The sequence below is a fragment of the Caloenas nicobarica genome, chromosome 1 (assembly GCF_036013445.1).
Source record: "Caloenas nicobarica isolate bCalNic1 chromosome 1, bCalNic1.hap1, whole genome shotgun sequence".
NCBI classification, from domain to species: Eukaryota; Metazoa; Chordata; class Aves; order Columbiformes; family Columbidae; genus Caloenas; species Caloenas nicobarica.
Window position 1 is genome coordinate 76,630,268 of NC_088245.1, and position 72,089 is coordinate 76,702,356.

The 72,089-nt window shown below is 41.2% G+C and overlaps 1 protein-coding gene across 5 annotated transcripts; it reads left to right on the plus strand.

Moving 5' to 3' along the window:
* Positions 1–7,346: 7,346 nt before the first annotated feature.
* Positions 7,347–41,378, plus strand: SULT4A1 (sulfotransferase family 4A member 1). Of its 5 annotated transcripts, XR_010606912.1 has the most exons (9): positions 7,347–7,687; positions 26,255–26,385; positions 29,727–29,807; positions 29,931–30,057; positions 33,428–33,522; positions 34,980–35,118; positions 37,935–38,064; positions 38,746–38,922; positions 39,703–39,815. XR_010606912.1 is itself a non-coding variant. In XM_065643743.1 (8 exons), the coding sequence occupies exons 1-7, from the start codon at positions 7,519–7,521 to the stop codon at positions 37,940–37,942; spliced, it is 750 nt and encodes a 249-aa protein (XP_065499815.1). In that variant the 5' UTR covers positions 7,347–7,518; the 3' UTR covers positions 37,943–37,989; positions 39,703–39,815. The 5 variants fall into 5 exon arrangements, 2 of the variants coding, with proteins under 2 accessions (XP_065499815.1, XP_065499828.1); XR_010606911.1 differs by lacking the exon at positions 38,746–38,922; XM_065643743.1 differs by lacking the exon at positions 38,746–38,922 and having other exon boundaries at positions 37,935–37,989.
* The last annotated feature ends 30,711 nt before the right edge of the window (positions 41,379–72,089 follow it).

The following is a 72,089-nucleotide window of genomic DNA, read 5'->3' on the forward strand; positions in this document are numbered from 1 at the left end:
TACATTTTAACACATCCATGAAAGAGACTACTAATGCACATGGTCATTTTAAGTATGTGAATAGCCACATTCATGCTAATAGTGCTCATGTAATCCAAGTCCCATACTCTTCAATGTCTGCATCTTAAGTCCTAGTCAACATTTAGGGTAGTTTAGTACGGATCACATTACTATATAAATCTGCTCTTACCTTCTTTGAGGCCCCTTGTGTGGTCTTCCATTTCCCAGTCACCCTCAATTTCTGTGTCTTATGTTTCTGGGACCTTTAACGGTCCTGACAGCAGCAGGCTCAGTGGCAAGCCACCACTCATTCCTGCAAGGAACCTGGCACATACATTTCGGCATCTAGATCCTTCCACCTCTATCTGGTAAACACTTCCACTCTTCCTAGACTGACTACCTTTATGCTGCCTTTCTGTGGTTGTCATGTCTCTTCCTCTACATTCTAGCTTGCTTACCTCAGTAGCAGAGGTATGTTTCTCTTTTTTTTTAATGGTTTCCCCTCAATCTCTCTAATCCCTTCCTCTAGCCTTTCCTTTCCCAGAAATCCATTAGTAAATGAGGCAGAAAGCTGACTCACAGCTGTGCATGCTCATTCAGTTTTCTGTGTTGATGTGAGGCTGGGGTGTCAAACTCATTTTCACCGGAGGCCACACCAGCCTCGCAGTTGCCTTCAAAGGGCCGAATGTAATTTTAGGACTGTATAAATGTAACATAGCTTGACACCCCTGATGGGAGGCAATTTTTGTAATGAATGCGTAACAGAGACTGTTGTTGTGTATGTTTCTGAAACCATGTAAGAGATTGTCTAGGATGACATATTACTCCCTTCTGAGGTAAGTGGTCTAGAACCAGAATCAACACGTGTTGACTAAAGCAACTCTGGACACTCCTTGGAAGCCCAGCTGAGCAGCTCCTTTCTTTGCTATGACCTTTTATTGCCATCTACACCCTCATTGTGAAAATGACTTCACAGCTATAGTAGCTAATTTCCTTTAACACTACCTTTTTTTTTTTTTTTTCTTAATTTCAAGGCTAGAGGCCAGATTTATAAAGCTCTAATTGCTAGGAGATGTTCATTTGGTATCTGAGTGGTTCTACAAAAGTGCCTGAAGGGCAGGCATTGCAAAGCACAGCTCATAGTCCTTAGTCCAATACCATCCGAAGCCTTTAAATCCACACGCAGTTGCTCAGCTGCCCCAGAAGGCTGAGCTGTTGTCTGGAAGCAGTGAAGCCCCCCTACATCACTACACAAACTTGGCTACACCACAGCCTGACTTGTGCAGCGTCAGCTCAGAGTTGTCTTTGTATGTACAAATGTATCTGGACATGACATTCTGCAGCAGTTTGAATGCCAGAAAACTAGTACAAAAGCATGCACTTTAAAGGCCATTCGGGAGCTCACAGGGTCTTGTGTGGTTTAAGGCCCATGACTTGAAGATTACCTATCCTCATACCTCTATGTCCATGTTTAGATTAAAAAATTATACTAAGATACTTCTAGAAGCATAATATAAATGAAATGTTTCTCACTGATTCTCATCAGGGACAATTGTATCTGTGCCATTTCTACAGTAGCTTGCTTTGAGAAAGATAAATTCTGAGGCATTTTGAAGGGAAAATAACTCTCAGTCCATAGCACTAAAGCAGCCACATCCAGTTCACCTCCTATGAGGCTTCAGTGTCTATGGTGTTGCACCTGTAACAATCACAAAAACTCCTGTAGAACTGACTTGTTTTAGTGGTACTGAATCGCTGAGATGTTCAAATCAGGTCCCTCAAAAATAAACCAGTTTAATATGAGATAGCTGCACAACCTTTATTATGCAGAGATAATGAAACCAGCATATCCAAAGGCCACTCGGTTGTCTGCTTCTCCTAACACACTGAAAACTAACAGTTACTACACAAATACAGTGAAAGCCACACTAATTACTACCTTAAAACAACCATTAACCTTCAGTGCCCTGATTTTACTTAAGACACCATTTAAGTTATGCCCAAAATGTTTCTCTTCAACTTTAATAATGACACAAATAACGAATGTAAGCCTTATAATTAACATGCATAATTAATTGATAGCATTGTTCTTTATTAACATTGAATTTTATTTTCTCCCATGAACACATAGATGTATTCACCTGTCTGTGTCTCCATTTAAAATGAAGGGTGACTTAAGTGAGGTGTGGCAAAGCAACTCACTCAACTTCACCTACAGAAGCAGCAAGAGTTTGCAATGGAATCCAGATCCCCTATGTTCCGGGCCAGCACTGTGCTTACAGGGCCACATTGTGAACATTTCCAATGAAACCTAGGGCATATTACGTTAGAAATTTTCTTTCCTTACAGCTCAGTCCCAGCCACAAACAGTTATGCTACAAAAAAAATCCCAAATTAAAAATTAGCCCTTTTTTAGAATAAAAGTTGCTGTTAAAAATAGCTACAAATTCAAAATTGTGGGAGGATGGAATAGAGATAGAAATGTGCAGACAGCTAAAGCCATCTACAACCCAGTGGGGAAATATTTACAGTGTGGCTAGCTGAGTTATGCAAGGTATCCCATACTGTCTTATCTGGTAGAATTATCATTGCACAATTTGTGGTGGGGATTTACAAAACTGTAATTCTGACCTTTCAGGAAAGCAAAGCCATTAATACGCAGTGCTGACGTACATGCTGCTCATCTTCCTCTCATGTGATCTTTGTTTTGACTCACCCAAAATATTGGTGTACCTCTTGCATTTTTCCTTTGAAGTGATACCACAGCTTGCTGATGATTTTTAGTTATTTGCCTTTTTATGTTACTTCCTTAATTTTATGTGTAATGTATATGATGCATCAGCAAAGTGACCACACATTTCCTTATACTGTTTAGGCTGGCGGTAAGGCAAGCTCGTCTGAAAGTCTCTCCCTACACAGCCTGCTGGGAAGCATAGTGCTAAGAATAAAGATGATACATGATGTCTATATCTACTCATGATCCAAGTCTGATGACTTTTAAATGCTGCAGGATATAATTTTAGAAGCACTGTAAATTTGTGCAAAATATGATACAGTAAAGACCTGTCTCAGAGTTGGCACACTGACTGATTTGCATTGCTACTGAATTTGATGCTAGTAGTCTTTTGCAGCCTGGGAGTGAGCAACTGGCTCTCTTTTCAACTTTATCTCATATGAACACTAAGCAAGAAATACAAACTGTTGCGTTCTGACCACATTGATCAGGCACACAGCAAAGAAAACATTATTTGCATCAATCTTGCCTCCTAGAAAGACCTTGAATCTTGTGCTTAGGTAATGAGAGGCAAGAGATTTATCTTCAGATAGCCTCGTGAGGTGGATTACAGTACTTTGACTATTTTGACACATGGAAATTAAAGCACAGGGAGACTCAATTAATTAAAGTTACATAGAAATCCTAGCAGAAAAGGGATCATATTCCTTAACATCCTAGATATGAGGCCAGAGCACTCATTCCTGGTTACAGGTACCAGAAACAAACAAAAAAAGAGATGGTGACTGCTGATTAATGGCTTGATCCTCAGCGGAAGAATTAAATGCTGTGTTAGGATCATGTGCTCAAACCTCACAGCTATGGCTCATATTTGGCTGGGTCAGTAAGAAAAATTCCTGAAAGTTTATGCGTACTCACTGAACAAACATAAAAGACAGCAGAACAGCAGAAAAGACAGCAGTGTTTTAGAAACACCAATCTACTGCACAGCTGTTTACTGCATTAATACTACACCATATGCTGTTGTTAGGGTATCACTAAATCAGCTTCATGTGATACTTGAGGTAGCATTTACAGATTTCATTTCTAAAACTAAACTGCAGTTGGCACCCCAACATGTGCAAAAAGTCTATCTTCCTCTGAACATGTCCCTTCAACCTTGATGCAGGTTTCTATTACAATGGTTTAATAAAGAGGTGACATAAAACATTACCACGTTTATCTTTTTTCATCAGATACATTTTGAAAGCCGAAACTCCATCATGGTGTGTGCAACAGTACACACGCATCTCAAGACGGGGACATTCTTTACAGTATCTTCAGCTAATAAGTAAGCACATCTGACAGCAAAGACAAGGAGACACCTTCTGACCCTTCAATAATACAAAGGTATAGGAGCGCTTTTTGTAGCGACAGACCACAGAAATACAGATATAAACAGCACAGGAACAGACATTCTTCTTTCCAGGACTAAAACCTACTTTCACAGATCTTAAAATGACAACATTTTCCTAATGCGAACACTTCATTCCTTTTCTAAAATCTTCTTTTCCCATGTCTTATCCAAGTTTTACACAGAGGGGAGTCTAGTGACTTGCGTGAAGTTGGTCCCAGTTTACAGCACTGTGAGAGAATCCAAACTTTTTCACCTACGTTTCTTTCTGCTGCTTCATGGGAACAATGAATATCTACATATTCAGTTACATTACAGAATAGTCTAAGTGTTACAGAAGAGGCCGTGAACATGTTCAAATAGACCACGATGCTGTTAAATTTTTTCTTTTAAACGGGGTGGGGGGGGGGGGTGGGGGGGAAGGCAATCTGCTAAAAATAACTTTGCAGGCTACATATTCTGATTCCCTCCAAAACTCCTCTCTAGTTTGAAGGTAAGTGAAACACTACCGCATGGTTAATCTATTATATTTTATTCTTATTTAGTTCTAATACTGGATCATTCTCACGTTGTTTGCATATACCCTTCGGTAACTGAATGAAGGTCTAACAGCTTCAGCATTTTTGTTGTAGACTACCCTGTTTGTGAAGGATGCACTGCCTCTGGGCACAATGTATAGGTTGGGGGTTTTGTTTGTTTGTTTGTTTGTTTGTTTTTTACAGGGAACTCCCAGACAAACTGCTGTCATGCATTTTGTAGTTCAGCTGTCTTTGAATTCCAAGCAAATCTGATGTGTCTCAAATATGTCAGATGTGAGTAAGCACTAGGCCGGTGATCTGCATGCACGCAGTAAATCCTGTATGTTTAATATCCACATACATACATCAGCTGTGCAATTTGTGCACCATAGGTCCAACATTCCTACATTAGGATTTACTGCCTCATAACACAGGGATGATCTTTCCAAGTGCAGCGAATCCAGGGCACCTGGTTTCTCCACCACACTGGGCTCCAGTTGCTCTTTCATTTGAAACATTATAAGGCAAGTGAAAGCATCCATTGCTAAAGAGATGGCTTCAATTATTGTTGTGTTCCTTGTGGTACTGCCTGCCTGGCTTTTTTGCTCTTCAGAAGCTGGTATTCCACCCTGAGTTATGTTTGTACAACTCCTATTAACTTAAAGGGAAAACAAACAGAGTTTTTCTATTGTTAGTATGGCTCCCTCCACTTCATGTATTGAGCAAAGACCATATCCACACCCAAGGACTAAGTCAGGAATTAAAAAAACTAAACTAAAATTTAAAAAAATAATCACAAAGACCTGAATTCAAGTGTCTGTTGTGTTGGACTTTAAAGTTATTTATTACTAGTATAGCTTAATGCTTTTAACCATCAGAAAATACTAATAAATTTTGCCTCAAAGGCTGGTTAGAAAACTCCACAACTCTACTTTACACAGAAAATTGCAGGTTTGAATTATTTTATTAAGCAAGAAAAAGAAGAAATCAAGCAATTTAAAACACCGTAGAAAAAAATAAAAAAGAACAGGCACCAGTGTCAGGATGCCAGTTGCTTCTGAGTTTACAATATTGTCTTAAAATACAGAATACCAGTTGCCCAGCTGGCTGTTGTTCTTGTCAACCCAAGATGTCAGGTTTTGGTGTACTTTTCCTACTTGCTCTAACCAAAGTTCCAATGTCTGCAGTTTATTATTAATAGGAACAAACATAAGTAAACTACAGTAACAGTGTTGATTTATGCATGCTAGTAGATAGAACTATAAAGGCTGAAAGCAGTTACTGCCCTCGGCTGTTTGCACTGTTGCTTTTCATAAGATTGCTCCTGTAGAAGGGACAGTTGGACAGGACACACAGCCACTAGCTGGTTGCTGTTTAAAATTCAATAAACTCAATTAAAATTAGCTGTAATTTACTCTCTAGTGCTTAGATACATATATTTTCTAAGTCATCGCACCCTCTTCCCTTGCTTTATTGCCTCTTTATATACTTCTTTCAAATGTACATCTGCTACAGACACTTTGTATCTGAAGCTTTCAGAGAAATTCTATTATATTTTAGCACTGTTACAGAAGCATACACAATTGAACACAAATAAAGTAGCTGTTATAAGGCTGAGTAAGCTAAACCAAAACTCTTCACTGACCTTTCTAGAACTAACAGAAGTCTTAACTTTAACTACCATTAGCTTTCCATTCATGCCTCACCAAACAACCAAAACAGTCTTCATTTTGGTAATACAAGCAGATCTCAGGGGGGGTTAGAATTTTTATACTTCCCCATCAAACACCAAGAGGACTTAAATATTCTGAACAGCAGTACCTGAGCTGTCATGCCCATAAGCCCAGCTGGGAGTTCTGCCTCAGGTCTCATTTATGCTGCCAGGAGCAGTGAGATTGGAGTTGCTCTAATAGAATGAATGAGGGATGCGCAGACAACAGCCTTGGTGCAGACACAGCTGTGTCCTCACTAACTAGCCCCGTGCGATGTTGGGGCACGGGTGGTTTCTGTCGCCTAATGACCACCAAAAAGGTAAGTCAGAGTCAGCTCTGATGGCAAAGGAGCAAGTCAGAAGGGGATGTGCTGGGTACCTGCCCTGGCAGGGGCTGGGTGCCCAGGCCTGAGCTCACCTGCAAGATGCCCCATGCTGTAATGAAAGTTGTTACCATGCCAGACACAGAGGGGTGGCACCCAAGAGATTGAGAAAAGGGAGCCAGGATAAATGGCTTATTGTGTAAAAAACAGGTATGGGTTTAAACCTGAGCACTACAAGGACTGAACGATCTGTGTTGCTGGAGGAGCTAGCTGTGTGCCCCCTTCCTTACCGGGGTTCAGGGCAAGGACAGCAACGAGTGCACCTGACTGCTGCTGCTCAAGCCCCTCTCTCGCACATCTCCCCAGCCGGCTGCCTGCCTTGAGGCCGGGCCTTGGCGCTGCCGCAGCACCGCAGAGCCCCGTACTGCGGGCTGAGCTCTGAGGTGAAATTGAGGAAGGCAGGTCCTTCTGCCCTCTGCCCCAGCGGGCTGCAGCCCCAGCACTGTGTGCGTGAGGAGGCCTGGCCGGGAAGGAGAGGTGCTGCTGCGGGGCGGACAAGCCCGGCAGGCAGCGCAACCCGGAGCGGGCTGCGGCGACCGGACCGTTACCGGCCGTTGGCACCGCGCGCTGCGGCTGCCGCGCATGACATCACCGCGCGCGGGGCCCATGCGCCGCCGGGCGGCGCAGCCCCGCGCCCCCTCCCCGTGCGTGCGTGGGGGCGTGCCGGGGCAGGGGCTGCCGCGCCCGCCGCCGCTCGCCCGCCCTCCAGCCCGCCCGAGGCCCCCGCACCTCATCCCGCCCCCTCCCCAGCCCCCGCTCCGCGTCCGGCAGGGAACAGGATGGCGGAGAGCGAGGCCGAGACCCCCAGCACGCCCGGGGAGTTCGAGAGCAAGTACTTCGAGTACAATGGGGTGCGGCTGCCACCCTTCTGCCGGGGGAAGATGGAGGAGATCGCCAATTTCCCGGTGAGGGACAGCGACGTCTGGATCGTCACCTACCCTAAATCAGGTGGGTAGGTAGGTAGGCGGGCGGGCTCTCCTCCCTCCCTCCCTGCCTGCCTTCCTTCCTTCCCCGCTGGGGGTGGGTGGGTGGCGGGAGCGGCTTTCCCTCTCCCCCGCTCACAGGGTGGCGGGCCCGGGGAGGGGCGGGAGGCGCTCCCTCGGCCCCGGCCCGCGGCGGCCGGCGCTGCCCGGCGGGCGGTGCGCAGCGGCGGCCCGTGCCCCCGCGGGAGGCCGGGGCGGGGCCGGCGCTCTGCCGCCACAGGCGTGTGCGGGGAGAGGGGCTGCCCTGCCGGCCGGGGGCTCCTGGAGCACCTCAGAGTTCAGGGGAGCGCCCGCCCCCGGGTCGCGGGCACGGGCGGGCCGTGCACCTCCCTGCCCTCGGGGGTGCCCACCGGGTACCAGCCAGCGGCGGGTGCTGCTGCCGGTGGTCCTCGCCTCGGTGGTCCCGGTGCACGCCAGCCGAACTGCTCTGGAAGAGAGCTGCTGCTCCAGGCAAAGAGTATCTCGCTCTTCTGTGTTAAAAAATGGGGATGTGTATAGCGTGCATGCGGATTTCTGATGTGACAAGCGGGTTTGCTGTCGGCTCTGCAGACCTCCGTGTTGTGCTCCCGAGGCGGCTGCCCAGGTCGTTCTGGGAGAACATGTGCTCCGAGTACATTCTTGCTGCACTGTCTGAATCACCAGGAATATCTCCTGTTAGCAGCACCAGTGTGCTTTTCTCCAGTAAATGCATCCTTTGGCTATTTGATACCATTTGGGTGTTTGCTTTTAATATCCTGTTTCTTGATTTCTTATCGTCTCCATTTCCAAGTGAAAACGTTTGAACAGAATTAACACAGATAAAATGCTGCCTGCAAAGAGGCAGACAACATGGTAGCTTTGTAACCCACCTGATAAAACCAGAACTGAACAGGGATGGATAGGCTCTTTTCTTGAGTGACTTTTTTCCTGGCAATGAGATGATCTCTTTCTAGAAAATTCAGAGTCCACTGGAGATCATAACTATTAGCTCTGTAAATACCCTTGTAAAACGATGTTTTGTTATTGTAGGTTTCTGGCTTATTTTGTTGTATGAAAGGCCAACATCTTTCTTGGTGTGCAGTTTCAAACATATAGACATTTTCTACAATGCAGCATCTATTATGTTATAATTTCTTAAGCAGTTTCAAATATTTGTCTTCACATTTTTGTGGTATTTTGTTACTAATGATGCTGTTAAAGACCAACTAGAGCTTGATAGAGGCATAGGTTAGATAAGGGATACTATGTAGACTGATTACCCCCAAAATGCTAGGGTTAGAAGCAGACAGCTGCATCTTATTGTTCTTTTAAACTGTTTTCTTAAAGATTTATAGCATGCAGCAAGAGCGCTATTTAATCCTTTCAGTTTTAAAATTTCAGTTTTGCAACTCTGAGTTTACAATGTTCCTGTGTTAGTGTAGCACCCCAGCTTCATATTGGTGGATCGTTAAATATCCTCAGCTAACCTCTGTTTCCAGCAGCCAAGCACAATATAACTAATACGTCAGCTGGCAATAGCTTGGTTTTGATGGCTATACAGTTGGCCATGGAAAGCCAGCCTGCATAATCATATTTAATTTGCTATTATTTTGTGAGTATAGCAACATCATATTAGGTCTCTTGGGGGCCCCAGCTGAGGCCAGTCACAGGGAACTGTCCACTTAAAAAGTTAGTAGCAGTGCTTACTATAAGTGGATTTTCTAACAGTGTGTAAGAAGGAAAAGGAAGGTTGAGAGCTGGGGCACCAAAACTGAAGGCAGAGTGTTGTGTGGAGGAGATGGGGGAACAGCCTTGGGATAAAAGTAGTATTTTACTTGCCATGAAAGAGAATATTTAGGTCTTGAGGAATCTGATGTCCTTGTCATGGGAGTAGGCTCTAGACAGTAATAATAATGTCTGCAAGCTTGACCTTCAGGTGGCCTGATGTTTACTGACACCCTTGGAACTTGTTTTGTCAGCTGATCCTATGTGGCTTGCAGCTCGGTGCCTTATTTAGGGCTTCTGAATCAATTATCAAAGGCTCTGCTGACTAGAGACAGGCATGTCAGTAGAAATTAGGCTGTCCTAATATCGTTCCCACTGATTTAGCCAAGGTCATGTAGGAAGCCTACAGCAAAGCCAGAAATTGAATCCAGAACCCCAAGCTTCTCTGCATGACCTTAACTTCATCTTCTTGTCTCTCAGTAGCATTGACAAAGACTTTTCTGTTTACTGGAACCAATCAGAATTTTCATAATATTGCTGTAATCAAAAAAGTAGGTTTACAAAACAGATTTCATGCACAAAATATAATTATTTGGCGCGAAATACTTTTGGTCATTTTGGTGATATTTAATGTTAGAACATGGTTGGGACCACTTATCTACTTTCTTTTAATGAATTACATTTGAACAAAATTTCAGTAATATTTTTGACAACAGAATTTTAGGAAAAGAAAAATGCACCAGTGTCAGATATGTTCAATGGAAAAAAATTGTTGTTCTTAAGGAAAGCAGTTTTGTTCAGTGTTTCACCAGCCCTCCATCTGCTCAAATTGTGGAACATATACAAACAAGCCCTTCTGCTAGATGTGTGAGAGGCCAGAGCTTCTCGCTCTTACTGAGCCCTATGCTGCATTCTAATAGCAGAACACTGCATTGGTTGCTGTTGACCATGTGTTGGTTTATCTGGCAAAGAAAATACACAAGTGGCTTACAGGGTCAGGACTGCTTCGGTAATCCTAGGGACTGGTCAAGTAATATGTATACCATTTTGAAGACATTATACTCTGCAAGACTATATGATACAGCTCTAAACATAAGCAATGCAGATAGTGCTTGGAAATAGTTATGGATATTGTTAAAGTGAGAGTGACCCAGGAAAATGTTGGTCCAATAATGGTAGAAAATTGAATGTACCAGTGGCCTTACTGGGAATAATGTAATAAGCCTAATGGAAAATGAATCTGCTTTAATGTGATTTTCACTGATGGATGCCTAAATAATGATACTCCTTATATATTTAATTATTCTTAACACCTGTGTCCAATCAATGGTAACAGCTTTCGGGAGCTGCTAGAGTAGAAGCTTATGCCTAAAACCCAGAGACTGATTTAGACATGTAAATATGTGGAGGTGCATATGTGCTTGTGCATATCTATACAGCAGAGCTGTAATTACAGAAAACATTTTTATCATGATGGGTAACTTAAAATCAGGTGTGCTTCTGCTCTTGAAGAAATGACAATTTTTATCGTTCATGTAACTTTGTAGCATAGAATGGGCAGGCTGAATGGGACGCACTGAGATCTACAGTAGCTGCCAATGTAAAATGGAATACCATTCTCTATAGCATTAAATAATTGGAGCTCACACAACATATTCCTTCACAAATAAGATACAGATGAAATGTTCAAGGGAAACGCTGTGCCTTTGTCACAGCTTTCCTTGCACCCTCTCATACTGTGGGTTTTTTGCACCCTACTTGAAAATTAAAATTCTTCTCTATGAACTTAAACTACAGAATTAATGAAATAAGCAAATTCTTTCATGGTGTTTCCTCAGTCACCATGTTAGGAGCTAGATTAACTGTCTGTTGAGGTCAATGATTTCAATGGAATTCAATCAGTCCCCAAAGTATAGTATTGAGTCCAGGTTCACTTAGTATTTTGCTGTGTCTTATGATGATAACCCCTAACTGTTCATGATCTGTCCATTTGCTTTACTCATAAGTGGTGCACAGTAGCTCTCTTAATACCATCTTGTATCTGTTCTGAATGAATGTCCATTTTGCGTTCTTGGGTCAAAGCCCACAAATTAATGCTTTTTGCAAAATTGGTAATTTGAGAAAGTGAGCTATTTACATTAATAATGAAGCCATCTCTCCCATGTTAAGTATTTTGCCAAATAATTTCTGCGTTCTGTGTGGGAAAATGTCATTTGTTGGGCAAACACCAGCTTCAAGTCCGTAATTCTTGTATTTAGCACCAGACAACAGGTCAGAAGAGCGAGTGCTGGGTTTGGCCTTTACCGATCTGAAGGTGATTTTTTTTTTTTTTTTTTACAGATAGCATTTTGAATTTTCCTTGCAGCACTGGATTTTTATAACTATCCATTAGCTTGTAGGGAATGTGATGGCTGACTCTAGGCCTTTGGCTTAATGAAGTGCCAACAGTAAATTTGCAGATCAGTTCAAGGAGAGTTTTCCCGTATGTACGTTCACTGAATTCTCCTTTTTCGGGTTCTTTAACACTTACCTCCAATGTTGTATGAAGTCAACCAGGGAAATTCAAATTGAGTTATCCATTATTTTATTTGCTTAAAAGATTCTGTATGTACAGAAGAAGGTCATGCTTCTCGATGTATCTGCTGGTAAAGTGCATTGCATGCATTGTGGATTTTCTGTTTCCTCCCATTCTGTGTGCCTCTCCCACTGCATGCATACCACTCTTTTATTATCCTTTTCTATTTCCAGCACTACCAAGTGGAACACCTCCTCTTGCTGGGACACCAGTAAGTCCCAGTCCCTTCCCTGGCTGAGAGGAGGAGCTCTGATCATGGTTCTGGCCTTCCGCTTTCTCTGACACATGTCAGGGGCTGTGTCTGCAGTCTTCCATGGCCCATTTCCCTCATACTATAATCCCTGTCGATCTTTGCTTGCCAGAGACACTGCATGCCCCAGGGTTTTCTTCTGTTATGGGGAAACAGTATGATCCATTGACCATTACAGCAGTGACAATCACAGCTGCTGGGCTCTGAACCAGATACAGAGGGTACGATGTAAACCCCACTTCTCTTGTTTGTCTGTTTCTTCACTAGAGTTAATAGACTTCTGCTCATCAACATCTAGAATATTCTTTGGATCAGACTTGGCAGTTGAAAGTTATTACACTTTGGGCAAAGTGATGCTTGAACCATTGGGGATGTAGACACGTGGTTTTTCTTTGTCTGTGAAAATGGTTTAAGGATTTCTTATTTCTGGCCTCTTGTTTCTTCCCCTACACCTTCCAATCCCTTTTAGCTGTCTATGGGACCATGTTATAAAAATGTATTGGCAAAATGTCTTGATTTAAGAAATACACCATAAAGAAAATGTACCAAATGACTATACCTTGTGTGAAATCTTGCTGTGTTTATCTTGTGCAATCCTGCGCTTCACATTTTCCCCAGATCATAAAAATCTCTTGGCAGAGATGTTATATTTACCAGCAAGGTTGGTTTCTGGTTCTTTAAACATTAATGTACTGCACAACAATACCCTTATTATTCAGTATAAAGAGTATTACCGCTTGACTAAAATTACATGGCTACACATGACCTATGCTTGCAGGGATGTCCTGCAGTCTGTGGACATCTAACCCACCTGCTGACATATCTGGATTTACCTGCTGTAGCAAGCAGTGAGTATGGGACAGGTCAGCACAGAGCTATGTCGATTGAGTATTATGCCAGGGAATCACTGTACCTGTGTCCCGTGTTACCTGCCTGTGGGCAGACCCCACTTACGGCTTGGTAAGGTGTGCTTTTTCGTGCCGTGGCTTGCTGCCTAACTGGCTAACGTGTCCTAGTAGCCTCTACATGATGTGACAGACTGAAAAGCCTGAGCACAAGGGATACAGTTCTTCCTGCCTACCCAGATATGCACAGGTCCAACACTGCCAGCAGTCCTGATTTGCATAGTCATCAATGAGAGGAGAAACACGCTGAAAGGTTGCTCCAGGATGTGCCCAAGCTGAAGGAGTTTCTAGGCTGGGGGCTGTCAGACACAGTGTTGTGAAGCAGCTGTGGTGGATTGCAGGGGTTTACCCTGGTAATGGTGAGTCTGAGATGGTCTTATGCCATTGTAGCTAAGGCTCCTCAGGGAACATGAGCATCCACATGGATGTTTGTGTGTTAAATCAGTTGACTTGCCTTAATTTCCAGTGTTCTCCTGTGGAACTCCTCCCAAGAATTTTGTTGGTATTATTTTCTAACAACAATGTTGCAATGGCAAAAGAGCCAGATTCTGCTATTCTGCATTAATGGTCCTATTCTATTTGCAGGATCTTTGTGCGCTGAGCTTGATCCATTTTCATCTAAAGAATCTACATGTTACTGGCCCAGAGGCATGCCTCAAGAAATCATGAGGTGGGCTCAAAATCCAAGAGGTTTTTATACAAAATACATGTAGGATTTTTTCCCTTTAACCTCTGTTTTTTTTAAGGCAATATTATGCACACTTACAAGCTCTTCCTTGCGACATGGAATGATAGGAAACCTCAGTTAGTTTCATGAATGTGGATGAACAAGTTAGTTAATGTCTTTAAAATCAGAATATGGTATTTAACGTTTTTTACAATAAAATCGCAGTTACTTGGTTTATCCTGGGTAATTTTCAAAGCTCAGACATCATTCCATTTTAATGCGATATGAATGTGCATCAATTCACATACCAACTGGCCAGAAAGAAAAGATGATTTAGGCAAACAAAAAGGGAACGGCAAACTGCATTAAGTGATGGAGATATGTTTTGTGAACTGTTCTTTTAGGGACTGATGTACAGGGTCCATATTTGAATCTGATTTCATGCTCTTGGTGACTGAAGTCATGTTCCCTCCACCAATTAGAAGGGTAAATACTGTGCTGCTTGAACTCACTTCACTGAATCACAGAATACCAGGTTGGAAGGGACCACATGGATCATCTGGTCCAAACTTCCTTGGCAAAAGCACATTCTAGACAAGCTGGCCCAGCACTCTGTCCAGCTGAATCTTAAAAGTGTCCACTGCTGGGGAATCCACCACTTCCCTGGGGAGATTATTCCAATGGCTGATTGTTCTCATCCTGAAAAATTTCCCACTTGCGTCTAGTGGGAATCTCCCCAGGAGTAACTTGTACCCATTGCCCCTCATCTTTTTCCGTGTGACTCCTTGTAGAAAGGGAGTCTCCATCTTCTTTGTAGCCACCCTTTAAATACTGGAACATGGTGATGAGGTCTCCCCTAAGCCTTCTTTTCTCAAGGCTGAACAAGCCCAGTTCTCTCAGCCTTTCCTCATATGGCAGCTTCCCAGTCCTTTGATCATCTTTGTGGCCCTTCTCTGGACCCTCTCCAGTGTATCCGCATCTTTTTTGAATAGCAGGGACTGAAACTGAACTCAGTATTCCAGGTGTGGCCTGACAAGCACTGAGTAGAGTGGGACCACTCAGGTGCAGAAAGTAACACCTGCAGACAAGTGTTTGTGGAGGTTAGGGCTGCTGGGTTCCTGTGCTTTGAGAGTCCTTTTGAAATGAGTCTGTCTTTTGTTTTATTTATGAATAGCTCAAAATACCTTCTGGTATTGACTCAGTGTTAAATACTGCTAGACAAAGGAATGATAAATAAAAACATCAAATAATAAGTGATTGAAGACAATGTTAACTTTGCCACTGATGCATTTAACTTTATTTCAGTGGGAGTAGGATTGAGTGGGTCCTTACATGCCTCAAGCAGGAAATAAAGGTGGGGAAGAAAAATCTGTTGTTAAGGAACACTCGCTTTTGTTATCTGTCTAGCAGTGTTTCTCTCATGAGCCTTTTATCAAACCAGTGAAGAGATGTCACTAGAGACAGAACAAATTGTTCGGAACAGGAGGAATTCTCCAGCTACCTAATAGGTTTCACTGAGTCTTTTGCAAATGTAGCATAATTGCTTCCCTGCTGTGAAGTAGTACAAAACTTAAGCAACTTGCTTTTTGAAAGCAGGCCCAGGATGTAATAAAAAAAAAAAAAATACCCTGTGTAAAAAGTGTATTCTGGACATGTGAAGTCACTGTTGACTGGATTAGATGGTAATGACCTCAAACACTAAAGAATTAGAAAATGATACAAATCGACCAAGCCCAACAGCCAGTCATTCTCATTTCGTGTTAATGTTCATCTTTCATAGTGAAGATAGTAATGAAAGGAAGCAAAATGCTTGAACATTAGACTGAATTAGATTAAGTGCACATAATTTTTCATTCTTATTATGCAGTCTTTTATTAAGTGGAGACTTTTCTCTTATTGGGTACAGTAGGGATTAATACACCCCATGCTGAGGGGGAGGAACTACTGCATGTTTTGTCCCATCAGTGTTGCTTTAGAAGTGATGCAAGGTTTGGTACACTGGGTGTGTGATGTGACTTTTTGGCTAGAGATTCTGTGACCTTGGATAAGTCTTTTAATCTTTTTGTCTACATTTTGCACTGGAGGCATGTGAAGGTGTCTATTGTCTACCAGAATTTTTCATGTATAATGATAAGAAATTCTCTTGGTCAAAGGGTGTCTATATTTTTATAGAGAAACTAGCAAGTTATGGCTCTGAAATGGAATTAAGTATCTAGGTATTAAAGCTGAGCGCATAATGCTAATATGTAGGGGTATGTTTTTCCCCTCAGTAAGATGGAGCAATTAACAGAAGATTAATAATGTGAAGCACCCAAGATCTTATCACTGACCCTATTTGGAGTTTCTAGAACATCTTGGAGAATCCAGGAAGGTGGGGCACAAGAGCTGAAATAATTATGGTTCTGTACACCAAAGTCTTTTACAGACTTTTACAAAAGAAATAAACCATTTATGTCATGTGTTAATCGTGTAATATATTGCAGATTCAGAAGCAAGAGAAGTGTTTTTGCTGTGTGCAGACAACATGGCACAGGAAATGGTCCATTATTATAACATTTTGGGCAAACTGGGCTGTAGGCTTAGAAAAGCCTGGTACTGCAGGTACCAGGGCAGTACTGAGGAACATCAGGAAGGAAGAATGTCACAGGGCTGAAAGTGTGTAGGGCAGGTTTAGCTAGTTAGGTCTGAGGCAGTGACTGAGATCTTAAGGGTTTAAAAGTAAAAGGAAGAGCACTGGAGAAACAACTGAGGAGGGATTTTTGTCACTAAATGCCAAAATCCATCTATAATTTGAAGAATGCAAGCTGATTTAATGTGCTTTTATCCACTTGCTGTTTATAGTGCAGGATATGAAGGCCATCATCCCTTCTAAGGCGTCAAATTCTAGGTGATGTATAGTGACATTAGGTCACTTTATGGGATATAGACAATGGTGCTGAATTAGCCCTTCACTGCATGCATAATAAATTCATAAAAGCCAACAGAATGTGACAAGCATGAAGCAGGTGAGATGAGAATCGTGTTCAGAAGATACACGCTGACTATACATGCAGCAGTCCAGATTTGGCAGTATGTTGACTGCTTTGCAATGTCGTATTGATGCAAGGCAATCATAAACCCAGGTTAACCATCCAGCTAAAAACCTGTTTACTGCTGATTAGGGTTGCCAAAGTGGCACAGAACAGCTAGAGGCATTGCTAAAATTGGCTTGCTTTATGCATATATAGCTGAAGTGCACATTAATAATGATCAATGTCAGTGCTACTATTGGATCGCCAGTGCTTTCTATCAGAAATAGTGTGTTCTTTTCAAGGATTTTGTTGCAATACTGAGAAAACCCATGACGATATAGATTGGCTGATCCCCTCTTATACTCCCAATTAGATCTATTTCTGTTTCTAATTCTGAAGAGCAGCAGTAGAGATAGAATAGAAATGGCCTTATTTTACCTCAAACTGCAATTCAGCAGACAGAGGGAATGACTGTGTGCTAAATCTGAGCGGAGGCACAGGTACCTTGCGAAGAATGGTATTGCTTAGGGCAGCTATAATTTGAGGGGGATTTTGTCTGAGACAAAATGCTTTACTCCCTGACCTTAGACAACCAACAGGGGGTAAACAATGATTCTTGAAATTCTGAAACAAATTTGGTTGTTTTGAATGTATGACTCTTATCTGCAATGGTTTCACATGATACTATTGCTGTGTTGTCTTCTTGCAATTTAACTGCCTAATATACGCAAATGAACATTAATGTGTAGGCAGGTTTTGCCTAACAATTTTCCTGGAAGAGGCTGAAACCGAAGCATAGAATTGCATTTTGAGTAGTGACAGACACCTACTGAAGTACACTTACCAAATGGGGAGAGAAACATGTTCACAGCAATGGGTGTGAGAACTACCTCAACACTGGTTTCAAGTGCAAGTGCCCTCTTGTCTCCTGTCTTCTGATTCTATAATGTTTGAGTCAGCAGAGCTCACTACAAGGCTCTACATTCAGCCACAGACCATATTACGACTCTGTGGAACAGAACACGTAGAAATCAGTGGTGCTAAGGGTAACTATGCACTTCTCTTCGACATAATGAAGTCCGTGAGAGTGATTTTAAAGAACAATGACTTGTCATTACAGTAAAGTTCTTTTCTGTGTTATCTTTGGTACAGTGTTGTGTCACCTGTACGAAAATGAAGGGAAATTAGATACAGGGGGAGAACTTTCTGTTGGAGATTGAGCTCCTGCTGGGGTAAGGTATAATGCAATTGGGGCATGCTTTTGATACAGGCTCTAAAAGGTTGGGAGAATGGGACTGCCAGAGGAAGGAGGGGGGCAGGGCACAACGGAGGTGAGATTGAGGAATGTGTGCCCCAGAGTAGAGGTGAAATTTGGAAATTTGCTAACACACCTTTTGCTCATCACTGTCAGGAGGTAGCATTGTTAGTTTATGTGGCCAAAGTTTGACAGATAATTTTCAAATATTTGAGACAGAATCTGCTCTATAGCATGTATTAGCCTATAAAAGTACCCTTCCCCCATTATTTGGTGTCCTGCTACCAAACCCTTTGGTGTGACTGCATGATCCTACATGCTCACCCTATCGTCATGAAAGGCATGGTATCTCTGAATTGGGTCACAAGGATGTCCATCAAAGGGAGAAGCCTGGGGAAAGAAGGTAACAACTGAATGTACTGGGTTGACTTTAGATGTGGTCAACCTTGAATAAGTGTAGGAAGAGTGAAAAGGGATGTCATTCTGTCAGGTAGTTGGTAAGGGAACAAGCAGGCTTATCTGTTATTTTTACGTTCCTGACGTTATACTGTACATTTTTTCTTTTTGTTTTAGCGTGATAGGTGATGTGCTCTCTTATACCATGGGAGCATGTTTGGTTGATAAGTAGAAACTGAGAGAAATAATCCAATAGTATGGGTAGATGTCCTCTTTTAAAAGCATCCATGCTAGTGCAGGATGTTAGTGTCTTTAGCCTGCTGATTGTAATTTCTCTTAAAGAATGATCCACAGAGTATTTGGTGTGAATGCATTCTAGTTTGTCCCAGGCAAAATTTGCTAGGTGAGTTGGTGCCAAAAATAGAAACTCCTCAAGCTTATTTGGCTGATTTAACTTTAAGTGAATTGGAGTAACTTCACACAAACTGCTCCATTGGCGATGGCGTCTGATGCAGACATGATGGACATATTTTACCAGCCCAGCTAAAGCTTAAAGAGTAAAATAACTTTTCCCTTTGAATATCTGATACCAATAAATATCAGTTACCAACCAGTATCAGTTGTCAGTGAAGGACTTGTAACAAAATCTGGGACACCTAGATACAATGAAATCATGGATGTGGTGACAGGCTTGAAGACACAAATCATGAGGAGAGGAGGTGGCCTCGAGTTGTACCAGGGAAGGTTCAGATTTGATATTAGGAAAAATTTCTTCACAGAAAAGGTTGTGAAGCACTGGAACAGGCTGCCCAGGGAAGTGCTTGAGTCACCATCACTGGAGGTGTTTAAAAGACACATAGATGAGGTTCTTAGGGACATGATTTAGTGCCAGTGTTAGGTTAACGATTGTACTTGGTGATCTTGAGGGTCTCTTCCAACCAAAATGATTCTACGATTTATGAATTGGAAGGCAAATAAAGACAAACTGGTGCCTTGTTTTTAATCCCTAGATTTTGAGCAATCTGTGGACCTGACTCATAGTTATTAAGGCTGTTAGTATACTACTTACCTAGTCTTTGCTGCAGAGCATGTGAGGATGTTGTGGCTTATTAAGAGGGATAGAAAAGAAATACTTTTGCTCCAGCTGTCCTCAACAACAGGCCTTTGCCTTGTGGATCTCTGTCTTCTGGGACAGATTGAGGTAGCCACAGGTTAGATTCAATGGTTAGAGAGTATGTGACTGTTGAGCTATTTTCTTTTGAAGTTTTAAAGTAGGCACCATAGACCATGCAGTTATCTGCTTCACCATGGCTACACTAGTAAACATAAGTATGACAGAGGCTCTGTCAGGCTGTCGTCCATGCTATTTCCTTGCTAGCACATTCCCTGATGGTTTTGCTCTCCCCTGGTGCGTTCCCCAGCATGGTGTGCGAGATAGCTGGAGCTGGGGACTCTTCCCAGGAAGCTGTGAATGAAGCTGCCTTGCTTTGGGAAATGGATCTCTGTGGATGTGGGCTTGGCTGTCCCACTTGTCCTCCCAGAGAACAGGCCCTGGTGTGTTCTATTTACTAGTGTTACTCCAGCATTAGGATCTAGCATGCTCAAAAGTGTCAGGAGGCCTTCTCTGAGCTGCTGCTGTTAGTGTTAGATGTGAAACGTGCTGCATTGCCTGTCCTGCGCTGTGGAAGTAGAGATGCCTCAACAGTTGGTGCCTGGTCTGAGTTGTATTGTGGTCAATTCTGCACTTTTCATCCTGTCCTCTATTGAGTAGATAGTGTGCTAATGTAGAGTTAGGACTCAGGCCATTTTTTAAATAAAGTACTAATGCATTAGCCAAAAATAACACTGTTTTGTAACCCATTTATTAAAGCAGAGCTTTAGGATACTGTATTATACATAGCAGCAATAATTCTGTGGATGATACATGTGTGTACACAGTTCAAGGACAACTTTTTTACCAAACAGAATATACATTTTAGTTCTGAATAGAATATGGTTTTGATTGTTTGCTCTCTACAGCCTCTGGTGAAACACATTTGAAACACAGCTTGGACCTAATGGACTCACTGCTGTGTTCTCTGATGTAAGTCTAGTGAAAGGCAAGCAGAATTTAGTTTTTCAGTTTTGTTTTAAAAGCCAGTAACTGCAAGTGAAAACTAAATGGATTAATAAGTCTAAAAAGCCAAGATCTTGCTTACTGAATGTTACTGGAAATTGCGCAGTTAACACTTGTTTTAAATCAAATCTCACTCAAGCTGTTGCCATCAGTTTCAAAAGAATCTGGATTCATTTTCCTCATGTTCCACAGAATCCCTTGACAGGTCACTATTGAACTTACAGGCATTTAGGCCATGTAAAAGGAGCTTAATCTTAGAGGATGAGTATTCAGTCCTTTCTGAAAATCAGGCACTCATACATATTTAATTAGGCAGTCAAAAATATTGACAATATAACATAATGATTTCAGCATTTATTCTGAATCCTGAGTATCATCTAGGTACAGAAGAATTGGAAAATATGGTATCAAGATGTATACATTATTTTTTTTATTAAAACCCGAATTAGTAATGAAATTACCTGTTCTTAAGCCAGTTGGAATTCCAAGATATAGAACTAGAATTTAGAGACCTCAAGAGGAGATATTTTTATGGTTTGGAAATTGTTTTAATGGAAAAATCTAATTTTCCCTCCACTATTGCAGGATGAAGATGAATCTGTCATATTTACCTCCAGATATACACTGAAATTGGTGAAAGAGGGATGAGCCTGCAGGCAATTAGAGGAACTATGTGGGGAATCACTTTACAGCACTTGCTGGGCCAATCTGACAGCTTTAGCAGCCCACATTTTTAACGAGCACTTACATCTACTGATGCTATAAAAAAAGAATCGTAATGGGTCCATTGCATTGTATTAGCTGAAAATTGATCTAAGTGCAGCTAATTGGGAGTGCTGGAAGACCGTTAATACTAACATTAGTATTTATTCATTTTTCCACATGGTTTCCAAACAAGGGGTGAATAAAAGGAGCATACCGAAGACCTTTGCATCCTCGAGCTGTAGGTTTGTCCCATGTTGGCTGATATGGGTGTATTTATGATATAAACGACATTAGAAACCATGTAGGGAAGCAAAGTTTCACAGGAAATGTTATGGTTTTGTATCTGCCACTTCACTTTGAACAAATCTGTGAGGTTCAGTGGCTACATGGCAGTGTGCCAGAGGCCAGAAAGTAGTGAGAGGAGCCAGAGCTGCACTAAAGAATATTTCTCCCTCCTACAGAGTCTAAATTTGATGTCAAAAGGCATCTAATGCATAGAAACAGAAAGGAGTAGCTGTGGTGTTTCAAAGTTTCAGCTGTCTTACTATGCTGCCTGGCTGCTGCTGCAGCAGTTACGCTTGCTGATAAGCAGAGACAGCATCACCATGAACCGACTTTGCTATTGTTGCTGAGGCTTTGGCCATGAAAAAGGATACAAATGAAGAGTTCCCATTCATCATGGACTGCTGGAGGGGTGATAGGATTCTTAATGAGTCCTGATTTCTCTGCATCATTAGGCATCACAGAAAAGGACAGTGCAGTCCAACTAGCACACTTTCAAACTGCTGTCATCGAGCTGCTTTTCTACATACTCTCATGCAAAGTAGAAATGCAGGTTCACAGATAATTTTAAAGGCTGTCCTAAAACCCCTGCAAATTCTGGCAGTAGCTTATCGCCACTTTCCCATCCCATCTCTTCCCAGATACTATGCGATAAACTGGAACACTCTGTTTTCTCTGGACACGTCATATTGACATAACACTAGAGCTTGTCAGGGAAGAGCATTTCTCAGGTACAGTGCACTGACATTCCTCAGATGCTGCCTGGCTCCATTTCAGTAGGAGCTGGATAAACATAAATGAATTCTACACCTGTTTTGGCAATATGACCTTGGAGGTAGTGGGGCCAGCAGTCTTCCTCCAGGATGAAATGTGGATCTGCCGTAACTGGAAGTAGGAAGGGTAGAATTGCACGGTACTTAGGAATATTTAATCTGGTGCCTCATGCCCAAAGGCTGACCAATTAATCCTGGTTGGACTCTTCCTGTACCATCCCAAGTGAAGCATGTGCATACATGTGCATCCATTCAGCAACGCAAGGAGAAAACTGCATAAAATACTAGAGATGCACAAGATCCACTGATTGTCTCCAAGAAAGGCCTTGGCTTCATATGCATACATGATAGCTTTTCCACTTAGTGACCTAATCCTTTAATTTCACTTTAAAAGTAACCCTAAAGCAACAATAAATAATTGTTGGCAGTCAGGCCTGAAATTTAGGGAGTATAAAGATAAGTTCTGCACCTTTTTTTTTTTCTTTAGCTTCCTTCATCTTTTTCTGCTCTCCGACAAGTGCCATCATTGTCCCTTTTACTAAGAAAGTTTCTGTGGCATTTAGATTTGGCCAAGTTTTGCGATAGACTGGGTTTATTGGAGGTTATTCGCATAATCTCCTTTGAAAAATCTGTTTCAGCAATTTACTCTAGCTTCCACCCATAAAATCGTTGTTCTTGCACATCGCCACAGACATGAGTCGAAGTTGGTTGGTTGAAATGACCAATTTCTGTGCACTTTATACATAGATAGGGAATCAGGGGCTATGGCAGAAGACTCGTATTTACCTTCCACAGTGGCAAATTTAATAAATTCTGCTAGCCGTAGTCTAGGCCTGGGCCTCTCATCACATGCATAGGTACAATATACCAGTTTGTTTGGCTTTACAGCCATCTGGTGTTCCCAGGGGCTAGAAAATCTTGCCTTAGCAGCTAGGTCTGGAATTTGGGTTGCCATTTATGTATTGCTAGGTTAAGCCATCATTTCTAAAACAAAAGAACATTCAGCTCTGATATCTGCAATTTAACTTGGGTTGTTTTTAATCCTAACAGAGATGTGAGGAGGTTATATATGTTTGTATATAAAGACTTTTAGCTATTTGCTTTTCTTTTTAAACAAATAAGCATGTGGTGTTTTAGGGTTTCTTTTTAGACAGGAGATCAGGTCAGTAACTTTTTATATGGGGATCTTGGGAATGCATGTGTGGGTTAAATAAAAATTGTTTGAATGACAAGTTAAAAAAAAATCACAGTTCCCTCAAAAGTTAAATCTCTAGTTTTCATTTGCATTAAGACCCTGGAAGTCGTAAGCAAAGCAACTTGAGTGCTAATGTGGAAGAAAATCAGGCTAATATAGTGGGTGACAAAAGTGTAAACCGACAATTCAGGATCAGTGATCCTGCTGCACATGTAAGGAGGAGAAATTCTAACCTGCTGAATAGCCAGAAGCCAGACATCTAACCTGTCAGCTTGCAATATTCCCCTTTGTAGAAGAGATATTGCAGAAATACTGTTTGCTGTGTGAGTTGAAATAGGATTCTGAAATATGTGCAGCACTACATGCGTAACTACAGTAATTTGTGTATGTGCATGCAAATAATTAGCACTGAGGTTCACAGATTTACAGCACTGTTTTATAAAACCTGTACTTGATGGAGATTTTTAATTTTCTGCCTTGAGTACCTGCTATGTGCCCAGCATTAGTCTGTCAATGAATCACTTTTTTTGATGGAAGCACATTTAGATGAAGACTTATGAGCTTCCAAAAGCCCACTTCCTTCTGAATCAGAACACTTCTTTCTCATGCCTCATACATTAATATGTCATTTCCTATCTCTGCAGTGCTCAATGGATCTGCTAGTGATTAAGCCAAGCCTAGCACATGGCCTCAGGTCTGAGCAGAGCTAGGTAAGGCCATGGCAGCTGTGCATCGTGGCCCTCACCTCCTACTTCTCTGGTGGACTTTGTGGGGAGCTGGCAGGGAACATGCTGCTCTCCTAAAGTTTCAGCATAGTTCTGCCTCAACTTTGCAGCCTTTCTGTATTCAGAAGCACAATGGAGATGGCTTCTTTTTGCCTAGAGAGCAGCTGAGTAATGAAAAATTAGAAAGTCCTGATGGTGGTGTTTATCCCCATGCAGTTATTCCTGTTCCTTTCATGGAACGAGGTTGCTATAATAGCATTTTTCTTTGCAGGCAGAATTGGAAATACAGAAATAAATTATGGAGAACTAGGATGTCTCCTGTCAGAATAAATATTTAATGAGAAACAAGGGTTGTGCTCATTCAGAGTCACAAGGACTGATACTGAAGTACCATATGTATGTTAATTCTAATGTATAAAATATATGCTTGAACTTAAAAATGCAGAGTGAACAGCCTTAAGGGCAAGTGTGTATTAAGTCTGTGACAGCTGTCTCTGTGGGTGATGATAATGTAAGAGTTTCTTTTTTTTCCAAGCCATTTCAATTTACCCACCAATCTATCAGGAAATAGAGGAATCTTAAAAGTATTTACTCTCCAAAGCAATTCTTGGAGACCTGTGCTCTTTTGTGTTGTACCCAGACTGTATTCACTGTAAGCAGCCTCTAAAGTACATCAGCTTTTTTTAACTCTTCCTAGCTCAGATTTTAAAACCAAAACTAAAACAAACAAACAAAAAATACAACCACAAAAACAAACAACTTGAATAATGATACACTGGTTTCCTTAGTGCTGTAACAACACACAAGTTGTACAAAACATGTTCATTAGTGTCTACAGTCATGCTAGTTAATGTGAATTAACCAGTGAGTGTTGTACCTTACTTGCAATTTACGAATTATTTTCAAGTTGAAACAGTAACAAAATGCAGGATGTCGGAGTTTGCAGCTCATCTTTCCAAGGACATGGGATGCTGAGGCAGGCTTGAGCTCTGTAAAGAGTTCTGAAACGATTACTTGTTCCTTTAGGCAACATGAGAGAGAGAATAAATCCTGGTCCTATTTTCCTTACTGCTTACAAATCCTAAATAATTGGTCTATCTACTGCAGTATCCAGGATGCACCATGGCCATGTGACTTGTCATCTGAACAGTGGGGTCCCTTCCCTGCTAGGTCAGTTTGATCTCTCCTCATTCTGTGCCTTCATCTCACCAAAAGCCTGTGCCTTTCTCTTCATCAGCCTCTGTCAAATATCTCTGAACCTTTGTTTGCTTGTTTTGAGGATTTCCTACCCACTTGAAGGTAAAGTAATTTGAAGTAATTTCCCTGTTCAAACTCCTATTTGGAATACCTATTAATTTTCTGAAGTGCAGTCATTAAGGCTATAATATCTAATGTTTGCTTTGTAAATGTCCTTGGACGGGAGAGAGATACATAATTGGGGCCTCTAAAGCTTATGACTAACTTGTGATGCGTTGATACGTTCAGTGGTTTGTCCAGGTCATAACATGGAGGTATAAATAGACTTTCAAATCATTGCATAACAGTAGAATTGCCTACAATTTATAGTAGAAGACACTGGCAGTCTCCCAGTACAGCCACTAATGCATTTTTGTGAACTTCAATGATCTCCGTCTGCCTCTTTTTTTTTTTTTTTAATTTCTAAAATGGAAATAGTAGTATTTGCCTAGCTAACATTCACAGTGGAAAAACTTTTCAAAAATGCTTTCCAATACACAAGTAAAATGGTTGGGAGACAGAAACACATTTAAATTATTACTGAAGAAAAGTCTCAAGTCTCTTGGGTGAAAGGAGATCTTCGTGTGTTTAAAATAAAACTAAGGAGCAGACATACTCCATTAAATAGCAGTTACACACTTAGTTCACGGCAGACTGCTAAGGACAAAAGTTACCATTTTTTCTGTGTCTAGGTCTCTCTTCTGTTTAGATAAGAACTGTAATACAATCTGTTCTCTTTCATTGTTTGGTTTTTGCAGGCACAGGCTTGCTGCAGGAAGTGGTATATCTAGTGAGTCAGGGAGCTGATCCAGATGAGATTGGACTAATGAATATAGATGAACAACTTCCAGTCCTAGAGTACCCTCAGCCTGGTCTGGACATCATCAAGGTACAATTTGTTGCGAAGAAAGTCTTTCAGCGTTTGGATATCTTTTTCTTTGGTTCCGTATTTATCACTTAATTTCATCCTGTGTCCTTGTCCTTTTCATGGCTAGAGTTGCTCTGTTTGTTGGAATGACTCAGAATATTATTAGGTTATTTTAAAATTGCTTTTATTAAGCTTTATTCTCTGTTGAATGCTGTAGGAGATGTTTCTCCATATCCTAAATATCTTGGCAATGGTTTTCCTGAATGAAAGTTCCAGGCCTCCCTTGCTTATGTAAACAGAGCTGCCTGTTTGAGGCAAATTTACTTTGATCCCTTCCCTGAACTTGTGAAAGAGGAACTACAAATACAGAGATCTATGGATCTGTAGACCCACTACTCTGTATTTACACATCTAAATCCTTAGAGAGCTGGGATCTGTGGATCTGCAGACTCTGTAGTTTGAGGAGTTTGGGCTATTCAACATGAAATGACTTCCACATTATTAAAAAACACTGAGAGACTAGTGGCATGGCATAGAAGTGTGATCTTGTCGTTGCTGTAACTACCTCTGATACAGGCATATCTTGGCATGATTGGGCAAATTACTCGGCTTCGTCCTAGAACAGCCACAGTGCTTGTTGAATTGAGCTAGCTAAGGTTGGCACAGATAGATTTAAGCTGCTTCTGGTCAATGACAACTGCAGCATCAGCCTCTTTTAGGCTGAGGGTATTTGGAGGTCAGAGGTTGCATTTCTTTTTCATCTGTGTGAAGCCTAATCCGATGAGACCTCAGTGCTACCTTGATGCAAATAAGTGGTGGCAACAGTGAGAGGTTTAGTTTGAGATTTTAGTAAAACCATTGTGATCTATACTATGTGCTAGCAACTTGATCCAGTATGGATTTTTGCAGTTTTTAACTACTGGAAGATTTGTGTCATAAGATGATTTTGTCTAAATTATAGAAAAATACTGTGTTTGAAAACTGTTCACACACTCAGATAAACCTTTGGATTATCTGGGCCTAATTCTGAGGATAAAATAAATTGCAGGAGTAAAATTTTGAACTGTAAAAGTTAGGGTAGGTTTTTCAGAGCTTTTAATATTTTTCAAGGAATTTTAGTGGAAGCATCACAGAATCACAGAATCACAGAATCACAGAATGTTAGGGATTGGAAGGGACCTCAAAAGATCATCTAGTCCAATCCCCCTGCCAGAGCAGGAAAACTTAGGTGAGGTTACACAGGAAGGCGTCCAGGCGGGTTTTGAATGTCTCCAGAGAAGGAGAATCCACAACCTCCCTGGGCAGCCTGTTCCAGTGCTCTGTCACCCTCACTGAGAAGAAGTTTCTTCTCACATTTAAGTGGAACCTCTTGTGTTCCAGCTTGAACCCGTTACCCCTTGTCTTACTGTTGGTTGTCACTGAGAAGAGCCTAGCTCCATCCTCGTGACACCCGCCCTTTATATATTTATAAACATTAATGAGGTCACCCCTCAGTCTCCTCTTCTGCAAGCTAAAGAGACCCAGCTCCCTCAGCCTTTCCTCATAAGGGAGATGCTCCACTCCCTTAATCATCTTTGTGGCCCTGCGCTGGACTCTCTCCAGCAGTTCCCTGTCCTTCTTGAACTGAGGGGCCCAGAACTGGACACAATATTCCAGATGAGGTCTCACCAGGGCAGAGTAGAGGGGAAGGAGAACCTCTCTGGACCTACTAACCACCCCCCTTCTAATACACCCCAGGATGCCATTGGCCTTCTTGGCCACAAGGGCACAGTGCTGGCTCATGGTCATCCTGCTGTCCACCAGGACCCCCAGGTCTCTTTCCCCTACACTGCTCTCTAATAGGTCATTCCCCAACCTGTACTGGAACCTGGGGTTGTTCCTGCCCAGATGCAAGACTCTACATTTCCCCTTGTTATATTTCATTAAATTTTTCCCCGCCCAACTCTCTAGCCTGTCCAGATCTCGCTGGATGGCAGCACAGCCTTCTGGCATGTCAGCCACTCCTCCCAGCTTGGTGTCATCAGCAAACTTGCTGATAGTACACTCAATTCCCTCATCCAAGTCATTGATGAATATATTGAACAGTATTGGTCCCAGAACTGACCCTTGAGGCACTCCACTAGATACAGGCCTCCAACCAGACTCCGCCCCATTGATCACAACTCTCTGGCTTCTCCCCTTCAGCCAGTTTGCAGTCCACCTCACTACCCGATCATCCAGTCCACACTTCCTCAGTTTTGCCGTGAGGATGCTGTGGGAGACGGTGTCAAATGCTTTGCTGAAGTCAAGGTAGACCACATCCACTGCTCTGCCATCGTCAATCCACCTTGTTACGTCTTCATAAAAGGCTATGAGGTTGGTCAAACACGACTTCCCCTTGGTGAAGCCATGTTGACTGTCCCTGATGACCCTCTTATCCTTGATATGTCTTAAGATGGCACCAAGGATAAGGTGTTCCATCACTTTCCCAGGGATGGAGGTGAGGCTGACTGGTCTATAGTTGCCCGGGTCCTCCTTCTTGCCCTTTTTGAAGACCGGAGTGACATTTGCTTTCCTCCAGTCCTCAGGCACCTCTCCCGTTTCCCAAGACTTGGCAAAGATGATGGAGAGCGGTCCAGCAATGACTTCAGCCAGCTCCCTCAGCACCCGCGGGTGCATCCCATCTGGACCCATGGATTTATGGATGTCCAGATTGCTTAATTGCTCCCTAACCCAGTCCTCATCAACTGAGGCAGACTCCTCCATTGCCCTGCCTTCCTCTGGGGCCTCAGGGGTACGGGGCTCCTCAGGACAGCCTCCGGCAGAGTAGACAGAGACAAAGAAGGCATTCAGTAATTCTGCCTTCTCTGTATCTTCTGTCACCAGGGCACCCACCCCGTTCATCAGTGGGCCTACATTGCCTCTGGTGTTAGTTTTATCTGCCATGTATTTGAAGAATCTCTTCCTGTTGTCCTTGACCCCTCTCGCCAGGTTTAACTCTAAGGAGGCCTTAGCTTTCCTAGTTGCCTCCCTAATCATTGGACACAAAATTAGTTTGATACTAAGAATCTTCAACTATTACACTGTCTTCCTGAGAAGGTCCTACAAATGGAAGTACTTTGAAAACAGGAGGAGGGAGGGGGAACAAAACCAAAAAAAACCCACCAAAAAGACCTCAACACATTATCCAGCCTTTTGATGTTTAAAATCCAGATGTAACTCCCTGACCTAATTTCTAGACCCAGACCCCTAGTAGTTTAAGAAATTAATTTGTGAATGTGACTCAGTATAGTAAAAGGCTCCAAGTATGACAGTTCAGGACAGCTCAGGATGTGCCAAACACTAATGCACAATAAGAAATGTTTCTGTCTGCTTTATTTAAGGAACTAACATCTCCTCGCCTTATAAAAAGCCACTTACCATATCGATTTTTGCCTTCGGACCTCCATAATGGCAATTCAAAGGTAAAAATGAAATTAAATCATGTTTTTAACTGTATTGACAACAGTTGTTTAAGAGCTTGGGAAACAGGGTGGAGAAAAAGTTTTCAATAAGATGATTTTTTTTCCCCCACCCCTCTGTCATAGGTAATATACATGGCTCGCAACCCTAAAGACCTGGTGGTGTCTTATTACCAGTTTCATCGCTCCCTAAGGACCATGAGCTACAGAGGAACATTTCAGGAGTTTTGCAGAAGGTTTATGAATGACAAGTGTAAGGAGCTGTTCTCTCTGCACACGCTGTTACACATTTATTTTCATCTCTGCATTCCTTCTGCAAGTACAGAAATGAACTGGATAAAGGTGCATTTGTTTTGCATATACAGCAAGGAAGTTGCTACAGATAGTGCTGCATGGACTTAGATTTGGCCATGCCTTGTCAATCATTGCCTTACAATATTTGACCCCGTGGGCTCAGCAGTGTTCCACATAGCTCAGGCGAAACTGTGGTCTACTCTTCTAGAATTCAGTTTGCAAGGCACCAAGTACCTTGTGAAAAGTGAATGTTCCCAACATCATTTGGTTTCAGTTGTACCTCACTGTTAGCTACTTCACAGAAGTCTTTATGTTCCTCCAGTGGTTATTTTTTTTTCCTGATAATTCCTTTGATGTTTTTATTTCATCCAAAACCTTGAAATTTGTCCCTTTCTAGGTACCAGTTAACACAAAAAAATCTCTAGTTTGCATGAGATTGATCTGGAGTACATCAGTAAGTTGAAGTGAGCCCCTGTAAGAAGGCAGTTGCAGTCTGCTACTATCTGAAAAATGCACCCCTATATTGAGAGTACAGAAACCTGCTTTACAACTACTCATCAGCTGCTCACCCAGTAACTCCTTCAAGTGAGGGCTCTTCCATGGCACACCCGCTGTGCTCCTGCTCAGGATGCACTGCCTGAAGTAGCCCCATTACACAAGCTCAGTAAACTTACAGGGAGGACAGGCCCTATGTTCTCACATAACCGGGTGCCACTGGGCTTTTTGCCAGTGGATTGCCACACTTTCTAGCTAGGAAGAGACAATTTTTCTGCTGCCTTCTATTTCTCTACAAAATCTTCTCTATGATACCTTAACGTGACCCTAATAATTCACTAGGTGCCTTGTGTTCTGAGAGCAGGATCTCCTCTAGATCCAGTGCAGCAAACTTTCCTTCAACCTGGAATTTGGAGGAGTTGATGCTAAAGGAGCTGTATAATACTAAAGGGAAGAAAAAAGTAAAAGCCCACCAGTGGAGGTTACTTAACAGGCCTTAAAAACCTTTGCTACTTTCTCCTGCAAGTTTGTGGAGGGAGGGTAAATGCTCTCCTTCTATTTCAGCCCACCTTCAGCTTTTTCTTTTGCATTTTCTGAGAGTGGGATATTTGTCTACAGACCATGATCAGAAACTTCTAGATTGGCAACATATGAAAGACGCATTAGAAGGCCTTCAAAGATAGGAGGAAGGTTCAGTATTCTTTCTCGTATATGTATACCAAGAGTTATTTATATCTCCATCTTGTAGCTGCTAGCTGATGTACCACAACCTCCTAGAGTCAGTAAAACATCACAGCATGTTGTGTGTCCATAATTGTACAAATGGAGTGTTTTGTAATACACTAAATTTAGCATTTAGCCAGATGTTTGCGTCTCATGGAAGCAATGCAGCAGCAAAAAAACCTTAACGAGAAGTCATAGGACTGCTAGAGAGAGAAGCACTGAACGCAAATAACACAATCCCACTCTTTTTACCCTTCCTTATACCTGACCAACTTGAAACAAATCCAGTCCATGGTAGCTATATTGTTTGAAAGCACACAGTTGGATAGGGATTAGTCTTGAATGTCCTAATTCTTTGGTGTTACCCTCTAAAGCTTAAGGTACTGTCTTACATAAAGCATAGGTATACTCTGCTAATGTAATCTTAATGGATTCTTGCCCTGTACCATTAAGAGTAGCTAGGAACACTTTTTGTTTGACTGATGTGTTGGTTTCATGCATGAAGTTTTTTAGGGGTGTATGGAATGGGAATAACAAAAATGGAATTTTTCCAATACCTTTATAAAAATCGAAAATGAGTCAGCATATTAAAATCATTTTCCTATGAAACTGACCACTTTGTCCATCAAAAATGTTTCATTTGCCAAAACTAAGCAATTATTTTTTCAAAGGGAAAAGGTGGCTTCAAAATACAAAACTAAAAAGTTTCATATTTTTCTTTAGCTTCTTTGCTGAAAAGATAAAATTGGCCCCCAAAAATAATTGGGAAAGAATGTGAAGAACTGCTCACCATATTTGCTTAACTCCTGCCTTGATTATCTGAAGTGCTTTGGGTGAATTTATCAGTGGTAACTAAGAAATATGCAGAGCGCGTTTCTCTTTGGGTTGTCTTTCTGGTAATATTGGCAGTGAAGTCATTCTGGAGGTAATAAATGCCAGTGTCTGAACCTTTTCTAGGCACACATAAATTGACTGAAATCAGTGCAAATGTGGACTTCATCAGAGAAATGAAAAACAAAGGAGGAAAGTTTTGGGGGGAGGGTTAAGACTTCTAGTAACCACTGTCTCAGCAGTGTTGGGAGCACAGGCCCTCCCAGTGTAGCACCTCAACTTCTCTTCAAGTCCCAAACCCCACACAGCAGATAAGGGAAACTGAAGAGAAGCTGCTGGTGGCACACGGGAGGTAGCAGGCATAAGCTTTTCATCATTGGCCAATCTGCACACTGGGCCTGCCCACAATTTTGGATATATGGGGAGTATATTTGTGATATATGGGAATATATCTGTGATATATGGGGAATATACCCCATCACATGGCACTAAGCTTTTGGAAGAACTTAACACCTCATGGGCATCTGGTTGTAGTCTGGATCTATTGTGTAACTGAGATAACTGCTAACAGTATGACTGAAACTGTGTTCTGGCATATCTGCAGAAGTTGATTGGAAGTGTTCAGAAAATAACAATAGAAGAGAATGTGTCTTAGATTTTTTTTGGGGGGGAGGGGGAAAGACATAATGATAAATACAGTATTCTGTCAGTACATCCTACATTTTTGGGAATGACCGTGAAGCATTTTTGTAGGCATGTTTCTCCAATACTTGTCTAATTAAGAAAGGACAATGGTTGGTAGCAATTCTTTGTTTGTAATAGAGGATCCTCTATGGAACTTTCCATGAATGCTGTATCTACCTTCTAAGTGAAGGATCCTGCAGTGTGATACATTAATTGCAGTAATTCACACAGGTTGGAGTCACTGGAAATTTTCCTTCTGCAAAGCTATCTGCGTAATTTTTATTTTGGTTCAATTTCCATTCAAAAGCCAGACATCATTAATACTGAGCTCCAAGAGGTCCCTAATGAAATATGGTGGCATTTTCAGTTGAACAGTTTGTGATAAGTTAGTTATTTTGAATATTCCAAAATGGTAGAAAAACTCTTTTTTAATTAAGTTCCTTGCTGTGCATGGCAATAGGTCAAAACCAGATGCTGTTCTCCTGGGGCTATGAACCACTCCAGTTAATTTATTTTTCTCCTTTTTTTTCCTTTTTGAAATGGGCTTAATAACAGAAGTGTTCATTTTCCTCATGCCAATCACAATGTCTTTGTAGTAGGATATGGTTCGTGGTTTGAACATGTGCAAGAATTTTGGGAACATCACATGGATGCCAATGTACTTTTTCTCAAGTATGAAGATATGCATAAGGTAGGTTAGGTGTAGCAAAAAGGTATTATAATTACGTTTAGCATCATAGTCTGTAAAATACATAAAGTAAAAAATTTGCTTATCTCCATGTTTGGGCTCCCTAATGTCTGATACCATTTTTAAAGCACTGATATTCAATAGTTTCTATGGACTTTCAGCTCACTCATAAACCTGGCAATTTACTCAGGAATCTGCCTGTGTCCATGGGCACTAAACTACTCAGAGAAGGCAGAGATGTGTAACTGTTCAGTGCTTGCTACACTCAGCTCTGGACATTCATTTAAAAGAAATGTCTTGCTGTGTGTACTGTGTCAATGAGCAAAAAGCATATCATCAGTGTTTTATCCTATGTATTTGGCACTTATTCTGATTATTTGCTTGTTCTTAGTGTCTTCTGTGAAACAATGTTGAAAACCATTAGGGATGATCATGTAGCACAAGGTGAACATAATTATTTGGTCCTTATGGTATGCTGGCTAATAAATCCACTGTATGTTAAATCAGAAATTTAGTGGAAATACTACATAGACTATTGGTTTCCATTTCCTATTGCAATAATATATTTTGAGAATTAATGAAAATATTCCAAAGTGTCTGAGTGGAAAAGTATTGCAAACATAGGAAGAACTCAGCTCCTATCTCTAAACCTAAAAAAAAAGCAAAATCAGGGTAGAACTCAATAAAGCTGAGTAAATTATAATTTCAGCTTTACTGAGCCTTCTGATGGAGTGGGATACTAAAAGAAGATGTAGTACAATCAGAATAATTTAAAAAGTTAGTAGAAATTATTTCAAACCCATGGGTTTGAATAATTATATATTCCTAGCTGTGCTCACTGATGGATGCTGCCAAAAGCTGGTGGCATCACAGTATCCTTCTGCTTCCTGATAAACATTGCTCTTTTGTCCTTGCAACTCAGAAGTCTTACTCATACTGAGGAACCCTGGAGTTTTGGATATGTAAGTTAATGACTGCTTATTCTCAGAGGCCGCCTCACTAGATCGTTTCCATCTACATAAACGTAGCCCCAGAAGCTAACAATGAAGGAAGGGCTGCTCTAACATTTGTAGTAATTTATTTTACGAAGATCAAAATCAAAGTAACTTTTAATTCCTCCAAAATACACTTGTATTCCAAAGTGATCAGTTAAGGGTGTGGTGTTGTCTGAAGTGGGAAGCATCACAGTTACTTTGCAGTTCCCCGTTATAGTATGTGAAGAGGCGAGCTTATGTGACGATGTTCTCTGCTGACCTGTCTTACCCTAATTACTTGGAATGTGTTTATTTTCAGCAAGTTGAAAGGTGGCAAAATTTTAAGACAATGGTACTTCTACAGCTTCTGCTTTTTTAATGTTTCACACTCATCAGGATGTAACTTATTTTGAAATATTTAAACTCATTGAAAAAAGGTCATTTAAAATATTGTAAAATAAAATATTTTTAAATATTCTCTTACAGGACCTAGCAACAATGGTTGAGCAACTGGTGAGGTTCTTAGGAGTTTCTTATGACAAAGCACAGTTGGAATCCATGGTGGAACACTGCCATCAACTCATTGATCAGTGCTGTAATGCAGAAGCACTTCCTGTTGGCAGGGGTATGTTTAAAACCCACAGTAAAACTCTTGTTGTGGAAGTTGCAAGAAGCAACTGACAACTTAGTAACCTCCAAGATGTGTTAAGATGTTGGTAAAATATTGCTGTGTAAATTATGGGAGGAAGCTGACTGTTGGTGCAGTTTTGGGTTGTTTTAAAATAAAGTTAGGTAGAAGTGACTAAAAAGAATGGAAACGTCAAAGATCAACCGTGTGTATTCAGCACCATGCAAACCACCCTGTTAGAGTGTCTTTGGCTTACTTCAATGGATTGAGCTCTTCATGCTGAGAAGACTGCACTGCTCCTTCTGACCTTTAGTGTGTCAAAGCCCACACAATTTCATACAGTTTATCTTGGCCTAAGACCTTGTGTTTAGGTGTATCAGATTTTCTAGAATAGCAGATAATTCTAATTTGAAGGCATCAAATGACAAGGACCTGTAGTTTCGCTCATGAGCTCTTTCTTGTCATTGTCTACCTTAGCTGTTTAAAATATGTTAAACTTTTAGATGTTTATTCTGGTGAGGTCTCTCTCTAGGAACCTGAAGTGCCCTTTAAGCTAGTGATGCATCTGTCCTTTGATAATGTCAAGAAATCAAGTCCTTTCTCAGTCTTCCTTCTGATAAGCATAAAAAGTCACTCAGTAAATCTCCTTCAAATTATTTTCTCTAGGCTGCTTTACAGCACTTTAAAGTTCTTTTTAAAAATGAGGGCATAAGATGAAGATGAAGAATTCCTATGTCAGCCTCACAAATGCCTTATCCAGACATAAAATCCCTTTATCCACTGATTTAATCCAATTTTAACTGGAACTTTCTCTGCCTGTCTCCCTTGTTTGTCCATCCATGGCCACACTAGCACTTTTTGCTACAGCATCATACACAAAATGTGTCATTTGTCATGAACACAGTATTTTCAGAAGAACTAATAGCAGGGTCTTGTCCCTTACTCAGGGAGCACGGCCTGTATACTTTGCTCATAGGTTTCTGTGTAGGAGCCCTTTCCATACTACTTCTCTCAGTCAAACTTATTATCTGCAGATTTTATCAGCTATAATTTTTGTGATTATTTTCAAATCTCTGATGAAAATACTGAATATCATCAGTCCTCCTTGACTGCTAATTTTGAGTTAGCCAGTTGTTTGTTCATTTGTCATGCATTTTGTTGACATTATGTAGTTCTCTTAAAAAACATTAAGATGGCATGCCTTACAAAAGTCTATTGTATCTTTTCATTCACCTTTAATACAGTCGAACTGTGATCTTAGTAACACTCAGGTTTAAGAGCAAGTTTGCTTTCCCATGAAAGCAGTTTCACTGATATTCTACGCTCCCTTTGTGTCTGTCTTGGCAGAGCCTTATGCCAGTTTTTTCTTTGCTTGGCTCAGACTATCGTCAGAGTAGCTGACCCAGGAGAACTTGTTCTGTTTGCGTGTTGGCACAAATGTTTCAGGATGTCATACTTGGAAAAAAAGCCATTGCTCTCTCCTCCTTGGTTTTGTCTGTGAGTTTGCACAACCTGTTATGGAAGGGCTCTTAGTGTTTCATGTATGGGCCGTATACTCCAGTTCTTACAGTAGGACCTGGAAAACAGATTTCTATGGGTAGTTTTCTGTCATAACTCTATATGCCACCTCTTTTTGTCTGAGTTCACTTACATTATGGTAAATGATGAGTTCTTGAAATAAACATCTCAAGTTTGCTGGCTTGAGGTAAAATTCCAGTGAAAACAAAGGAGTTTGTAGTTTCTCTGAAAGACCTAATCTGTTTGCTAAAATTCCTGGTAGAATCTCCACTGAATGGTCTGTTTTCCTGCCCTTAGTTATCTTGCCTTCAGCTCTCATCCTACCATCCCCTTATTACTTCAAATTGAAAATTCAGCATGTAATACAACTTATATCTTGTGTGAAAACAAGATACCATCTCATTTGCAGTGGGATTTTACGGCACATTGCCTAACTGATTACCAACCCACTTCTCTGCTATGAAGACAAGATCACAAAATAATGAGTCCGGTAAGAAGACATCCTGAGAGCCTTGGATAAAGTGTTCAATGTCAGTGCAAAGTTTTACAGACAGCAGAGCCGCATTCTTCTCCATTGACTTGTGTGTGACACAAAAACCTAGGTTTGTTCCTAACCTCCACGATGTGGACATCTGTGGAGCAGCAGCACTGCCACACACTATGCACAGCGCAAACCCCCCCTCCTTGTCCAGTAGAGGCCAGAAAGGCATTTGTGAAAGACAGACGAGGTTGTAATACACAAGAAAAGAGACCAGAACTGCTGGTGTGACCTTCCACAGGCAGAAAGCTCAACTGCTGTCTCTGCTGGACCGTTCATCTCCACCCAGATAAACAGGGTGACATCCACTTCAGCTGCATGCAGCATTTTTACGTGGTGTTAGTGTTCATTGCTGTGCAGTGGAGTCTCCAAACTCCTAGTCAAGTGTCAGAGCCTCATATTTATACCATCTACAAAGCTTTCAGAAAGAAGCCTCCATTTTGTGATAGAGAAGGAAGGGAGCTACAGCAGTTAATGTAATATTTTGTCATTTGTTCACTGTGTGCTTTTTATTGAAAATATTCTTATTTTGAATTTCTTTTGTTCGCTGTCTCTAGCTTTTACAATATTTTGTTACTTCAGAATGCAGCTTCGTTAACAGTGCTTTGTTCCTTCTCTGTTCGTTTCTGTGACAAAGAATGGTGGCAATAACGTGACAGCTTATTGTAATTTGTTTTAAATATTTTTAATTTGTCATTCATTACATTTACTTTCTTATTTTGCTTTATTTTAGTTCTTCATTTTTTTTTTCTTTTAGCACATTGATCTTTACTCTGAAGATAACCCTGAGCTGCTGTGAAAGCAGAACAATGGTTAGATATGTTACTTATATTTGACTGTTATCACATCATAATTTACACAGTTGCATGATTCAAATCATAAACCAGGTGGGTGACTTTTTGACAAGCTATCGATTCATACGGTAAAAAAAAAAAGTGACAAATAATCCACTGCATATGTTCTTTCTAGAACTTGTCATTTTTCCGTACATGTTGTTAGGGAGATTCAGAAATCAAAGGCTTATCTTTCCCAAGTAGGGGAAGAAAATGTTTTATTATCGTTATTGAAAGGGAAATACAGGATTTTAGGTTTCATGCTGTACTTTCTGCAATTACAGTTGCCAGAGCAAAACTGAAATAAATATCAGATGTTTGATTGCAAGTGTTCTCTTAATGTTTTTTCTGATACAGGAGAAATTTTGTGAAAGCAATAAATGATGCATTTTCAGTGAGTTTCAGGTTCTTTTGATCTTTCGATCCTGAAAACAAACTAGCACACTATCGTACCTTCAGGAGTTACAGGAAAATCGAAAATCCTAATTTCATAAAACAGCCTTTGCCACACATACTACACCATCATGTTAATATGTAATTTGTAGATGTTTCTGGGAGTTTTGTCTTTGGACTCAATTATAGAGCTGCTGCATAAAAGCAATGGTAATTAAATTAAATGGGTATTCTCTTTATGCATCAAATGCATAATTAAGCTCCCTACATGTAGTTTTGTTCTTGCTGTCATGATTAAACTCTCTGGTAGCACAGTCCCAATTCTCCTTTCATTTATTCCAGTTGAACAAGCCTGGATTTTGTCTTCATTTGTATCCAGTACAAATGAGAAGAGAATTGGGCCTCTCAGTCTGATTACTCCATGGCTTATTCATCAATAAGTGACCTTGGCTGACTTGGAGTTAAATAAATTTTGAACTGCAGTGAAACAGTGGTTAAGGGGTTTGCAACCTTTGACTGGTAGGTTCAGCAGTGTCACCAGATTATGTTACCAGTTGGGTTCGGTAGAGTAGAAGAATACTCCGTACAAGGCAAAAGTGTTCAGTGTTCATATTGCATCCACCAAAAGCTTCCAATTCCTGTGTGCAAAATTTAAACTGCACAAACTGGGTGTATGGCATTTGTTCTCTTCTGTAGATACAATCTAGGCACTCACGTTTAACAATTCTCTCCATATTGAGAAATGTAAATTCATCTGTTGAAATTATTTTAAACATAAAATAGTAGAAATTAGTAATGATAATATTATATCTCAATCAGAATTCAATAATCAGTTTACTACACTGCATTTCATGTGCCTTTTGGATAGTTCTCTAACCAATGTATGCTGAAGACACAGTAGTTTTGAAAGGTATTGTTTTTAGCTGTTGGAGTTATTAAACAGCCATAGTTTGCACTGAAACCAGAAATCCACTTCTAAATAAACACATGGACCAAAATCTGTATTCATTTCTAATTAAGACTAAAGCAAAATCTCACAAAAATCTGAATTCTTCTTGTATAATACTTGCCTGGTTCAGATGACAAGGTGTTTGGTGCTTATCTTAAGGCTTTGCAAGAGTTGTAGTAGGGGAATTGGGTAAGACTGTGAACAGCCTTAGGACTCATTGAGCTTTCAGTGAAAGCCAAGACTGATGAGCACCTCACAGATGATACTTGGTGCCCTGCATAATTAGACTGTAGGTACTTGGTGTCCTGTTATGTCCACTCTCTGACTTGTGTTCCTTCTCTGTGTTTCAGGACGAGTTGGGCTATGGAAAGACATCTTCACTGTTTCAATGAATGAGAAATTTGATTTAGTTTATAAACAGAAGATGGGAAAATGTGACCTCACATTTGATTTTTATCTATAAAAAATGCATGCATATGATATCCGAATATAGCTAGAAGTGCTTTATGCATTCATTTATTACCTGCTGGACAAACTACTGTGGCTATTATATGTAACAAGATTTAAAGAAAGAAAAACAATCTTAAGTAAACCATATCAGATACAATTATCTTTGATCCTAAACAGCTGTTTACCTTCTGGTATTTTAATCCTTTGTCCACATGCAAGAACTTCTTAGACAATACTAGAATATTCAGCTGTTATGGAATGTATTATATACGTATAAGGTTTGTATCATATATGCAACTAGAATGTACACCTTTTCAGCCCCACATTGATTATTTAATGTGTTTTATAAAAGCTTTTCACTAGAACCTAAATAAATGTCCATAAACCAAATAAAAAATTATTTCAGAGGGAAACAAGTAACAGGCCAAAACTGTATGCTAGAATGATCTCAGGGGTTAAACGTCACATTTATTTTTATAGCAGGTGAATCGAGTATAAATAAATCCCATTCCAAAATAGTAACTAATCAAAGTGGGGTTCACATTAGCTTCTGCACACCTTTATCTGTATAATTTGAGTAGATTCTGTGCACTGTTGTACTCTGCAAGATGGGGCTTGTTATGAACTATAGCTGCGATTGTCACTTGAATCCCAAAACCCACCCATGCTTTCACGGATGACAGCACACGGCTGTCTTCCTGATGGAAGAAGTTCAGCTCCATGCCGAAGGTCAGCAAACAGAAGCTCCTTAAGCCCCCAGCTCTTAATTCAGTCCCTCAAAATGGGGCTTAAAAGCAAGGGATCTGGTGCAGGGTCTTTCTTGAGGAATCAGAGTCTCTGACCTATATCACTTCACTGTGTAGATGTGAATTTCACCCATTAGATACAGTAAGAGAAGATAAAGTGCTGGGCATCCTCTAGTTCCACTAAAAATTAAGGGCACTTAGTGCTGTTGGTGGTGGTTTGTGCTGCTGGACTCCATCAGACCAAAGTGGAAGATGGATATACAGGCCAGTGTAAGCAGGCAGAGGAAACGGTGGCACTGAAGGAAGAGTTTAAAAATACACCACCAGGTGGGAGTATTGCACAAGTATTCATGCAGAGTACAGTTTCAGTAATTGTTGGCCATGGCTGGTCTGGATTGTAAGCAGGATTCAAGTTTATTTCTGTATCTTTTTTATTCTCTATGACAGGTACATAAGCAGCCTGAAGCAGGCTGCTATCACTATAAAACTCTCCAGAATTATTTTATTGTTAGGTATTGACAACTGTGCTTTATAGGTTCTCAGCTGCAGAAGGCCCGTTTTTGCTAGTCAAATGCTCAGTCTCACCAAAAGCCGTGAGGAAGGACTAGCAGATTTTTAGTGTTTCAGTTATGTTGGGAAACAAACTGTCAGTTCAGCAACTGGCAAGTGGTGTAGCATGATGTGGCTTGACAGCACTTTTCCTTGTATATTTGTGAGTGAAAATGCTTTCAGTGAAATTTAATTTCTATTTTTATATTTTTAGTACTGTATGAATATTAAGCACTACACATTATACTTCTGTGCTTGCTTGCTTATTGAATAAAAGATGTGTTCCGTGCATCGTGGTTTGCTCATTTTGTAGGCCTCCTACTCAGGCCAAGTTGTCTTAGTACAAGCCAGAGATTGTCTCCTCTACCCACGCCTCCCAACTTATGACAGAAGAACCACAGAAAGGTGGCATCAACTCAAACCACCATCTGACCCACTGCACGATCTCTGACAGCGGCCCATAGCAAATGCCTGTGTAAGAGTACAATAAAGAGCATGAGGCTCTGTGAGGATATTTGTGTTTAATAGCCCTTCTTGGTGTTTTCCTTCCCCTCATGCGGCTACTGACAGCATCCCATGGCAATGAGCTCTTCGTCTAAATACATGCTATATGTAAAAGGACTCGCTTGCTTAGAGACTGCCACCAAAGAGTGTAATTTGGTGTTCCTTTGCTCTTGTGTTATGACAAATGATACACAGTCGCTGTTCAATCCACTCAAGATTTTATAAGCTTCTATCTTGCGCCTCTCGGGCAACTCCATGCTGAGGAGTCCTACTAGTCTCTGTCATACAGGAGGCCAAAACCCATGAGCTACAACAAGCTGCAAGAAGACAGGAGTAGGATAATTCTTCCTTGCTACAGAGGAGCACAATCTCCCCACAGTTCCTGTGGATTAGAGTCTGAAGAAAATTTCATTAACACCAAAAATCTATTTAAGTCACTTAATCCTGAGGATGTATGAGCAATATGTTTTCACCGGCTGCCTAAAAGGCTTCTCACATTTTTGAAGGCACCAGGGCATCCTACTCCTGTTCCCAGGCACAGCCTGTCTCCTTCGCTGCAAAAGAAAACCAGCCCCCAAAGGCAAAAATGTCCTTTTAAGGCCACATTTTTAGCAGCCAGGTGTATACACATGCCGTTGACAAACTGAGCCTGTGTAGAGGGCCACCAGCTGCCAAACTAGAGGGGAAACAGCTAGTTTGGGAAAGGGGGGGGGGGGGGGAATCTTTCTTGTAGAGAGTAATAGCCTCTGTGACAATCTATTGCAGGGGTGTCCAACTCATTTTCACCAGGGGCCACATCAGCCACAAAGGGCTGAATGTGATTTTAGGAGTGTATAAATGTAGGAGTAGTTACATCTATACAGTCCTAAAATTATTTCTGGCCTTTTGAAGGCAACTGCGAGGCTGATGTGGCCCCCGGTGAAAATAAGTTTGATGTCTCTGATCTGTTGCGCAGGTACTGCTATGCTGGTGCTCTTTGCTTCAGGCATCAAAGTTGCTGTGTGCTGGGAATCTGCTTGCTAGGACCAGAACCACTGTCCTCAGCCAGAGCTATTCTTTCCTAACGCTTAACTCTGTTGCCTTCTGTGCTACTGGGTGAAATTCATCCAGAAGTTGAAAGCCCGGTCAAAGCCCATTCCCACGTAAGCCATGCTGAAATTTGATCTTTGGATCTCTGGTCCTTGAAAGCATTTTGGTCTTTTTGTTAAAATCCGTTCATGGTAAGCTCCTTCCTATTTTGACAACTTGAACTTTGCAGGGCTTGGCCAAATGTCGCCATGACTCTATCCAAACACAGACACCCCTTGGTCAAGTGCGCCAAATTATCTCTAGAGAGAATTCCTCATTGATACGAATGCACTGCAAATTAAGAAGAAAGATACCAGAAAATCAAGAGAATTATTTTTTTCTTCCTTCAGCATTCAAATTTGGCAAGCCTCTTCTGCTGAGGTAACTGCCACAAAGTTAGCACAGAAATCAGTGCTAGCGAGATCTATCATGGTTGTGCGGCAGGTAGCCCATTTAGTGATACCAATCTGCAAGACATAGGGAGTATCTGGATGGCTTCATTGCAGTGGTATTTCGGAGAGCCAACAGGCATTCCCCTTTCTTGTAAAGCTCTGAGCACCCTTGACATGAGCTCAAACCAACCAGCATTGGCCATATTCCTTCATGGAAATACCAAATATACCACCTCACTAAGTAGGTGCACATCAAGAAAGACTTGAAAGGCCTTGGCTGTAAGGCCAAGGTGTCAAGGGGATGGGGCCAGACTATTTTCAGTGGTGTCCAATGATAGGATGAGCGGCAACGGGCACAGACTGAAGCACAGGAGGTTCCATCTGAATATGACGAGAAACGTCTTTACTCTGAGGGTGCCGGAGCACTGGAACAGGCTGCCCAGAGAGGTTGTGGAGTCTCCTCCTCTGGAGACATTCAAAACCCACCTGGACACATTCCTGTGTGATCTGCTCTGGGTGAACCTGCTTTAGCGGGTGGGTTGGACTAGATGATCTCCAGAGATACCTTCCAACTCCAGCCACTCTGTGATTCTGCCCCCAGCAAGCCCCTGGGCTGTGCTGAGCACTGCCGTGGCTCCTGACTGTCCATCCCTGGAGCTCCAGTCGGTGGGATGCCTCCCATGCCAGCAGCACTGAGTGGCTTGCCTCAGGAAGAGCCTTCCAAAGTGTTAACATGAAGGAACTGAGTGGGAACTAATCTAGGTAAGAATTTTTGCGCAATTTTGTATAGAAAAGGTTTAAGTATTTGTTGTGGTGAAGTTGGGCAGTAAAGAGGAAAGACAAGAAAGCTAATGAATAGCCATTAAAGATTCTCAGCACTTTTATGTAAACATCTCAACACAACATCGCACCAACAGTTCTGGCAATGATTATAAAGATTTACGGGCTTGAGTCGCCATTATTATAAGCCATTCAGTCTTGCCTGGGCTGTAAATAATGTCACTCAGTAGCTACCAGCAAAGATTTACAGGCAGGATTAAGGAACAGCATTTGCCTCTCCGGTCAAAATAAAAGGGCTAAACAGAGATTCAGCTGAATCAAATAATAACAAAAAAAATCCCAAACCCACTGACCACACCCATGGGAGGGACACAGTACAGACATGATGATTTGTAGTCTCACTGCATCCTTCTCAGCTGTGGGTGTGCTCACTACATAATCCGTTTGATTTCTTTACTGCAGGATCTGCAGACTGGTGTCCTCTAGTGTTTGAATCGTAATGCATATGCAGATGAGCAGTTTCTGCTACGTGTCATGGTGTATACCACACAGACAGAACAGAAAAAATTGCAACCAATAATCCACTTCATTCTGACAATAGAGTCTGCAAAAATGAGCACTTCAATTTAAAAAGAAAATTTCTCCAGTTTTCAGCATAATGAGGTTTAGACCTCAAGTGCTGGGTCATACTCTGGTAAAAACTGCTGTTCCGTCTTCAGGAAGTGGCAAGAAAGTCAACAACACTGATGCTACTCTGCCCTGGTCTGCCCGTTTATAAATCGTCCCTCTAAAATAGAGACGTTGAAATCATTTTCACTGGGGGCCACATCAGCCTCGCGGTTGCCTTCACTACTCTACTACCCTACAAATGTAGGAGTAGTTACATTTATACAGTCCTGAAGTTACTTTTGGCCCTTTGAAGGCAACCATGAGGCTGATGTGGCCCCCGATGAAAATGAGTTTGACACTCCTGCTCTAAAAGATGAGAGAACAACGGCAAATTCTGCAGGCAGACTGGAACAAAACCTCTCTCCAGATCTCAGGCTTGAACCATACATAGGTGCGTGTAACATCCAGCTTCCCTCTGAAAGCATCTGAGCTGTGTGGTGTTTAAAAATGCATGTGAGAAATGTTTACAAAATCCAGGGCACCTTTCTGTACTTTAGGACCCCAACACGCAGGAATTACTATTAGCAGTGTAGGACTCCTTACTATAAGCTGGTTTTAGAAACAGTGAAGCTGTTTACACCAATCAAATAGAGAAAAGAAAGGAAAAGCCTTTATACTCCCTGTTTGTGGAGGAACCTAAATGAAGTTCTTTTGGTAAGCTGTGCTGTGCCAGTACCATTTTTCTGGATTTTGCCACCTCATCAATGAGTAATATTTTAAAGCCACACAGCAACTTTTGCTGGATTTCTCACCGTGCACAGATGACAAGCCCTGGCAATTCACGCTAGAATGATTTTAGAAGCTACCGCCTCTAGCTGTCCACTCTGCCTCTCTGCCAGGAATTGCCACTGTGGAGGAGAGACAGCAGAAGCAAACATGTGCTGGCTCCTCAGCTGCTGTAATTTACAGGCTGACATGTTAACTTACAACTGATTGGGATGGTGGTTTCAGATAATAGGCTGATTTGTTAACTGCAGCTGCAAGGAGCCAAAGCATGTCCTCGGGTGCTGCCCTGGCTTGGAGGTGATCTCCTGACTCCTTGTCAGAGCTCTTCGGAAAGAGCTCTTCAATTGGCTGGATGCTATCTGTACTTGGGAACAGTCCATTTCACATACGCACCGAGTTTCACCTGTAAAAGACAGTTTATAAAGGTAGAGTTGTGTCCTTCAGTAAGAGGGGGAGACAGACCCACACTGCCACATGGAGCGAATTAACTAGAACCCACTTTTGGAAGGAATGTTGTTTTGTAGGAGGGAGTGCTGCAGTACGACATGATGTGTGACAGCGTGCAAGATGCAGAAATAACAGTAATGTAACGGCAGCTGAGCGCTCAGACCGATTCCAAGCTCAACCACTAATATGCCGACTTGTCTGATATGTGTGGTACGAGTGATATTCAAAGTAACTGCCACCCAGACGTTAAACCCACTGTCACCATCTCTGTCACATACTCAGCTTTTGCCAGCGCTGAACATAAGACGACTATTTAATCCTCACACGCAGATAACAGTAACACAGCTGGTGTAACAGTGCGCTGAGACTTCAGCCCTCGCAGCCTTGCATCTGCTTGCTTATGGCTTTGGAAAAGAGTCACCCATAAAGTGAGAGCTCTAAGAACTCAGCACAAGCGAACCAATTAGAACAAAACAAGAACCAGGGAAAATGTTTAGATTTCAAGCTCCACCAGGAAGACAGTATTTTATTTTTGCCCATTCATCACATAATCAAATGGTTGGGTCTTAATATATGTATAAAAATCTACCAGAGGAAGCAAAGGCTCTGATGAATATTCCCTACTCAAAGCTTGCACCACTCTAGATTTTAACTTTTCCCAGGGTATTCATGTACCACTCTTGATTGCTTCTGCACCTTAATTATTTCTGGTTCTGCAACCTCTCCCTCCTCCCAAAAAGACAATTCTAACCCTACTGAAACAGACGATCCTGGAAATGCTGCAGGAGACTTTCAATTCCTGGCATTGCCACCATTAGGATTTACACCCAAACATGACCACAGTGGGTTTCCAGTTCTGTTCTTTAACCACCCTCCTTCAGCCACACACACTTAGGGATTGATCTCTCTCAACAGCAAAACCCTTTTGGATATGTTCATTGTTCCCTCAGTAAATCCCAGTGACAATAGAGATCAAAACTAGTTCTGACTTTGTTTTTATTATCAAAGATCTATGTAATCCTCTGTGTTCTAAACAAGATAAAAAAGAACATAAACAAAAATATAATATAGCCCAATTCAACTGTAAACATTTTAACCATGCAAGTATGGATCATTTGGTCACTTTTTTACTCAGTAATCTGTAGCAATTTACATGAAGTCTTCCAAATGAAGAAATAATTTCAAAACTATTCTTTTTTTTTTTTCCTAGCAATAACTATGATGTTATGTATAGCCATTACACTCCTGCAATCTTACTTCTGCTCATGTTATTGTCTCTAAATGAGTACTGCCACTGAATTCAAAGGGACCACATGAAAGTTAAGTTACATGCACAAATGTTTGTGGGAATCAAAGCTTTAACGTGCCCTGCAGGGCATGAGTCTACATCAAGAACTACTAAAATACTGAACTTGTTCATGGGATTTTGAAAATAGAAAGCATTATCAGTTAATTGCTGATGCGTGGCCAGTGTGTCTGGACTCTGCAAGAGACTGTATTCTTTCCAGACAACAGCTACAATATAGTTTTCAACAAATTTCATTCAATTTATTAAAAAAAAATACACGGAAGCTTAGGGAAGGCCTCTTTTCTCCTGTCAGCCCGCAGTAATTTATGCAATCTTTTTGGAATTAACGAAAAGGGCTTAAATCAAGACATTAACGCCCTACCAATACTTTACACGGATCACCACACCATGAAAAAGTATATGTTTTATACTGAATCAAACCTTAAAGGGCTCGGTTTCCCACTGAAATGCTCAAAGAAACCTTAAACAAAAGCCACTCACACAACAACTGGGCAGGCAGGTACTAACACCTCCTTGGTTGCTCCTCAGTTCGGGCCTGGCCAGCAGTCACACCATGGCCACAGCCACCAGAGCCTGGAGGCGATCTCCACTTCCCTACTGGAGGCTCTTCAGGGCTGGCCATGGGGGCACCTGCCTCCCTACAGGAGGGAGGGCTTCGATCACTCCAAGTAATCACTTCGATTTTCTGTCACCTAATGGTAGGGCTGAGGGAGCTGGGTCTCCTTAGCTTGGAAAAGAGGAGATTGAGGGGTGACCTCATTAATGTTTATAAATATATAAAGGGTGGGTGTCACGAGGATGGAGCCAGGCTCTTCTCGGTGACAACCAACAGTAAGACAAGGGGTAATGGGTTCAAGCTGGAACACAGGAGGTTCCACTTAAATATGAGAAGAAACTTCTCGGTGAGGGTGACAGAGCACTGGAACAGGCTGCCCAGGGGGGTTGTGGAGTCTTCTTCTCTGGAGACATTCAAAACCCGCCTGGACGCCTTCTTGTGTAACCTCATCTGGGTGTTCCTGCTCTGGCAGGGGGATTGGACTAGATGATCTTTCGAGGTCCCTTCCAATCCCTAACATTCTGTGATTCTGTGATTCTGTGATTCTGTAAGCACTGCCTGAACCAAGGCTGCACGGTTGGCTTGCTCTGGAGGTTGGGGTCAGGGACTCTGCTGGCCCAGGGGCTCTCTGCAAGGGTGGAGGGAAAGGTGCCTCTGGGCTTTGTGCTCCACCAGGGTGAGGGCTGCAGGTTTGGGCTGAAGACAAGACAGCATGGCTGTTGAAATCCTCTGCTGTTGCGCTCAAGGGGAGTAAAGAAAGAAAATAAATTATCTTAGGAGGGAGGCCATCCCTAAGTGCCTCTGATGAAGAAGAATCTGGTTTACATGTAGTTTATTCCACAGTTCTGTTTTCCACGAGTTCTTTCACCTTTTCTCTGCAGTACCTGAAACAGAGAGGCATTATAGTTCAGGACCTTCATGGGCCAGTAGTCTGTCCTTGTAGCCCAGCTTAGAGCATGTCTGATAATCAGAATGACCTGCTCCACTCTGAGGAAGGACAGGGCACTGGAGGAGGCAGCCTGTGTGCTATTGAACCTCTTTTCTTGAGGCGTTGCGGGTCGGCTTTAACTTTGGGGAAATTTCTGCCTCTGGGACACAAAATCACACACTGCCTGAGCTCCTAATGTGTACAATTCTCTTTGCAAAATTAAATGCACATCCTGTAGATTATCTCAGTCTTTTGCATTACTCATCAGAATTGAATCTTGGAGTGGCCATTTCTATATTTGCTGAAAAGCAAGATGGTTATTAGCACAGATTAGAGTGGTGCCACGTGCCTGCCTGATTGGTTGAAGGTGTGTTTCCAGCTGTACCATCTTGTTTGATAAACACAGGAACAAGTGAACGTGCTCAGCCACTTGAATAGCATCAGGCCTTTTAGGGGGCAGGGCCCTTGGAAGTGATTTGTCTGTGTGAAAGACACATGTGCTGGAATCCAGAAAGCTCTGCCTTAGCATGTCACACAAGGACAGCTTACATGCAGGAGAGAGTATGGTATATAAATGGTTGTTCTTTCCAGAGAGTTTTCATATTTATTTGCTTCTGTTTTGCATTTGCCATAAAGCAAGCGCTACTACTTTTTCCCCCAGACTGTGTGAAGTGAGAAGACTTCTTCAGTCATCTTCTGAGCAGAACAAAATCTATCTCTAAGTAGCTGATATTTCTAGAATTACCCTTTCCCCCTCAAGCCATGGAAAAAGTATAGGGAGAAGTAGTAACTGCAAACTGAGAATGGGAACTAAAGACTTTATAATTGGAGCTAGGGAGGTAAGAAAAGAAAGGCAAGGAGAAGACACTATCTTTACAGTGGGTAGTCTGTGGTTTGCACACCAGAATTTTTCTTATGGCTAACAAACACTGATGAAGATGCTGCATGCCTCAGAGACAGGGAGCTCCAGGAAGAGCTGTGAGGTAGGATCTACGAATGACTTGCCAGGAAACCCCAGCTCCACCCAAGGGTGGCTTGCTCTGTGTATTTGGTGTAGATGTTCAGGTGTTGGTAGTGAGGGACTGCAGGGGCACCCTCTGTGAGCAGAGGGCAGGGGCTGCCCCTTGCCAGACACAGCTGCTTCTAGCTGGCTCCAACAGACCCACTGTGGTGCACAGGTGAGCCCATCAACTGTGGTATATCTGTGAAAGCATATTTAAGAAAGGGTTTAAAAAAACCCAATGCAACACAGTTGTTTTGAGAGAGAGAGGAGTGAGAGAAAAGAAGGAAGTGTGAGAAACTGTCCTGTGGATACCAAAGTCAGAGAAGAAGGAGGGGAGGAGGAGGTGGTCCTGGTGCTGGAGCAGAGATTCCCCTGCAGGCCCTGGAGGAGACCACAGTGAGGCAGGTATTTCACTGCAGCCCATAGAGAGGACCATGCTGGAGCAGATATCCGTGCTGCAGCCCACAGAGGACCCCACATCAGAGCAGATGGGCATGCCCTGAAGGACACTGCAGCCTATGGAGAGCCCATGGAGGAGCAAAAGGGTGGTGGGAAGGTGGTTTAGGTTCTTTGTCCTTGTCTCTCATCATCCTAGTCTATTTTTAATTGGCAATAAATTAAATTAGTTTCCCCTAGATGGAGTCTGCCTTGCCTGTGATGGTAACTGGTGAGTGATTTTTCCTGTGGTCTCGGCCCATGAGCTTTTCCATCTTCTTTTCTCCTCCTGTGCTGTTGAGGAGAGAGAGTGAGTGTCCAGCTGTGTGGGCACCTGGCAGCCAGTCCAGGTCAACCCACCACACCACGGAAGCCTCTGGTAGCTCATTTCAGATTACGCAGGAGCTTATACTCTGATGTGGCTTGGTTGCCAGTTGTTTGCTATAACCCAATTATGAGAACAACAAATTGTGCCAGAGCCACAAGCTTTTCACCCTTGATCTGCATGATGGAATTCATAGCCTTGATCGGCCTTTGACAGTTGCAGAGACTGCCACTCTTTTGAGGGGAATAAAATGAAATAAAGGACAAGGTTTCAGTGATCCTTTTACTTTAGGTTACATAAAATAAAATGTGTTAGGCTTTAAAAAAATAAAGCTAAGAGAAAATGAAGGTGAGTCTTGCTATCTGTCTTGTCAAACACACTACAAAATAGTGAAGCTTTCAGAAATAAATAGAAAAAGCATTCTATTCTAAAACTTCATTTGTTCTTCTAAGAAAAAGGGTGTGGTCCCATAGTTCTGACTGAAATACTGTAACAGATCCTCATTATCCTGATAGTTAGAAATTGCCTTCTAATTTTCTATCTAAAGTGGCCAGAAATATGTTTATATCATTTGTGAGATCCATCCATCTTGTAACTATGGAGAAACATGCCTCAGATGCAGGAACTTGGTACATAGACACTTGGGAAACTCTTATCAATTAAATTATTGAAATGAGAAGAAATGAAGGCCAAATCTCTTAGTGGCTATAAATGCTGTTATTCTTCTGAAGACAGGAAACAAGCAGACTTATTCTGATTTATGGTAACTGAGGATCTTGCTCTCAGACTAGTAGGAGTGTACTTGAAAATATAAGCAATGGATCTCATTTATGACTATGCACCAGCATGAATTCCAAGTAACACATAAATCAGGACCTATTCAGTGCAGGTAAGTTGTTCTTGATTCACACACTGATATTTTGCAGGTGTAAAGGCAGTGTATGTGAGAAGAGAACCAGGCTCTTTATCTGATCAAACTTTAAATTCAGTTATTCTGTATCAGTAATCTTTTATCTTTCAGTATATGGACTTCTTATGGACCGCGGACTATTTCTGAAGGGTCTGTGAAAGATAGCTAAGAAAGCCAAGCTGGCTGTTAGTAGACCAAATGGACATAGGCTTCCACCAGAAAATGTCCAGAGCCCAGAAAAATACCAGTTGCACTTGGTTTTTACAGAAGTGGTTTAGAACTCCATCCTGATTTTCCAAAGTCAAAGCAAGCTTTGTTAATGACTTCAGCAGCAGCAGGATGTTTTTCTGCTTACCATATTCTTGTTGTAGCCTGGATACTGAGCCACATAGCTGTTGCTGCCTTAGCTGTTTGAACAGTCCTTTTCCTAACAAATTGATTTAAATATATCTGCTGAACCTGTAAAAAGGGCAGAGTAGTATTGGAAAGCCTGTGAATTTCCCTCTGGCTTGGGCATGGTACAAATGCCTGGCACAGAATCTTCAAGTATCAAACCCCCAGTACCTGAGATGGAGCTTGGTGGTGCCTGAGGAGGCAAAGGGAGAATCAGCTTGTGTATGATTGTTTGTTTGTTTCAAACACACTTATTGTCTGCCAATATTTATGATGGGGTAAATGTTGCAGCCAGAACCCATTTATTTGAGCTCTTGGTCTCTGAGAAATGGACCCTCTTTGTTTATGGTTTCTAAGGAGACAAACTTGCACGGGTGCCACTGCAAGTGCATCAGCCAAGTGACTGTGGCAATGATGACACTGAGCCATGTATCAGATGAAGAAAAGGTTGTTTTCCACCTGAATGGTGGAGAAAGAACACTTGGAGGCTGATTTCTTTTAATGGATGGTTACAGACCTAGGACATCTGCCAGGGGTTACTGCTGTAGATGGGCTGTGCTAGTAAATTAAGTGTGCATGTGACTGCTGCTTAGCATTGAGCTGAACTGGCATAGAATAGTCCATGTCCAGACTGCTAAACACTTCTTACCCTTTGAAACAGGATAACTGCACACTAACTGCCCATTGGGAATGGTTCTCAACCACACTAACACCCAAAATGTGCCCAAGAAGCTGCTTGACCCAAGTTTGGGTCAAAACTCAATCAGAGTTCCAGAATTCCAGAAATTTGAGTGTATGGAGGATGAAGATGCAGTGCCCAGTGACAGTATCCAGCAACTGCTTAACTTGCCACATGTTAAGCAGTGGGGATGGTCTACTAGGATCTACTTAATTTCTGTTTGATGATGTGGGTATAAGATCACTTAAGTTGTCAGAAAGGTGTTATTTCTTTTTCCTCTCCTTTGAAGCATTTGAACTGTGGTGGTTTTGTTTGTTTATTCATTTTGATTTTTTTTTTTTTTGGTGGGGGGGCGGAGCTAGGGGGCAGAAGGGCTTTTCTGCCTGTGTAAAATGCTGCACAGTGGTGCATTTTTGCTAGAAAACTAGTAAGCTGTGCTCTTTTCCTGCTGTTTCTCACTTGGCTGTTCAATGTCTGCTTTTTTTTTTTTTTTCACTTCTCATCTCCCTTTACATAGAACTAGCTGAGCCTCCTTACATAGCTTTCATCATTTGTACACAGCATGCTGTATTTTCAGAAGGCTACAGAAGTTATAGAATTCCCTGTGCTAACATTTGCTTTCTATACTGTGGTAATCGAAAGGCATGAGCAAGGTGCAATTGGTTGGCACATATCAGAGAGAGGAGGAAATATGTTATGCTGTCTGATGGCTCCTCAGTTTGGGGAGAAACCAAATTTTAATTTTTGAATTAAGTTTTTAATAGAAGAACAAGGCCTTTTAAAATATTTCTTTTGAAGTGTCTGATTGGGTTAACTACATAAGTATCAGTAGAATTACCCTGTGATCTGGTGCATAAGACTGCCAATATTTGAAAGTATTTATGTGACTAACGGCTGTAAAACCGCATGGAAAAGGTTGGGTGATAGCACCACCACCTGAATCACCCTTATTTTATTAGCGCTCCCAACCCGTTCCACATGGGCAAGGACAAATGCCTCCTCATACCTGCAAAAGCCCCAGAGTGGTATCTCCCAAAGCTTTGAGCACTGTCACCTCTCTGCATCCCTACCAGGAGCTTGCAGAAGGGTGTTTGTGACCGCAGGCGCTGTTGGAGCCGCGTGGTTGCATGGGGCAGATGCCAACGGTGTAACATCGCCTGGCAGGTCACCAGTGAGACATGTCGACGAAACTCTTGCACGTGCTATGTAATACTCTGCCTGTCTGTTTTTTTCCCAGTTAGCTCTTCTGTTTACACTTACAGTGCAGTTTGCCTCAGATTTCTGGATGTGGAAAATTAATAATAGCTCTTCATAAAACAGAGTAATTAGTGTGATCAGCTGGTGTCTGGTACATGCATTTTTCTCCTGCAAAAGCTTAAAAGTCTAAATAAACATCTAAGCAACTGTACTGCTTAATAAAATACCAGGTTTTCTTAACTAAAAGGTTGTGTTTGAAAGATTTTTAGAGTACTTTAATGTGCATAGTCTTCAATATAATGGCCAAAAGCATTTCCAGAGATACTTCTGTGTTACTTGGCAAAGGATTTAGTCTACTACTCTAGTCTCCTACTCTAAACCGCATATCTGAAAGTGCTGATGTAGGAAATAGTGCCCAGCACGACCACAGAAATTGTGAACTCCTCTCATTTGCTCACTGCTAGTCAGCAAGAACTATCTCAGTCAATATTTTTATCAGCAAATTAGATCTCATTGAATCACAGAATACCAGGTTGGAAGGGACCACATGGATCATCTGGTCCAAACTTCCTTGGCAAAAGCACATTCTAGACAAGCTGGCCCAGCACTCTGTCCAGCTGAATCTTAAAAGTGTCCACTGCTGGGGAATCCACCACTTCCCTGGGGAGATTATTCCAATGGCTGATTGTTCTCATCCTGAAAAATTTCCCACTTGCGTCTAGTGGGAATCTCCCCAGGAGTAACTTGTACCCATTGCCCCTCATCTTTTTCCGTGTGACTCCTTGTAGAAAGGGAGTCTCCATCTTCTTTGTAGCCACCCTTTAAATACTGGAACATGGTGATGAGGTCTCCCCTAAGCCTTCTTTTCTCAAGGCTGAACAAGCCCAGTTCTCTCAGCCTTTCCTCATATGGCAGCTTCCCAGTCCTTTGATCATCTTCATGGCCCTTCTCCAGACCTTCTCCAGCATGTCTGCATATTTTTGAATAGCAGGGACAGAAACTGAACTCAGTATTCCAGGTGTGGCCTGACAAGCACTGAGTAGAGTGGGATAATGATTTCTTTGTCTCTGCTGGTGATGCCCTTGTTGATGCAGCCCAGCATCCTGTTGGCCTTTGCCACAGCAGCACACTGGTCACTCATACTGACTTTTTGTCCACCAGGACACCCAGATCCCTTTCCACAGAGCTGCTCCTCAGCCAGGTAGATCCCAGCCTGGATTATTTTTTCACAGGTGCAAGACCTTATACTTGTCCACACTGCTTCTTTTTGTGTTCTATATCTTGGTGTATTCTCATAGTCCTGGTTTAAACCCAGGGGAGACCATGGCCAGAGTGACAACTGTAGCAGAATTCAGTGCCTTGCACCCCTCCTCTCATGGAATCACATTTACCTCAGAGCCTCATTGTACACCAAACAAAACACTGTTGTGTGGCAGCAGGCAGTACTCAAATAAGTTGCAGGTTTGTACTGATGTCTAAGTGTTCACAGTCTTGAGACTTTAAATCAAAATCTTTCTACTGCTCAGAGGACAAACACTGTGTAATTTGCAGGTGGCATCTTCCCCTCAGTCTTTTCTGTCCTATTTGCTTGGGGTTCAGTGGTGCCTTTCAAGTTGCAACTGCCAAGGAGCCCCATGTGCTGGGACACCTTTCCCTCACTACTTTGAGAGAAGTTTTCTGTCACAAATACACCATGTTTGCTGGATCCTGTGGACATGAACAAAGTCAATCTAGTCCTACTGATGGAAAGAGGGTGGAAGAAGGAGCCATGGTCCTTCTCACCCAACTCTTGTTTCTCCTGCTTCTATGTGAGGAAACAGGGTCTTTATTTTCTTCCCTTCTCTGAAGTCCACCGGAACTTGAGAGAGATGCCTTCTTGGGACCACTGTCTCACTTCTGTTCTGAAGTCACTACAAGATCACTAATGCCAATTATAACATGTTATCAGATGTGATATACACCTTATCCTTTGGGAACTCATTTAAAATGACTATACACTTACCAGAGAAAGCTAATTTTCTGGAACAGTAAGATTTATAGTTTGTTCCAATCAAGTATGCATTTGCCCTTAATCCCAATGTGAACATTCTTCTTGCAAGAAATTTTTAATTATTATCATGCGAGGCTTCCTCCATCACTGTTCATGTCGCTTTTCCTGCTCTCCTTGCCATGTGGTTTTAGATTTAGGGTCAGATTCATTATAGGAGTAAGCTGTGACAGCTCTATTGATTTCACCAAAGCTGTATCCAGCTGTGAATTTGAATCCTTTCTTTTGTTGGAATGGCTTGAATTTGAAATAAAATGTGTAAGGTGTCCATGATTGTATACTTCCATTTTATGAAAGGATGAGCATAAGAAAAAATTTAGCTCTCATAAAACTGCAGCAAAGCTGTAAATAACAAAAAAGCCGTATTTTGCCATCTTGTTTTTTGTAAATAAAGCTTCTTCTCAAGGCAGCTACATTTTGTTTAAGAGCAGATCCTAGACCGAAGTTTAGAAAAAACATAAATGCCTATGAACTTGCCCCAGTGTTTAGTTTTGGGTACAAAACCTCATTTGATTCAAGTAGAAGGTAATTAAATGCTCTAGCTCTGGCTGAATTTGGCTTATTATGAATCCAAAGGAAACATCAGGCCAAATCTTTTGGTCCTTGTTTAGTTCCTATTCAGGTTTAATGAATAGGCCGCTGGTGTCTTAAGTGATATAATAAAAGGCACCCCTGCACAGTCAGGCACTTCCACTTTATATTGCTAGTTGTGTTTTTAGTGGGAAAGGGGCTGGCATCACTAAAATACTTACCAGCCAGAGACTCCGTATGCAGATAATAAATGTTGACCCCACTACTAGCTGATATTTCTACCCAAAGCTAAATAACTGAATAAAGTGTCTCAGTTTTACAGGGCGAAGATATTACCTCTATAGTTTGAAGTGGGAAGGCTGCTGTCATGAAACACATCTGTGCACCAGAACTTTATTGATTTTTAACCCATAAAATTTAAGTGTATATTCCAACTTACTGTTTTGACTGGAGTAGCAGAAAAAGAAACCTTGGAATCTTTTATTTAAATACTTACAATTGTGTTTGGTTACTTTTTGCTTTCAAATCAGTGGACAAACAATAACAAACTTACTTGTGTATTTCTAGAAATGAACTGATTTGTATTGAACTCTTCAGAAAAATATGTGATTCTGCCAGACTTAAGAGTATCTGATGACTGCCTAATATATTTTACATCTACACCTGTGAGCTCTGTCCCAGATCTCACATTATTCTCCTGGGACAGTGGGCAAATCTTACTTCAAAAGACAGCTGAAAAAGAAGATGAACTCAAAAAAGCATTTCAGATGCTTGATATTAGTCAGACCCTGACAGTCACAAAAAGGTGAATTCAGAAGAGTGATTGAAACCTTTCTCTTCCATCTAGCAGAAGCTGAATTTGATGCTCTGCTGGCAGAGATATGCTACGTTATTGCTGTTTATAATCATTTAGAGGTTGTTCCTCTTTATACCAAGAGCAAAACTTCAACAGGAGCAGGTTCCAGACCAATATTGTCAAAAAGGTGATAGACATGGCCAAAACCATCTTTGAGTAGCTCAAGCGAAAGTCCTAGAAAACTTGCAAAAGTAATGTGACCTACATTTGATGATTGGTATGTTTACATAAGGATTTTGTCTGTATGGCACGTCTCACTATTGGGAAGAGTTGCGATTTACTGGCAGTTTTTTTTGGTGTGGTTTTGTTTGCTTGTTTTGGGGGCGTTGTTTGTTTTTTAAGAGCTCACAGCTTAAATGCACATGCATGCAGTGTTATGAATATGGATAGCTTAGGTTGTGAACTCTGAGTCAGAGACCATCTGCTTTTTGTCTGAACAGGGAGTTTCTCAGCTCACTTTTGGTACTTGCTGCCTTATAAACCATCATCAGATTGGACCTGAAGGAATGTTGGGTGTTTATATGATATTGTGACTGATGCTTATAAAAAAAAAAAGGGTGGGGGAGGGGGGAGGATTCTGATGCACAATGTGCACCAGCATTATTGTACACTGAATTTTCTGTCCTGAAAGTGTAGGTGACTAAGTTTTATATAACTTTTTTTTTTTTTCTAATGTACTTGAATCTTGTTTGTTTGTCTAATTTGGGTGAGCTGATCTATTACATTTGCATTTTAAATTAGTCACTCTGTAATGGGTTTAGCCCATTTCAGCTAAGATTGATGTTAAATCCTCTGCTAATACTAAATTTTCATTGGGGGACACACATACACATGAAACACATTTAATAGTCTTTTGGAACAAAAGAAAGATGCATCAGTGAGGCTAATGAGAATGCATATACTTTCATATATACATGTGAAAGATCATAGAGCTAGTAGAGAAATCTTTATCTTACATGTTTGAAAGACTCGTGAGTTGTAAATTTTGTGAAAGGGATTTATCAGATATTAAATAAAGGCCGCTCTTCTAAACAAGTTGCTGAGAAGTAGTAGTGCGTAATATACAAAACAAGCACAAAATTATAGGATAAATTTATTTTTGCTGTTTAAGAAAAGAATGAGTGATGCAAATGAAGTATTTAAAAATTCTGATATCACTGTAGGACATCTACTTATCCATGTATCTTGAAATACAAATCCCAAATACTGGCAAAGTTACTGTGCCATATCTTGGCTTCCTGTCAAAGTTCACAAAAATTGCCAGAAGTACCAGCATGCTCAAAAAGTAAGTGTTCCATATTATGCAGTCAAATTGCTCTTAAATGTAGTCATGAATCAGTTGTGAGCTGTAGAGCTCTCAAGGCAGAATCTAGCTGCTAATGTGAGCTTCTGCTGACCTAGAGACACGATGTACTTTTTTCTAAAATTGCTTTTTCCGTACCTGTAATTGGCATAGTTGCTGTAGGAATGTTACCTGATTGCCAAAGGGAAAGAAATGGTTTGCTAAGCTACTGATCTGCTACTGCAAAAATATGAACCTTGAAGACTGATCAGTCTGTTCTCTAAATTAAACATGAAAGTTGTTGTGTATGTTGTGTATGTGTGTGAAAGAAATAATAACTGATTTCAGTTTATGAAAACATATGACTCAGCTTGACATGCCTTCAAGTGAAACATAGAAACTAACCTAAGGGACCCACTAATGGGCAAGTTATAATGTTTCGGGATTCAATCCTTTAGGAGTAAGTAACTCACACTGGTCTTTGTTTCCAGTGCAAGTAATTTTTCAATAATAAAGTTGAGAAGACACCAGCTGTGTGCAAACTGGGTTTAAGTTTGGATTCTTACTTTCAAAGAAGTAAAATGGAAAGTAGAGCCATACTCTACATTAAAACAAACAAACAAACAAACATAACAAACCCCCACACAACACCAACACCTCCCCCCCGAAAAAACCCAAACCCAAACCAAACCAAACCAAAACCAAACAAACAAAAACCACAAAAATCCCCCTGTGTTTTCACAGTAACTTTCTTAGTGGGGCATTAAATATTTTTCACACCGCATCCCTCCCTCCGCCCAGTGAAATGCAAAGGGTGAAATTCTGCAAGGGGATCTGCAGGGAAAATCCTTTTCCTTCAGTTTTTCCTGTGGGTTTGTATGATCCGGCCTTCAGTAAAGAGTTGCCTCAAAAATATTCTGTAAATTCCAGTCAAACTTTGTTCCCAGCAAGTGCAAAGCTAAGGAAACTCTCAGACAAAGACAGAATGAGGGAGTGTAATACTGAGGATACAAAAATGGGATTAGGAGTTTGAAAGGAGGCAAGAGGAAGAAGAGGAGCAGTAGAATAAAAGAAGAAAAAGGAAGGGACCTAAGCCACTTTCTCCCAGAGAGACAAGGGAGCTTAAAAAATCCTAATTAATTAGTGAAAACTAATTAAATAACAAATGAGGGATCTTTCCTGGAATCAAATGGTAATCTTTTCTTTATTATATGCAATATAATAAAATGGTAAAGCTTTTTGTACACTCGGGGTTGGATTTTCTTCCAATGTTCAAAGAGAATATATGAAATGTTACTCTTGATTTCCTCTCAAACTCAGTAAAATGTGGAAAGTAAGGATCACGCTTAGACGATCTTGTCTCTCGGCCAGCTAGTTTGTCAGAGAAGTGCTCTGAAACTGTGTGTAATGTAGGGAAGTTAAAATACTGTTGGGTTTGTTGGAGATCTCGGGCCTGGATAAATGTGGTTTCACCACAGGAGGGCAGTGCAGGTGCTGTTTTCCAGGAGTTCTGCTAGGCCGCATTGTGAGAGCTCCTTTCTCTCCCCGTTTAAAACTCAATCAATTAATTCCACTATATTCAGAGGCTGAAATGATGGCAGAGACTGGCTTCTGGGACTTCACCCCACAAATACAAATATGAACAAAAATGCATAAGGCTTTTCAGAAGCAGTTCCTGAAGGCTGAATTCAGAGAAGGATGTGCAGAGAGTAGAATGCGTCACCGGCAGAACCCACCAGCGAAAGTAAACTTGACGGGTTCCTATCTGAAAATGACCTGCTCTGGTGTGTGATGCAAGTCAATAGCATGAGGGAACAAAAGCAAAATCAAAGCGATGTGGTTTTAGTTTTTAAAATAATTTTAAAGGTTACTGGTGACAAATAGATCTCAGGTTTCTGCTGGGGGAGAAGGAGACATGGTGGTTGTTCTCTGAGGAACAATTGGAGGGAGCAGAGGAGAAGAGAGAACTGGCACCTTAACTTTCTCGACCTTGGGACTCCAGAGTACTCTGTTATCCCAAGGGCCAGGTCCAGCTGCTAATAGCCCTTTGTGTCCCTTATGGCAGCAAAAAAAATCCTTGAAGAAAAAATATTTTACACTGAAAGTCATCACATTTGTGATAAAGGAGCAGCTGCCATATCTCTGTTTTGCTCAGGGATCCAGATTTTTGGTGACTTTTCCCCAAGAGCAGTGCGGAGCTGTGAAGAACAGCCACAACAAAGGCAGGATGAAGCTACTTTATTACATTTTTAATGGTTCACAAGCTAAAACAAAACTCTCCCATTGATGTCCCTACAGTGGTCTTCAACAGTACCGTGATGCACTTGTGGTTTATGTTCACTGACGCACTTGTGGTTTATGTCCATCTAATCTTTTTTATTATATTTATTTTCAGGTTGAACAGCCACAGTTGCCAAACAATGACATTAAGTCAGCTGGAATCCCTGCTCAAGCAGAAAGTATGATGACCAGGGTAATAACAGAAACCACATGCTGGGGTAGTAATTCATTTCAGATAAGTGGATGTTGCTCTTCGTGTACTGATATCAATTTAATAACATGTTTAAAAGGATGTCACCCTGTTGTATAATGAAGATCTGGTCATACTTGTGTGCTTAGGGCTTTGTTTCTTGCTGTAGTGTGTTTGGGGTTTTTTGTTTGTCTGTTTGTGGTTTTTTGTCTGGTTGATTTTTTTTTTCTTAATTTTGCTAACATACTAAGTAGTATTTTAAAAGCCTCTCTAACCTACACTGTAATTCCCTTTTTAGCATAAAAAATCTAAGCACTCTTTCAAGCAGTCTTGCAACAAATCTCTGGTGTAGAACTGGCATAGTCCTACTGTGATTTTATTTCTTACTTACTAGATGCTCGTGGCTTGAGTAACAACACTTGAATTATTTAAGAAACTAGATTCTCCATGGCAGTACAATTTACGTAATTGTTTAGCCCTTTGCAAGACTGGTGTAAAACATTCTGTTACATTAGAAGAACAGCATTTTAGGCATTTTGTACTCTTAGAAGTATCCAGCCACATGAAAGCTCAGTCTACTTAAATCTCATTACCAATTTGAACAGCATAAAGCCACTTTTTTAAATCGAGGAGGAAGTGGTAATGTGAGTATGGGAAAGCTAGTTTTTTATTATTTTATTTTTGCACAAACGGAGCCATGAAAATCTGTTTATCAACATCATGGTATTTTATTATATTTGGGCATTTGCAAGGTAACCTAATGCCACATATCATGCCTAATAATAGTTGTTATTTACAAGGATACAGAAGAATACTCCATGCCTTCTAGAGCACTGTGTGGCACACTGTTGGCTCTACCCGAAGACTGTTCATAGAAGAAGAAATACATTAAACATAACCTGGTGTGAATTCCAAGGAAAATCCAACCTCCTGCTGTGCTTGGCATGGGCTTGGCCTGTGATTTGGGAGGCAGAAATAAAATCTTTCTGACTTCACAGCTGTTATTGCACCTCAGGGCTGCAGTAGTATTTGCAACCCATTTGCTTCTCTTCCACTGAGTAGGACATCTGAATATATCCTCACTTTAGTCTGTATAAAATATTAACATATCGCAAGGCTGTTAGGACAGATTGTATCCAAGACAATCTTTTCTTGCTGTAGAAAAGCCTATCAATCATAACTTGGTATAGTTGTTATTAGTGTCATAGCTTTTATTCATTTGGCTATGTGCAGCTAACTGAAGAGTAACGTTTACGTTTTCACGTTAAGCGTTTCCTATCACAAAAGAAACTGCTGAAATATCTTCTTATTATAGAATTTATGACTTGAAAATGTCCTCCAAAGTCCTAATTAAAGGTCCAGTATATTTAATTTACAAGGTTCTATGTTATTTTTTTAACAGCATTGTGAAATAGAGCTGTTACATATATTTTAGTACATTAACAGAAAACCTCATTAACTTAAGGCAAGGTTACTGCTACATATATATCCCAGGAGCAATTCAGTTAAAAAAGTACTGCAAGAGATGATATACACAGATAATTATTCAGATACACTTAAGAGTTCGTATACCAGTTTAAATATTTATCTGTAACGTATCACAGTGGTTATTCCCAAGCCAAACCTTATTCTGCTTCTCTTGGGTGCACATCATCAGTCAAGGATACCTTTATGCTGGTAACTCTGGGTTTTTTTGGGGAAAAAAAAAAATCATACACACAAAAAACCACACCAAAACAACAACAACAACCACCAGCAACAACAAAGAAACCTGAACAAAAAACACTATGAAACCAGAAGGAAAAGTTCTTTATGTGCTCAGTAAAATAAGGCATAGTAATTTCTTCCTCGTATAAGCAGAAAGCCACACTTGGACCGCCTACCACATGTACCTGTATTTAGACATCATAACTACCTTAATGGCCAAGACGAGCAAAAGCAGAAGGTGGTTCAGAGCACCTTCTGGTCAGTGAAAAGACACAGGGGAACGAAGACTTGGGAGGCAGCCTTGGATTTCTCATCACTGTTCTGCCTTAGAAACTCCAGCCATGCAGACAGTTCACTCAATCAAATGATTCAGGGCTGACCTTGCCTGGTTTTGTGACACCAAAGTTACTTGTTGCAGGTAGGTCTTCCTGCCTTTGTAGTCATTGCTACATTACTTGCTCAGTAAAGCACAGGTAAGCTAGGAAAAGTTTTTGAGTATTTCAAATGCCAGTGCAAAACTCTTAAGTTTAGTTTTGACTATAGGGGTCCTTCCATCATCTCTAGTTAAATGCAATAAAATGTTGCTTCTGAAAGTCACTGTCTTAGTAACAGCAAACTGTAGGAAAATGGCCACAACATGCAGGATCCCCTAAGCAAAGAACTTAGGTGTGAAGGAGGGTCAAATGCTGAACAGATGTGTGCCTGGGAATATAAATGACGGTGCATGAAAGAGCTCTTTTCTGCTAACTCAGTGAGTTTTCAAGGCAGTAAGGCAGCAATGTAGTTGGGAGACTCATGCACTTCTTTATGTGCTGTGAGTAACAAGAACCAGAACTTTCACACCACACCAGAAGCCCAGACTCTTCCACGCTCCTGGCCAGCTGATGCCCTGGCTGCATGCTATGGCTCTAGCACAGCAGAAACCTGTTCAATAAAGGGCAGCTCATCATCTAAGCACCCAAATCTGCCACCTTTTTCTTTATAGAGTGCAATTTCACTGACTTGGCTGCTGGGACTCCAAAATTAGGGGCAGGATTTGTTCCTCAGTAACACTTGCAAAAGGGCAGGACACCACAGAAAGGAGCCTCAACTTCAATGACATGATGTTCCTAAATGTCAGAAAATAAAACTGTGTTCAAGAAGGGCTTGCAACCTGATACAGTTTTTTTAAACGACAGTTAAATTACTCTCCTGAAGTTAGTCCCTCCACGTAATAGTTATCTTAAGAAAGGAATCCATAGAATCATAGAACAGTTTGGGTTGGAAGGGACCTTCAAAGGTCATCTAGTCCAACCCCCTGCAATGAGCAGGGACATCTTCAACTAGATCAGGTTGCTCAGAGCCCCGTCCAGCCTGGCCTTGAATGTCTCCAGGGACGGGGCATCTACCACCTCTCTGGGCAACATGTTCCAGTGTTTCACCACCTTCATTGTAAAAAATTTCTTCCTCATGTCTAGAATCCAGCAAGTATGAAAAAGAAATAATGAAAACTCAGTTTTTTGGAGTGCATAGATGGCTCTGTACTGCATGTGCACGTCCATTTTACGTGGAGGTCTTCTGCTCATAGCTGGTTGGTAGGAGTGGGAATATTACATTAGCTAAGTTCAGCCCCCAACTGTTTCTCTTTAAAGATTACTGAAGTAGTGAGATTGATTCACATTTACAACAAAGCTGTTAATGTAAAGAGGACTGAAAATGGATTTATTTTGTGTACTCATTGCACAAATTTCAAGGTCTCTAAAAATTGCTAATGGGTTGTAAAGGGCTATCAATATGAACAAGCATCAGGCCCATATATTTTCCTTGCCCCACCCCTGCTCTTATCTCCCCTCCCCCATTAATTTTTTATTTTATGTTTATGAGGATCTGAAAATAGTCTAATTCTTTTCTATCTGGTTTGGGCCTATCTTTACCAGCTGGTAAATAGGAAATGTTCACTGTAGGAAGCCAATACTCTGCAGAGTGTAAACAGATGGAATCAATATAAAGTGACAAGTTAGACTGTGCTACTGAGAATACAGAGCCAAAACTAAGAGCATAACAGTCACGATACTTATTTTGTTCCAATTCATTTGGTACTGAATAGCACTTCATATATGCACAGCTGTGTCCTTCCGTTTTTTACTTTCTTTCTTCTGGTTTGATGAGGACAATTTCAAAGAAAAACTTTAATTAAAGATTTTACACAAAATGGCCCGAAGTAGAATATAGGGAAAATGAGCACTGATGTGTTTATAGAAAGAGAAGAATATTTTTCAGGCATTTATTTTCTTTATTCCTTTCTTCCTTTTTTTTAACAAAACAAACCAAATCTGATGTGTGTATCTCTCTGTGTGTAACATGCGAGATTGATAGATCTTTGCAGATTTAAATCTTCCATTTGGCGACAAGGTATAGAACCATAACTCTAAAAGCTTCCTCATCATCCCCTTTCTTCCCCTGGTGCCTGTTACAGCAGGGTACCTTGAAGGGCAGGAAATCTAAGTGTACATCTCTGCATGGGTGTGCTGGCTGAAGGGAAGGGGACCGTCAGACAGACAGACTGCTGTCAGGCTGTCCTGAGACAAACTGGAAGCAGAGTGACCAAGGGTCTTCCTTCTGCCCTGGCCAGCTTTCTCACATGCTTCTCCTTCACCCTTGAGAAGGGTGTTCTGGAGACCGTGGATCTGATGGACGGTCCCTTTGGGGACGGTTAGCGGGGTGGGAAGCTTCCAATCTGTCCTGCTTTGCTGGATTTGCCTTGAAAGCACATCTGAGCTCCAGTCCTTTTGCCAGAGAGAGTGCCAGGTGTTATAGGATGGGTTTTGCTTTACTAATTTATGCATTTTTGACACATTTTCACAAAAATGGAAGAAGGCAGCATGTTTTACCACTCTGTCCCCAACTTGTTCCTTGCAGCATATTTCTTAATGTTGCCATTAAAAATTTGCTATTTTTGTTTTCTTGGCAAATAATAACCCCAGATTTCCCATATGTTGTTTATTAGGGTGACTGTACGGCTCTAATGAGGGGCAGCAACCACAAGTTTGAACACAGATTTTGCTTCTGATCCTCGTGTCAAAGGCAAGCAGCTTTTGTTTCCCACAGAAGAAACACTGGGGCTGTCCCGGTCTCCTCCGTGCATACCCCCCTAGATAGGTGAGCCATCATAGCGCATCTGTGCAGAACTTCTCTGTCTCCCCATCCAGCCAGCTGCCTTCTCTGCAAAGCACAATTCATCTCTTAGCTATAGTGCTAGGGGCCTGTTTGGCTCAAGGATTCCCTATAACCTCTTTCAGACTCATTCAACATCAGAAAGAAGATATATGTTACTGTAGGCAGAATTCAGGAGTTTGGGGTAATTTGAATGCATAAAAGCCCCTTTCCAGATTTCCTTCCCACCCTTGCCAAATACCCCGAGCCACCAAACAAGTTCCATAAAGGCTGAGAGAAGCAACAACTGACACAAGTGGCATCTCACAAGCCCAGATCCATGAAACACACAGTTGCTGAGGAAAACGCCCTGATATATGATGACTGGCAATACTTCAGTGGGTAACAAAATGAACTTAGATTATTTGTGGCAGGAAATCATCTCACACTAAGCCTGCGTAAGGGATAGTCTGGTAGTTCCTCTTGTTGCAATGCCCGTAGAGGATGTTTTCAATGGATATCCTTTCTTCTTCTGAAGTATAAGAAAATATTTAAAGTATTTATTATCTTCCCTCTTCCCAAGGGATCCCCAAGTGCTGCACATGCATAAATGCTGCTGAGATGCAGTCACTGCTGGGGTGGGGAGCAGCAGCCAGCTGGCATGTGTCAGTGACAACAGAGCGCAGTGTGCCAGACACGATGGCAAGCCCTGTGGTTGCTAAAAGTGCTGTGATATCACTAATGCTCCGGAGAACAAACAGGAACATTGCTTCTCATGTCTCTGGTGAAAGCATAAACTGGTTGGTATGTAGCTTATCTAACCTGTAAGGACAAACGATCGTATCAAGCTGGCAGAAAAATATACCGCTGCTGCCAGGCACCACAGTATCCAGACCTGTGTTTCACTCAGTAAATAATACATTACAGTTAAATCTGCTTACAGGCAGAAATGAATCAAGATTGTTGCATTTCTTTCTCTGTGAGAAGCTTGGAGTTGTGGTGGAAATGTTTTGCCAATCATAGCAAGAAAGAGAAATCCTAGCCTACTCTGGCGAGGTCTAATCCTTTCTTTGAATATGAATTTCCTTTGTTGTTTTATATCTATCACTATAGGAAAAGGCTCTTTTTTAAATAAATGAAAACTGTTTTTCTTCCTTCATGTCTTTAGCTAGATAAAAAGCTTTACCCTCTTCCACCCTTTTTCACCAGGTAGATTTGCCAAGGAGCAGTCATCTGCCTGATTCATAGCTACTTACTTTGGGCAACCTTTGCTTGCATCAGTGGATGGTTATAACTACAAATAGACCTATTCACTCTAAATAATGCTCTGTGGTGAGAGTACGGGTCTTAGAATCTTGAATCCTTTGGTTCAAACAAGCAAAATATGAAATATTGGCTGCATTGGAGTACCAGCTTCATTGTGATCAGTGTTTCCTCCAGGGACTTTCCATCTCCTTACTCCCGGTAGCACTGCAGAGCGTATGCAACTGAGCTGGACTGAATTCTGTCTCAGGCAGCCGCATTTGAATGAGTGAGCAAGGACCAGTGGCAGAATCTCTATTATTGCTGCTATTACGTGAGCCAGAAAGAACACAGCCTGACTTTCGATTCCGCAGTTGCATTTGCAGAAATAGCAGTTAAAAAGAGTGATATTTTTAAACAAGGCTTTATTCTTGTAAGCTGAACAATTCAACACAGAACAGAGTAAGCACAGAAGCTTTCAATACTGCTTTTATTGTCAGTTTTCAGTTTTTAAGTGTACTTTAAGGTCCAGGTTGCCGAGGTTTTTAACAGACTTGGAGAAGACAGTTGCTATTGCTAGAATGTTAATATGTTTTGTCAGTTTGTCCAATGTATACATTTTCTTTCCACCCTAAATATTCTAGATTTTTGTAATTTTTTAAGTGAAGTGAAAAAAAGAATGCTTCGGTATATGTAGAACAAATAACTTGCTGTTATTCTGAAGTTCACTGACACTTATGAAATATATACCTGCCTTGATCTTTGATATTTGGTTTCCAGCAAATCTCTAAGTTTCAGTCGTTGAAGGAAGATCATCCTCTGCCTACTGTTTAAAATATATTAATTTATCTGAAATTCATTGCTTTGCCTAAAAGAGTTTTGAAGTTTAGTAGTGCCACTTGAAGAGGAAAGTGCCTTAGACAGTGAGTAAATGCAAAATATTCATTTCTCATGGAGTGTCACTGTAATATGTCCTACTGTGCCAGGGAAGGTTGTCCTGTATTATCGAAATAGGTATAAAATGGCATTTTGTACTGTATGTTAGCAAAGCTTTCCAGTGCTTGCATTTGTGTCAGTTGTGTCAGTATCAGTTTCTTGTTCATTGAAATCACCTGTAATTTGTAGATTGCAAAGAATGCAAAGAAAAAACATCATCAGGTGCTGCAGACTTTTTGGCTACAGCCATGCAGCATGGATATAAAGGCACAAACTAAGGTGAGTTCTTGAGATCACCTTGTTCTGTGGTGAAGGACTCAGAGTTTGAAAAGTAAGTAAACATCCAGCCATGATTTTTCTGTGAGAGTAATAGTAACAATAAATGATGAGGTGTTTGTGATCTTCTGAATGACAGTGGCTGGGGGCTGCTTGCAGCAGGCTAATTTGCCAGTTTATCTTCGGTATGCAAGTTGAAGCCTTCAGCCTTTCTCTGACTAAATGGATGCAATAGTATGCGAGGATAAATATGTTGATAATTCATTCTAAAGGGATGAGTCCTGCATCAGAATTCATTCCAATCAGCTCAATTTTCAAAATGGAGGTTTAGATACTAGCAGGATAATGTAAGCATCCCATTGCCTGCATTTTCAGAGTGACATTGGCTGTGGACATTCTTGACCTCAGACCCAGGACAGGGTTGAGGAGTGTGCATGGAGCTTCTGGTGCCTACTCTGCTCTGAAAGCTGAGAAACTTGGAGGCTCTTCCAGAGGAAGAAGTAGTGAAAAGAAGAGAAGATTTCCTTACTCTGCTTATAAGAGGTGTTAGGACAGCCTGTTTCTTGACCCCTTCAGTTTCTTTGGCTGGTGTAGGATATACATAAAATCTTCTTGAAATACTGTTCAGCAGAACCAATGTATCAAGGGGATAAAATATGTGCAGGACATACCTACAGCAGCCAGGACCCTCTCCATTTCACAGCTGATTTGAAATTGCTGTCTTCTCAATGAGGAAGTAGCTCTGCACTCCTGCTGAGACCCTTGAGAAGAGAAAACCAAGAGCAATTGCCTCTCACTGGAAAAAAGATCCTGACAACCAGGTGAGTCGTGAAATCTTGCCTTTGAAAAAAGCAACAGGCCTCATCAACTCTGTTTCATGATTTTGCTGAATTCCTGCAAATGGTTTGAATATGGCTAGGTTTATTGCCCATGGGCTACAGGAATGCTGTTATTTGAAATAAAATAGTACCATGGCACATCTTCACATCCTGCGTGGCTTGAGGTGGTGAATATGGAAATGTTGTATCATGGATGCTATAATCTGCTTCCTCTCCCCTCAGCATGGTTTTCATGAGAAGTAGAGTGAAGCCAGAAAGCAAGGAGCAGCTTGATTCAGTGATGCAGTCATCTAGGCCTGGCAGTTGGTTCACCAGGAACCCCAGAAGAAACACTTAATTTTTCAGGGCTGTAGTTTGCACAGCTGTGTAAGGCAATAATACTTGCTGACATCTGAAGTATGATGTGAACCTTGATTAATGTTTCTTTACCATTTGGAAGCTAGATTGCTGTTCAGTGGTAGTGCAATGGCTAAGTATTTATACTGGGAGCCAATATGTGCCTCAGATATGGTGGATCCAGTGCCCCTACCGGTTTGTACTGGCAGGAGCTGTAGCAGATCCTGGTCTCTCAGAGCAGGACTTGGGGATGTAGCAGGGATGATGGGAAGTAGCGGGAGCTGTGGCTGCAGTAGGGGTTGCAAGAAGAAGGACGGCTCAAGCGTGGTGGGGTAGGAGAGCACATGTGCAAAGAGCATGTGAAATACTTGCTTAGCATCTCTGCTGATGAGTTCTGTGAAACTGTGCTTCTAAGGTACTATGCTGGAAATGTTAGATCAAGTGATGACCATGCCTGTGAATTGATGCCAATGACATGCAGGGAGATCAGCTACAGACGGCCTTAAACAAACTGGAATCTGATATTACATGCTCTGTTTCCAAAGCATGTTTAGCATCCTATGATTTTGAATGACTTTCTGTGGATTTTGGAGTCCATGAAATCCATCAGGAAATACCACTGGAGATACTGTTTGCTGGACAGGAACCTAAAACAAAATGAAGCAAATCAAGATGCTACATTATTGCTTGAGGATTTTTGTTTGGATTTTTTATTAGAATTTTTTTTTTCCACTGTGAGCAACTTCCAAAATAATCTTTGTCTGTTCATATTGCCTGGCTTACACTTTTTCACTCTGTGTATTTTTTCTGGTTGGGATACTTTCCAGAATTAGATATCAACAAAACCAATTAAATAATTTGGTGCTGGCAATTATGGAACAGAAGCAATACTACTCTAAAGCAGGCAATCAAAAAACCCAAAATGGTACTTTATTTGACAATAAACCTTGTGTTTGGCATTGCAATCTGAAAGGTAATAAATCTGTAGAAATGTTACTACATTTCATAAGTGCTGAATAACAAAAAAAGAGCACAAATTTTCATTTTGGGGGTTTCAAGCTCTAAAATGACATTTCATCAGAAAAACTTCTGAAGCTTGACAAATAAATATAATGGTACCATGTCACCTCTCTATGAAACAACAGAATATCAGAAATAATACAGAGGTAAAATGTAACATTTATTTTCTTATTGATGGAATATCACACAAATGACTCTTGAAGAAGCCTATTAAATTTGAGAATGTTTAAATATACCCAAATTATACCTGAATTTCTTATTATGGATGAACCTTAAAGCAACTGAAAGTGTATTCTTCTCTCAAAGTACAAGTTGCAAGATAATTAATGTGAACAACATGTTTAAGGAAGGATATCAATGGCCTAGTCAAAGGAATAAAATGCTTTTCTTTTGAAAGTATGGTTAAAAACATGGGTTAAATTCACTTCTGTGCTGACAATTTTGCACTCTCATCCGGTTAAATCTCAAGGACAGCATAAAACAGATGAGTGTACTCTGGTCCTCTGCCTGCATGCTTATTAATGTACAAAAATGATACATCCTGTAATCATCATGCCCTAAAACAACATTGTCCAAGTGACTTATGTCATATTGACTGGGTTTGTTTTGTCTGAATCATAGGTGTTTGGGGAGGCATGGGCAATCCAAGAAATTTGAATCTAAATGTCCTCCACTATTTCAAGCGTATCCATGTCTCCCCCTGAATTCCTGATAAATTGGGCAAGCACAATACTTTTTCTCGCATGTTGGGAATCTTATTGAGTCACTTGACTGCTCCAAGAATCTGTACTGCTGACAGTAGCTGAGAAACTGGAAAAATCCAAAGCAAACAGCAAAAACTCTAACCAAAATGGGTCTCCCATGGAATATTTTGGTTTACCAAATCACCATCCATGAAATTCCTTTTCAAAAATCAATAATCCCCGGGATTCTTACCTGTCAAAGGCAGGTATGCAGGCTGGTGAAGTAACTGCTGAAGGTCTTTTTAGAGTATTTACATGTATCTATCTCCCTTTCTTCCCACTCAGCTACCCTCCTTGGGCAAAAGATTGGAGTGTCATATTCCAAACCTAGCAGCCTGAAATGTTGGTTTCATCAGAAAAAAATAGAAGAAAATTTCTGAGTTTCCCAGTGAGGTTTCTCTATATCTAAAGAACCTCTGCTTCGAAGCTGTGAGTCCAGGGATGTTCTAGGGCACTGGATGCTCAGATAGCTGCTGGACCATGTTTCTTTGGTATAGTTGTCTATAACATTTCTCTGGAGAGTGTATCTTTCACAGCATGGACCTGTGACTGTGACTTTTACAGAAAATGCATCTTATTTGATAGGGCCTGGGGCCCTGCTGTCCTTCAGGTTTTCCAGTTTTGAACTAGAGTGTAATATAATCCACTTAAACTGCTTCTTTCTAAATTGATCTGGAAGAAGGAAAAAAAAAAAAAAGCAATATTGTTCTTTGAACCAAGTTCTGCTGCCATGTTTCTTCCTGCTGCCCCTTCACAGTGTGGTCTCCTGAACTGATTTCTGCTTTTGGACTCTGCAGCTGTTTCTGATTCAAGCCAGAGCCTGCTGAATATTTGCCCTGGATTTATTAACAAATATTTTTTGCCATGATCCTGTTATGGTTGTTCTGGGACACAATGTTGAGTCTCTCAATTAACTTTAATGGACTTTGGGCCAGTCCTGTAATTATTAAGAGGGCTTCTTCTGTCAAGATCCTGACATAAGACACTGCCCATACATATCTTTTGGACTGGGGACACTTACCGTGTAGTCAGGGGAAACTATTCATTTTCAGAGATGTGTTCCGGATCCACATACTCTGCCAGAGAGCCCTGTGTGCACTCCTAGCATTTCTTTCAGATAGGCCAGCCCAGCTCCAGAGAGGCAGAGCAATTATATTACCTTACCAAAACGATATTAAAAATTTTCTGAAAAAAACCCCGCAGAAATCTAAGAGTTCTGAAAACCAGCCTCTGCTAGAAAGAAGTAAACCTTTT

What these genes read in the sequence shown, in the direction of transcription:
- SULT4A1 (XM_065643756.1), top strand. Translation starts at nt 7,519, where the DNA reads ATGGCGGAGAGCGAGGCCGAGACCCCCAGCACGCCCGGGGAGTTCGAG. An exon ending in CGTCACCTACCCTAAATCAG is followed by an intron (nt 7,688 to 26,254) that starts GTGGGTAGGTAG and finishes TGGTTTTTGCAG; the next exon opens with GCACAGGCTTGCTGCAGGAA. An exon ending in CTGGTCTGGACATCATCAAG is followed by an intron (nt 26,386 to 29,726) that starts GTACAATTTGTT and finishes GCTTTATTTAAG; the next exon opens with GAACTAACATCTCCTCGCCT.